General features: G+C 41.0%; 1 long non-coding RNA gene across 1 annotated transcript; it reads left to right on the top strand.

The window, feature by feature from the left end:
* The first annotated feature begins 46,094 nt into the window (after positions 1 to 46,094).
* Positions 46,095 to 67,914, top strand: LOC309858932. Its single transcript, XR_014308447.1, has 3 exons — positions 46,095 to 46,659; positions 58,335 to 58,413; positions 67,796 to 67,914. It is a non-coding gene; the product is annotated as an uncharacterized lncRNA (long non-coding RNA).
* Positions 67,915 to 72,089: the final 4,175 nt, after the last annotated feature.

The raw sequence follows: 72,089 nt of genomic DNA, 5'->3' as shown, positions 1-72,089 counted from the left end.
ACAATACAGTGTGGTTACTTACAGTCACCATGACGTACATTAGATCTCCAGGATTTATTCATCTTGCATCACTGAAACTTTGTACACTTTGACCAACATCTCCCCATTTCCCTTCTCCCCCAACCCCAAGCAACCACTGTTCTAGTCTGTGTTTTTATGAGTTTGACTATTTTAAACAGGGATGACGTCTTCATCATCCATGTCCCTAATAGCCCCTTGCTTTCTTGTAACTACCAGATTTCAATCTATCTGTTTGGTTTTGAACACTCTAGTGGAAACAGTATTGAGATTGTCTAAGATATGAAAGCTCATTTGCTGGCTTAAAATTTGATGATGCTCTCTACAGACTGCACTCTCTTGGCTCAGAGAGGTTAAAAGGATGACTAGTCTCAAGAAAGTGGTGTAGTCCCGCACGATAGAAGATACAAAGGATGGGCTAGAGGACCATCCCAGGATCTATGGGGCACTGTCCAGAAGAGCAAACACTTTCCCTGGCCTTTTGACTATGGGTGGGACTGGGTTGGCATGTGATGCCCTGCTTGGCAAGACAGGACAAGAAATGAATCAATTGCCCAGCGCAATGGTATGTGCTATTTCCAAGCTGCTAGCTCATGAGTACTGCACAATCCAGCAGCCCACTCTAATTTGTCACACCAAAGGCTGCCTTCTTAGTAAACAGTTGTCCACACTTCTGTTCGTTCTGAGTCACCACTTAGTGTTCAAACTGAAATGCCAGCACAGTCCTTGGAATACACCATGCAGTGTGAAACTGAGGGAGGTGGGGTTGGGTGGGATGGCACTTCCCGTGGAAACTTCCGTGTCCTGCAAGGGAGCCAGAACCTCCAGCTGGAGTTCTGCAAGGGATGACTATAGGGCAGACCCTGCTGATGGCTCTCCCCTCCTCCAGGTGAATCCCCTGTCTTTATGGCTGAGGAAACTGGGGATGGATTGGTTTAGTGACTTGCCCAAGGTCTCACCAGACTTTTCATGATGGGGCTCCTACCTCTCCTACATTATCCCCCATCTCATCCCACATATTTTTTCTTAGGATTCTTTTCAGTTGCAAGTAACAAAAAGCCCAGTTAATCCATAGCTTAGACAAACTTAGGGGTTAATTTAAAAAAAAAATTTTTTGTGGTAACTAAGATTGCTATGATAACTCCATAATATCTTTAGAAATCCAGGTTCCAATCTTTATCACGTGGCTTTTTTTCCCTCATGTTTGTCATCCAGTGGTCACCCAATGGTTGCTCCTTTACCATATATTCCAGGCTGGAAAAAACATAGAGGGGATGGATAATGAAGTAGTCACTAACCAAGTTTGCCCCTTTCCAGCTTTTCTGGAAGCCCTACTTAATATGACTCTGGTTTGCATCTCCTTGGTCAGTTGGAATTATATGGATGCCTACAGTGGCAAAAAGAATTGGAGACACATTTATTTAATTGGGCATATCAAATTCATAATACAATCAAGGTTTGGTTAACAAGGCAAAAGGGGGAATTGATATTGGGCAGGCAGTGTCTACCATATGCAGGAAATGTGTCTCATTTATCATTCTCTCTCTGGGGCTTAGCTTAAGGCATGACACACGGTAGGTACTCAATAAATAAAAGTTCAAGTAAGAGAGGCAGTTTTCTTATTCTTAGACTAATGCTACTCACCCAATGTGACTCAGTACATCTTTGAACTTTCAGACATGAAGCAAAGCCTTCAGGGGGTGGGGGAAACAACAGAGGGAAAGTTGACTGGTGGAGGGGACAAGTCTCAGACATGTTTACTGCTCAGTTTAGCAGTGCCTGGGAGCTAGAAAAGAGGGAAAGGAAGGCCCTCTTGAGAAGTATAATTGTATATTGTCTGTGAGGCCCCTATTCTCAATTCAAAAAGAACATGTTGGTCAATACATGACTGTAAGAGCCTCCTTCGGTTACTGGGACATCTCCACCCCATTTTCCTTTTTTTGTAGTTGAGAATTCCTCTGCTACAGAGCTAGGTTGTCTTTTGTCCCCTAAGGCTGGGCACTATTTTTTTTTGTAATGCTTGTTTCCAGCTTTTCACTATTATAAACAACTTTGCAATAAACATCCTTGAAATAAACCTTTGGGCTCATCCTTGTGTATCTTAATTAATGTTTTTCTTATCTAAATTCCAAAAAGTAGAAATATTCACTTTTAGGGTTTCCAATGACTACTGTCTAACTTCCAGAAAGCCTAGTTCCTTTATGCTTCCATCACTCATAAATGGAAAAGTCTGCCATCTATCCAATGACGGTTGACCTCTCCTTTTGAAGGCTTCAATGATTTTGCAGTCATTCCAAGTCATTCTAGTCCTTCCCCCCCTCCAAAACAACAGCAGAACAAGTCCAAACTGAAAACAAAGATGGCGGGCCCCTAATGTTAACATGTCTCAATATCCCAACTTGATTGTAAATTTCACTTTGGAAAGAATGTGGATCATAGATGGTGCATAAAGGAAGCATTCATTAAATGCTTGGTGAGGGTGCTCTGAGGTGGTTCCATGGGCCCAGCCAGGATCCTGGGGGTCATTCTTAACTTCTTTTTGTTGTTCTCCATCAAGTCATCCAATCCTGTCAATTTGACCTCCTAAATACCTTTGCACTTAGCTTCCCATTTGAATCACCTTTGCATCTGCCTCTGGCCCTGATTCAGTCACGTCCTACCCCTCTCCTCCAGTTAACTATCTTGCCATCCATTTCTTTGCTACCACCCCTTCAATCCATTCTCCACACAGCTCCAGATTGATTTTTCTAAATACCTATGCCCTCATCACAATCCAGCTTCACTCCTTGCTTTTAAACCCATGCTTGCAACCTAGCAACTCCTGAAGGTACTATGTTCCATCACGTCCATGTGCAAAGTGAAGATTCCCTAAGTGAGATTTATTGCAAGGAGTCTCCCTTGTTCACTGTTTCCCACCCCCCTTTCTTCAGAGAGCCATCTTAGAAATCACCTAGTTGAATTCCTACATTTTATAGATGAGGAAATGGGAGAACTCACACCTGAAACACCCTACCTTCCTACCTCAAATAGCAAATTTATGTTCTCTGTTAATATTTAGATCATTCTCTCTTCCAAGAAGGTTTGTGACCTTCCCCTCTTTATAGCCCAGGCTAATGGTCCTTTCTATGTGTACACATTGCAAGCTGTGCTTTTTCATTTATCTTTTTCATCTTTCTCAACTAGACTATAGATTTCTTGAGGGCAGGAATTACACCTTGTTCATCTTTCTATAGACTCTAACAGTGCACATATTCAGTTGCGGCTCCATAAATGTTTACTGAATGAATGAATGCCTGGTTGCAGACAGAGAAAGCACACAGACAGTGACTCTCCAAGATACATAGACAAGACATCAGCTCCCTTCTTTCACATCCATGTGGCGTGGGTGCCTTCCCTTCAATGAAATGCCCTAAAGAGATTAGGGCCAAGCGGTGTTTCCATTTGGACTAGAAACAGGTCTTTCCTTCTAGGCTATTGTCTTATCTTTGTGGGAGAACCAAACCAAATCATGCACCTCACTTGGGTATAATATGACAGGGTTTAAAAACATTTGCACCTATATTTTTTTAAAGCTGCCATTCCTTAAGAGCTTACTAGTACCCCCATCCTGTTTAATGCATTTTGTAGATTTTTTTCATCTATTTTTTACAACAATCCTGAGTGTTTAGTGCAAATTAGATTTACAAATTTACACATGAAAAACTCAAGAGGTGGAGAGGTGAGAAACGTGGCCATAGCCCTGTGGCGAGTACTTGGTACAAGCCTGGTGTTTCAGCCTCTAAAGTTCACACCCTATATATAACGTGACAACCTTTCCAAGCTAAATCCTCTCACTCACCCAGCAAAATTGATGGGGATTGTGTCCTGTGCCCACCTTACTGACGAGAACACCGAACCTGAGTGGAACAGAACTTACCCAGCAGAACCTGGTGAGGACCATCAGACAGATGGGATCAGGATGTCTGGTCTCCTTACTCTTAGGACTCTTTTCTGTTTAGTGGACACAATTCTTTTTTTTTTTTTTTTTTTTTTTTTTTTCTAATGATGACAGGGTAACGGGTTTGTTCGGTGACACATGAAGTTTTATGAAGAGCCCTGGCTGCTGCGGTCCTGCAAACCCCGGGGGATGGCTGTGCAGGCCCTTTGCTCAGGCATTCTAAGGAAACAGCTCCCTCTTTAGGCAGACTGAAAAAACAGCAGGGACTTTGGGCACACAGCCCTCAAACTGCCCTGAGCACCTGCAGGTATGGTAGAGCTCTCTCTGCCAGGCACATTTTGGGTGTCTTCAAATGTTTGTCATTGTTGTTGTTTCCGTGTGTCCATTAAGAGATCGTATATTATCCGGGACTGTGTAGTTAAAAATGGTTTGGTGGATGGGGCGCCTGGGTGGCTCAGTGGGTTAAGCCGCTGCCTTCGGCTCGGGTCATGATCTCAGAGTCCTGGGATCGAGTCCCGCATCGGGCTCTCTGCTCAGCGGAGAGCCTGCTTCCCCCTCTCTCTCTCTGCCTGCCTCTCCATCTACTTGTGATTTCTCTCTGTCAAATAAATAAATAAAATCTTTAAAAAAAAAAATGGTTTGGTGGCTAGCATTAAATCCCACATTAATCTCATCCCTGTGACTTTGTAACACCTGCCTATGAGGGAATCTCATAGATTCATAGATTCATAGGCTCTATGAGGGCCTCTTTTCTCCGTCTCCATCATGATGGAACACACGGAGGAGGAGAAGGAGCAAGGAGATGGTAGCAGAGACTGCAGAAGAAAGTCACCAGCTTCTGGCTCAAAGGAAGGGGCAGATCCTGAACTATATACTATGGATGGGTTGGCCCCTAGCTGGCTGGATGGAGGAAGATGAGAAGTGCCTGGACTCCAGGCCTTCCGTGGTGCAAACCTTCTGCAGGATCTCGGGAGCAGGAGTGGGAGAGGAGGGGTGAAGGATGGAGGAAATAACAGGGTGTGACTTGAGCAAATATAAAGACCCAAGACAAAAGCACAGGTTGAGATATCTCTTCCACTCTTAGAACTAATTGAGATTATTGACTGCATGCTCATAAAATCTTTAATCTGGAAGGATTCTAGTGCTACCAAATCCAAATTCACCTCTTAAATTCTCATCCACTCATTGGACACAAGTGGTCCCCCACCCAAAATCCATATTCCCTTTCTTTTAGTAACAATTTTGGGATGTGTAAACTGGGGACCAATTTCTTTTCTGTGTGGAGAGCTGGGAGGTCATACAGCTACAGCTCACGAGCAGAATCTTGCTGTCGGGGAGCCCTCAGTGACACAGCTTAAAGTCTTTTATTGCACCATAGAATGAGTGGCACTTCTGAATATTGGATAAGCAACCGATACCAACTCCTCTGTAAGGCCACCTGGATGGCCCCAGGGAGTCCACATGCCCTCCTAGTGATGCAAACCCTTGGTGGAATGTGCCCTTTTCCCCACTGGCACAGGGATTCCCAAGTCTGAGAGTGAACTTTTAGCCTCCACTGAGAAGTTCCGGGCCAGTCCTGAATGTCTTGGGTCCTTATCTCTCCCATCTCTGAAATGAGAAGCTGGGAGAGGTTAGCTCCCCACTCTGCTGTCTGGAATCTAGAGGATCCTTGAGTGCATTGAGAGGCCTCCTTGCCTGTGCATGTGATATTGGGTATCCACCAAATATTTTGTTTGAACAAAGAGTCCATGAATACAAACATATTTGAAAACTCCTGGACTGGGTGATCCCTGCTGTGGTTTGCTCATTTAGTCATTCATCAACAAACATGTATTGAGCACTTGTTGTGTGCAAGGTACAGTTGTCAAGGAAATGGTGTGAGTGAAACACAGATTCTTTTGTGCAATAGAAGCTGTAACTTAAAATCAGGGCTATTTGACTTTCTACTATAGATGTGACCTTGGACACAAAGACCACATCCTCATCCTCAGATGGGCAACCAAAACATATACTTCTGTACACATTTAACTTCCTGTTTTCTGGTTGTCTCACTTCCTCATTGAGAACTTGAAGCTTGATTGTCAAATCCATGGTATTCACCGAGTCCTAAAGTGTTAAAAGAATGTGATTTTCCTAACCAGGAATTAGGACGATTTAGTTGACAAAAGAGACTTTCAAAAAATGATTTGTTTATTTATAGGAAAGTTTGTCGGAAAGATATAAAAAGATCATGTTTTGTGAATCATATTTGACAGATATTTTTATTGAAAGAATAAGATTTCATGGGAAGAAATGCCAAATGGATCATAACAATGCAGTTAAGATATGATTTGTGTGGTCTTCTTCCTCACTTGTCCACAGGTGGACTGATTGAGGGCTGATCCACGATGGGTGTTTTCCCAGGTACGTTCCTATTGCATCTCTTGCCTCACCTAATCAGTTAAGCTGCACAGCAATCCTGTAAGAGCTATTTACCAATTTTTAGAGATAATGAAACTAAAGCTCGATATCTTTCCAAAGTTCACAAAGCCAGTTAGTTAGAAGTCGATGTTTGAAATCCATGGCTGTCTCATCCTAAATCCTGTCTCTATTTTTCCTATCACATGGTGCAACCTCCCCACTTGCTCAATATTATTTGCTCCCAGTGCTTTGCAATCACCTTTGGGCACATCTCTGAGTAATCATTAGGAAAACCAAGAGGTATTGTATCATTTCAAAGGTCATAAGTGGTTCCTCTAACTCTCTGTTCAGTGGTAAAGGGATGAATGTGTCCATCTCCTGATTTAGCACCCAAGAATTTAGGAATCTAGGCACCATTATTTCCTTCTTTGAAGATATTTTACCTTGTTCCAATTAACTACTAAGTTCACCTTACATTAAAGACACAAAATCCTTTAAAAATGGGATTTTATAATGAAGCAATGAAAGGTTTGCAAAAAGAATAAAATAATTTTTCCCCTCGATTATCCCATTTAGGGCTTTTTTTGCCCTAATAAGTCAGGAATAATCATGAAGACTCGTAAATTTTATGTCCTCAGGGTGGTAATGATTAAAACCATTCACATGTAATTTCCTGGAATATAACTACAAAATTGTACATCACAGTGGCTATTATCAGTAACAATTTTCTTAGAGAATTTTTCATTGTAAAACAAAAATAAGTTTCTCCAAAATTCTTGTACGAGCACACCTACTCACAAATTTGCCTTCAATACCAACATTTTCTAGTTTCTATCTGAATAGTGCCTTGCCCTGCCCTTTTCCCTCTCCAGTTTTGGAAATGAGATTGTAAAAATCAATGGTAAAGATGAAGAATAGTCAAAATAATGTTGAAAAGGAACAAAGTTGGAGGATTCACATTTCCAAATTTCAAAACTTACTACAAACCTATAGAAATTATAACAGAGTGGTACTGGTATAGGTATAGATAGAGATCAATGTGATGGAATTGGGAATCCAGAAATAAACTTACACTTATCATCATTTGATTTTTGAGAAGGACGCCAAGACAATTCAATGGAGGATGAATAATCTTCCAACAAGTGGTGCTTGGATAACTTTATACACATATGCAAAAGAATGAAGCTGGACACCTACCTCAACTTACATAATAATTAACTCAAAATGCATCATAGACCTAGATGTGAAAGCTAAAACTATAAAACTCCTAGAAGAAAACCTAGGAATAAATCTCTGTGAACTTGGATTTAGGCAATGTGCTTCTAAAAGCACAATGGACAGAAATAAAGAAATAATTGCAATTCTTCAGTGAAAATTTTTGTCCTTGGGGTGCCTGAGTGGCTCAGTTCTTAAGCATCTGCTTTCAGCTCAGGTCATGATTCCAGGGACCTGAGGTCAAGCTCTGTGTCGGGCTCCCTTCTCAGCCAGAAGCCTGCTTGTACCTCCCATTCCCCCTTCTTGTGTCCCCTCTCTCGCTGCATCTCTCTCTGCCAAATGACTGAATGGAACCTTAAAAAAAAAAAAAAAAGAAAGAAAGAAAGAAAAAGAAATCTTTGTCCTTCAAAGAACACTACCAAGAAAGTGAAAAGAAAAACATATAATGGAATAACATATTTACAAACCAAGGGAATTGACAAGGAATTTCCATCATCTAGAACATGTATGGACATCTTAAAACCCTATGGTAAAAAGAAAAATAAGCTCACTCAAAAGTAAGCACAGGCTATTGTGGACATTGCTGCTATAAACATTCGGGTACACGTGCCCCTTTGGATCACTACGTTTGTATCTTTAGGGTAAATACCCAATAGTGCAATTGCTGGGTCATAGGGCAGTTCTATTTTCAACATTTTGAGGAACCTCCATGCTGTTTTCCAGAGTGGCTGCACCAGCTTGCATTCCCACCAACAGTGTAGGAGGGTTCCCCTTTCTCTGCATCCTCGCCAGCATCTGTCATTTCCTGACTTGTTGATTTTAGCCATTCTGACTGGTGTGAGGTGATATCGCATTGCTATGGAAAGAACCTAGATGTCCATCAACAGATGAATGGATCAAGAAGATGTGGTATATATACACAATGGAATACTATGCAGCCATCAAAAGAAATGAAATCTTGCCATTTGCGACAACATGGATGGAACTAGAGTGTATCATGCTTAGCGAAATAAGTCAAGCAGAGAAAGACAACTATCATATGATCTCCCTGATATGAGGAAGTGGTGATGCAACATGGGGGCTTAAGTGGGTACGAGAAGAACCAATGAAACAAGATGGAATTGGGAGGGAGACAAACCATAAATGACTCTTAATCTCACAAAACAAACTAAGGGTTGCTGGGGGGAGGGGGTTTGGGAGAAGGAGGTGGGATTATGGACATTGGGGAGGGTATGTGCTTTGGTGAGTGCTGTGAAGTGTGTAAACCTGGTGATTCACAGACCTGTACCCCTGGGGATAAAAATATATGTTTATAAAAAATAAAAAATTATATAAAAAAAAAAGTAAGCACAGGATTTGAATAGACTTTTTTTCCAAGGAAGATAAACAAATGACCAATAAGCACCTGAGAGTGGGTTCAACATTATTAGTGTAGGTGAAATGAAATCAAAACTACAATGAGGGGCGCCTGGTGGGCTCAGTGAAGCCTCTGCCTTCAGCTCGGGTCATGATCCCAGGGTCCTGGGATTGAGCCCCGCGCAGGGCTCTCTGCAGGGAGCCTGCTTCCTCCTCTCTCTCTCTCTGCCTGCCTCTCTGCCTACTTGTGGTCTCTCTCTCTGTAATAGATAAAATCTTAAAAAAAAAAAAAAAAGAAAGAAAAAACCAAACTACAATGAGATACCACTTCACATCCACTAGGATGGCTAAAATAAAGATGACAGATAATTAAGTGTTGATAAGGATACAGAACTTTCAGAATCCTCATATATTATTGGTTGGATTGTAAAATGGTGCAACCACTTTGGAAAACACTTGACAGTCCATCAAAATGTAAAAATAGAGTTATCATATGACCTAGCAACCCCATTGCTGGGTATGTACCCAAGGGAACTGAAAACATAGATCTAAAAGCCTGGATAAGAATGTTCATAGCCACGTAATTCATAATCGTCAAAAGTGGAAACAATCCAAATGTCTGTCAGTTGAGGAATGGATAAACAAAATGTGTTATATCCTTATGATAGAATATTACTCAGCAATATAGAGAATAAAAGATTGACACATTACAACTGCAACACATTACAGTTATAACAGGGATGAACCTCAAAAACAGTACTAAGAAGCCATTTATAGAAGGTCATATATTTCATAATTCCATTGTTAACAAATGTCTAGAATAGAAAATCTTTAGTGGTTGCTAGAGGCTGAGGGAGTGGACAGTGGAGAACGACTAATAATGGGTATGGGGTTTCTTTTGGGGGCTCTGAAATTAGATAGCAGTGATGAATCTACAGCTTTGTGAATATACTAAAAACTGCTGAATTGTAGTCTTGAAAATGATGAACTTCAGGGTATGTTAATTAAATCTCAAAAAAACTACTTAAAAATCAATAATAATATCATATGACAAGAATCAGTAAAGCAGAAATGTCACTGCCCAGCCATATCTGCTTTCTCTTCCTCCACCTAAGCATACAACTAAATTTCTTTTTCCAGAGTCGCTTGCAGCTAGATGTGGCCAAGTGACTGGGTTCAGTGGGATGTGAAACAAAGTGATACATACCACTTTCAGACCTGGCTAATAAAAATTTACATCTTTCCAATAAAAATCCTATAAGGAAGAAAATTCTAAGGAAATAGAAGGTGGCAAAACCTTAACATTACTGAAGCCTGGATCCCTGAATGACTAGATGCGAGTCATAGTTCAGTGACCTGCACTGACCTATGACATGAGTGAGAAATACACCTTTATTGTCTTTGGCTACTGAGATCTGGAGGTTGTTTTGTTACAACACTTGGCTTGCCCTAACTGGTAAAACAAATATGAAAATTATGACTCAGGATCTATAAAATTTCTTAAGAACCACTTATTTTTAACTGATAAAGTTGACCTTATACAAGTCGAAATATTGGTTTCTTTCAAGGACAGGCATGAATCTTAGAAATCATATATTCAAACATAGTCAAATTTGTCTGCAAAGCAGTTGAATAAAAGTTACAAAATTATTTCAGTGTCTCCTAGTAGTTTATAAATATGAAAATATTTCGGTATCTTATACTATCAATTTCCACATGAACTGGAAGAGCTTCAGATGTGTTATTCATTTAACTCTTTCAAGCTTATGCCATTGACATCTATCCTCACCAATGTGATGCTGTAGTTATTTGAAAATTTACAATAAATATTCTTAGAATGTATGTTTTATACCTCCAAAGTTAGTATTAATAATGTTATATGACCATATCAATAATCTTATCAACAAGTGTCATAGAGTTCATACGAGAAAACAACCACCACAACCACAAACCCATTAGTTGGCAGGTGTCAAGATCAAAAATTTTCATATTAATTCCAGTGTTAATTTTAAAAAACAGCTTTATTGAGCTATTATTGTATACTTCCAATTATATGAAATTCATCCATGTTACATATGCAATTAAATGATTTTTTTAGTAAATTTGAAGAGTTGTTCACCCAACTTCACCATCCAGTTTTAGGACATGCCATCATCTAAAATATATCCTTAAATTTTGTTTATAGTGGACCTCCATTCTTCCCGTCAACCTCAGGCAATCACTAATTTACTTCCTGCACCTGTAAAATTGTATTCTCTGACCATTTTATATTAATGGAATTGTACCATATAGAACTCTTTGCACCTGGTTTCTTTTAGTTGGCATCATGTTTTGGGGGTTCATCCAGGTTGTAGTAGTTTGCTCCTTTTTACTGCTGACTAGTATTCTACCATGAATTTGTTTAGCCACCCATCATTTAAACAGCATTTGAGTTTTGCCTGGTTTGAATTATTATGGACAACATCACTATAAACATTTGTGTACAGGGTTTTGTGTGGACATAAATTATCATTTCTTTTGGGTAAATGTATAGGAGTTAGATTACTAGGTTGAGTGATAAGCAGCTTTTTAATTTATAATAAAACTGCCAAACTCTTTTCCAAATCAGCTGTACCAGAAATGTAAGAAAAGTTCCAGTTGTTTTGCATCCTTATCAGGGATTTTTAAAAAATCGATTTTAATGGGTGTGTAGTTGTATTTCATTGTAGTTTCAACTTTCATAACTAAATATGTGGAGCATCTTTTCATTTTCATGTTTGCTGTGTATACATTTTCTTTGGTGAAATGGCTGCTCACTCTACTTGGGTTGTTTGCTTTCTTTTTTTTTTGAATTGTAAGGGTTCTTTGTATATTCTGGATACAAGTCCCTTATCAGTTATGGGACTTGTAAATATTTTCTCCCACCTGTGGATTGTCTCTTCCATTTTTCTTAATAGGGTCTTTTGAAGCACAAATAATTTCATTTTGATGAAGTCCAGTTTACTGAATTTTTCTTTCATGAATCATGTTTTTGGTGTCATATCTAAAAACTCTTTGCCTAACAAGATCAAAAAGATTTTTTTCTCCCATGTTTTCCTTTGAAGCTTTTATCATTTTGTTCTCACATTTAGGTATAGAATCCATTTTGAGTAAATTTTTTATATGGTGTGAAATTAGGGCTCAAATTCATTTTTGTGCATGTGGATATACAGTTGTCCCAGCACCATTTATTGAAAAGACAATCCTTTCTTCATTTAATTGCCTTGGCCTTTTTATTGAAAATCAGTTGACTAAATATAAGGATTGGTTTCTGGATTATCAATTCTGATCTATTGATTTATAGGTCCATTCACATGCCAATACTGTAGTGTTAAATTTTAAGACACAACACTATGATAGAGGCAATTTTTTTAATCTCACAATAAGCTTAATCTACCATAATGATGAGGCACAATATTTCGCCCCATACCTGGAACTTCTGGAACAAAAGTTTGTTTGTTTGTTTTTTGTTATTCAATTTGATATAGAACTGGGTTTGAGCAGGGTGGAAATCAAAGATTCAGTCTAAATATATGCAACTTATAACTGTGTCTTACATAATAATATATGTTGCTACACACTGCATTTTTAAAGACATATTTGTAATAAATTTCTTCAGATAACACTGAATGCTATAGGGCTGATAGCCAGTTTGTGTTTACCTGATATAAGAAGTATTATCAAATTTTCCACTTTGAGTAACATTTACATCACTATTTCTGTACATTACTGATGCTAAGATGTCATTAATTATAAAATGTACCATTTTTAAATGGCACTAGGAAAGAAAAGAAAGGTTTTTGATTAAAATGCACTGTCATCAGGGGAAAAAGATGCACTCTCATCTCAGAGATGTAAAATTCTAAGTAAATGTACATCTTTAAATTGATGAGATATAGTGTATCAGGGACAAAATGTTACTTTTGAATTGTCACATTTCTTCCAAGAGCAATATTGCTATTGTGGGATCCCTTTAAAACTATATTTTTTCCTCCTTTTCTTTGTATACATTTTGACAGTAAAATAAAATTCTATAATGATTTCAAAGACTTTATGTATATTTCAAATGACTTTGAAGTAGGAAATGGCATCGAGGCAGCTGTAGACACATAGTATACCTGTGTCTCCACGTACCATTAGTATTTCTTCTGCCAGTGAGATTCCTATCATTTGAATCCAAGAGCATCCTTATCAATGCCCACTAGTTCAAATTATTTTGCAATTATTTACTAATCATTGGAACTTATGGGCTAGATCAATGATTTATCGCAACCCTGGGACAACATATTTGAAATCTGGATAATCCTAGAAAATTTGGGATGTAGACTCTATACCATGGGCATTAGTCACTGGCGGAGCCGCTAAGAAGCCACAGGCTCAGCCCTCTGTGGAATGTACATTCCAGTGTGGAAGAATTGCCAGATGTGAATAGATCCCTGTCATTTTCTCCAGGACCGAATTCCTACCATGAAGCTGGAGATGCAAATAGACAGTCTGAGCAGCTGCTTACACAGGGTCATCCAAGGGTCACTGCAACTATCCTCACTTCCCTCAAATCTCTCCATTGCTGGCCTACCCCAGTGCCTTGGTATCACCCCTTCAAGGTGAACCCCTACCTCTAGAGAGAATGACAATGGAGAGAATGACGCCTATTAGATATCATTGTTTACTGCTGGCCTAGAGGAAAACAGGATCTTGAGGGGAGAAAGTACAGGTTTAGGGCACCAGGTCCCCCAGGTTTTTCTGCTCATAAAAAAGCTGAGACATGTGTAGGCCCACTTAAAAAAGAAGAAGACCTACTAGGTAGCAGATATTGTAAGGAAACCTGGGCCGAACCAAGAATTTCAAAGCTATTTGGAGCCTGACGTTGCTCTAAGGGAACATTGCAGGATCCCTGGTTCCTGGGCTGCATGGTCTCCTCGTGTTAAGTCTGCTTCTTTCTGCACATCTGCTCTCCTCCACTGTCATCATGGACTAGCTAATCTTTCATCTATTTTCATGTCCAAATTTTGAACAAGCCTGAGCTAGCACATCCTTCTAGTTGGGTAGAATCTTTCTCACGTGGCCACCTCATGGGCCATAATAAGCCAAGACATGGGTAGCCAGCAACCAGTCCATGACCACTTCTGGCCCACTTAGCAGTGTGGGCACTGTTGATGTCCAGAACTGGAACTGTCAGAGAGAGGGACAGTAGAAGACGCTGACACCCAGAAAGAGTAAGAAGTGGGAGAGGGAGGGTAGGGACACCATAGATAATCTTTGTCTTTCAGATCCTGTATGTAAAAGTGCTTTGCATCTAAGTGCTCTGAAAACCACTGCCCAAGAGTAAGGTGTTTTTCTCAGCAGGCAATTTTGCCTCTGGATAACCTGTAGCAGTTTGTGTCTGACAACAGGTTTTCTCATGACAACTGAACAAACACAGTGTCTTAGCCTGGGTCTCCCCAAAGCAGAGCCTCAGACAAAGGCCTTTATGCAGGTGACTTATTTACCATGTGATCCCAGGGAGCAGTGAAGAAAGATAGGAGAGGGAAAAAAGAAATAGGGGAGTCAATGCCAAGATTCTTTTGGAACTGGCCCCTGCTGTGGGCAACTGGTGTTTGATCCTTCCAGGACCTTTTGAGGAACTTTGTAGAATGTGGTCTCAGAAGCATCTGCACTGGGAAGAAAGGGGGAAACATTTCTTCACTGAATCCCTTTGTTGTCCTGTCCAACAGGACGCTGGCCCAAACCTTTAAGGAACTGGTTTTTGCTGCAGTGCTTGGAGTGAGAGGTGGGGCCACAGAGATTTTGAAATATATAAGAAGCACCTGACATGATCAACGATATGAGGAAACCTCTCTCTTGGGAAAGAGATAACATTTTCTTCTGGTTCAGAGTGCTTGATTTCATCTAGGATGCAAAAAATTCCCACCCATGTCAACATCCCTCATATTCCAAGGAGGAAAACTCAAACCTACAAACTTACATTTCAGTTACTTATTCCTTAAGGAACTTGGCCTCTCTTAGGAACTGCGAGACATACACACACACACACACACACACACACACACACACACATTGTGTTACAGAACACACACACACACAGACACACACACACACACACTGTGTTACAGAATGCCAAAAGATGTCACTCACATCCCAATTCATGGAATTCTGTAAAGCCACAGGGCTATATACAGTGGCCCCTACTCAGTGGTTCTCCTGGATTTTCCCACCGACCATGATCAAAGCAGAATCCACCTTAATAAAAAAAATCATCCCCAGGAGGTATAATATCCCATCATTAGCACTGTGTCCCTTTATTCAAATGCTCTCAGCCTTATTAAACTGTGAATATCTCACAATAGGAAATGATTTAATCTGTTATATGTTAATTCTACTTTAGCTAAGTGAGGAATCAAGTTCTTGATGGGAGTGAGAGCAGGGACCATGAATGAGGGAACTGACTACTGAAAGAGGATGAATAGTGTGTCTCTAGAAGGTTCTAAAGACAAAATGTAGTTACTTCACAGTCTGAGCTGGGACTGACCTTTCCCAGGCTGGTTGAATTTGGTCCACTGTAGCCAGCAGTATAATTCCCCAAAGACTTCATGTTCTGAAACTTGGCACCAATCACATGTCTCCATCTATGCCTTTGTGGGGAAGCTAAGGAAGATAGAAACCCTTATGGTACATTGAAGCCATCTATGTGGACTCCTGGATTCCAAAGTATTTACAGTTTAATTTCATGGAGTCAACACAGACTCAGAGAGAGGCCAGTGGATGGTCATTTGCTCAAAGGGTGGTATTGGGTCAAAGAGGATGTAACAGCAAATTTGGAGAAACCAGAAAGATTACCTCAGAACCCAAAACACTGAAGGTCTGGCAAATGTTGGGCCAAATCTTACCTCTTGCTTCTGTTCATAAATAAAGTTTTATTGGCACACAGCCACACCCATTCATTTATCAACGGTCAGGGGCTGTTTTTATGCTGCTGTGCCAGAGACAAGTAGGGTTCCCAAAGACTAAAATAGTTATTATCCAGCCCTTTACAGAATAAGGTTGTCAACTCCTGGGTAATCTAACCTTGGTGTGTGTTGATATTCCTGCTTTGTTTCTCTACAAGGCAAGCATTTACCATCAGTTGAGAGCCACAGTGAGGTTCCACTCTTAGAATTTTCAACTGAGTTATCCCAGAACAATAGGATGGAGGATTCAGATGCACACTGCCTCAACCTTCCCATTGAAGGATCTTTTCCTGGAGGGACTGCAGCATTCATTCAGCCATTGACAGGCCCAGAGCATCAGCAGAGTGCCAGATCCCAAGCTAGGTACTGGGAATGTAAAGATGGATGGAACGTGCTCATCTTATTGTTCTATGTCAGAGGAGCCACAGAGCCTCCACAAGGCAATTGTTGCCTGTGGCCTACTCTTCCTTTTCTAGCTCTCTTTTCTCTCTTTCATGTCTCTCCCTCCCATCTCCTTTGACCACCTTGACTCTCCTTCCTCTTCCTTTCAGCCTCCCTCTTGCCTACAATTCAGGCCTTCCAGTGCCACCCAGTGGCTCTGACAGGCATTACTCAGACTTGTGGACTGCCCTCAGGGTGGGGAATGACCTCGTGGAAGTCAGCCAGAGCCTTTAATTAGAGATCCAGAGACAACTAGAAGGTTCCAGGGAACTTATCAATTCTCTCCTAACTGTTTAAAGCATTAACTTTTAAAGTCATTTATACCTTGGTAGAAATGAAGGGAAGGAAGGTAGGTTTGTTAAGGGGAAAGAGACCAAGTGTTCCCTAAACGATTAAGTTACAGAGGTAACTGCACACTGCTCTGAGCAGAAATTGCATTTGAGTGTTCCAGGGGTGTTACTTAGATGGGATATGATTTGGGTAGATGCTATGTGCAGTGATGATTTTAGGATTGTAAGCAGTTTATTGAGTCATCCCAGGGGGTTCAAGGGAATTGCCTCTCACATAGATGACCTCCCTGCGAGGCTGCTGTGGTGAGCCCTTTGGATACTTGCAAGGCTGACCTGAGACCCTTGGTTCTCTCCCTTCTGCCAGCTCTCTGTCTCTGAGGAAGGGACTCCAGGATGAGGTGGAGGAATGACTGTGGTTTCCCATAAGAAGGCTGGTTCTACAGATATTTAGTAAGTTGGTTGGAGTGGGGGTGGCCGCTATCTCTAGGAAGAGGGTGCTGGGGGCCTGTTGTTTGGGAAAATTCTGGGGCAAGAGAAAAAGCCCCATTTTACATTCTTCTAAGTGAGGCTAGCTGCCCATCTAGTCCTGGACTTTATGCAAACATTCTTGTTCCATGCCCAGGTGAATTTGTGTTAGTATAAGGGAGGCTGCAGCAGTGAGGCCAAGGCTGGGACGCCTTGCCTTTCCTTGTCTCCCAAGATCTGCTCATGGAGACTGGCCATTGTGAATGGATGCTTACACTGTGACTATAATTTTCTCAACTACCCAAGTTATTTTTTTCTCTTGGAGAAATCCAAGTCTCAGAATTCTATCTCAGTAGGCACCAGACTTACCCAGGGTCAAAGAGAGATTCTAGCTCAAGCCTTTTAAGTGTCAGAAGGAAGGAGAAGAGGCTACTATCTTTCTATTAGCATCACTATAAGGGATAACTTCCCTTCAGGGCCGAGAAGTAGCTATTTGAAATATAATGGTATTTGAAAGATTTCCCGGTCCTAAACCATCTCTTCCACTTATGGGTCTGAGGGTCAAAAATTCTACCATGAGAAATTAATTTTCTGGGTAAAGCATTGACCTGTCCTCCATGACTTCTTTTAAAATAAAAACACCCAAGGGGTGTTCCCCATGAACTCACTAACCATCTATAGGAAGGGCTGCTGAATTGAATAGAGAAGTGACAACCTGCTTGGTCCTTTGGAGTCTTCCAAACTATTTAATCGTTTGCCTTCATTTTAACAGCTAAACTTACCAAAGAAGGTATTAATTATGGACACATTTTTAATGCTTAAAATTTAGTATTTTATTTTTTAAAAATTGTTTTTGTTTATATTGTAGGGAGGGGAGATGCAGAGGTAGAGAGAGGGAGAGTCTGCACTTAGCACTGAGCCTGACGCAGGCCTTAGGTCTCACGACCCTGAGATCATCACCTGAGCTAAAGCCAAGAGTCAGATACTTAACTGACTGTGCCACTCAGACACCCCAAAATCTAGTATTTAAGCAAAAATGATAGGAACATGAAAGTTGGTTGTGGCTTGTACTATTCAACTTGGGATCACTGCCAGAAATATTGAGGAGTTCCCATCTCGGTGGGGAGACTTCAGTACCCATCACCCAGACTCAGCTCCCAGGGAGAGTGAGGAGACGAGAGCACAGAAAGAGTGCAAAGAACAAAGGAAGTTTTGTTTCTTGCTGCATTTGTGGATTTTTCCCACTAACAAATGATAAATGTACCCATCCTTTACACTTGACTGCCCCATGGTGGATTATACCTGACTGTCTACATGCTAAATAATAGACACCATTATTCATGATCCTCATAAACTTTCCTGGGACCATGCTTTTGTTGATCCTGGATCTCCTACCTCAACCATCTCTTGTCTGGTCTCTTCTTTTGTAAATGCTGTTGTTTCTTCAACAGAAGACACTCAAGATTTCTCTAGCCACAGACCTATTCTCCTAGATTCAAAATACTATCTGAATAAGTCTCTTGGTATTTGTACCATGTTGTATGTCAATACAACATGACTTCAGAAATGCATTGCTTAATTACTTAAGTTTTAAGTCATGTGACTTAGCCCATTTAGATGTATATTTAGTTTGGCCACCCACATGGAAATTCAACAGTGGTAGGTACGGTACTGGGCAGATGACAGCTGCTCAGTTCTCTATTAGATGAGTCAATTAAAGGCAATAGATAGATAGATAGAAAGATAGAAAAATAAATGCAATAGATAGGCTAAGAGGAAAGGTCACACATACATTTTGGGTCTCTATTTCTTTACTTTCCCCAAAGGAGAGGTCTTATTGAACACACAGAACACATTTGGCAGGTAAAACATGAAACCCTTGTCTCTCCAGAATAGAGGAAATAGCACAAACATTTCCAAAAAAACTCAGCTCACGTGAAGTGCTAATTCCATCCATGCCACCATGACTGCATTTTGTTGTCAGTATTTGAAGTGGATGATGAAAGTGGTTGAAGGTGGTTGAAGAAGGGGAAGATGAAAGTTAAGGTAGTTGAGGGGCGCAGGGGCCCTTGGCTGGTCTGAAGGGGAAGAACTCTCTGAGTCATTCACGAGTCAGGGTCTGTGACTGGGCCCATTAGGAAAGGCTTCTGTTAGGAAAATGAGTATCAACTAGAAATATACTGTACTAGAAAACTGAACACAACAGGGTTTAACTCTGCTTCAGAATTAAGTTTAACCAGATAAAACTGTTGATCTTTTGCCAACTTTAAACTACAAAGCAATTTCCATATGAGTCGTCCTTTTTTTCTTTTCTTTTTTTTTTTTTTTTTAAGATTTTATTTATTTCACAGAGAGATCACAAGCAGGCAAAGAGGCAGGCAGAGAGAGAGGAGGAAGCGGGCTCCCTGCTGAGCAGAGAGCCCGATGCAGGACTTGATACCAGGACCCTGAGATCATGACCTGAGCCAAAGGCAGAGGCTTAACCCACTGAGCAACTCAGATGCCCCCATATGAATCCTCCTAATAGTAACCTCCATAAAGTTGAGTGTACCATCCTCATTCCATTCCTGGGTGTGTTAACATCATGGCTCGAGTTCCATTTGGTTGGACCATTCACTTACACATGGCAAGTCATAACAATTTTTAGTAACAGTAGAATGTCATAATTTAAATTTCACCTTAGAAGTTACCTACTTAAAAAGTCTTTACTCTTAGAACCGTGCATTTGGTGATGCAACATGGGGGGTTAAGGGGGTAGGAGAAGAATAAATGAAACAAGATGGGATTGGGAGGGAGACAAACCATAAGTGACTCTTAATCTCACAAAACAAACTGAAGGTTGCTGGGGGGAGGGGGTCTGGGAGAAGGGGGGTGGAGTTATGGACATTGAGGAGAATATGTACTATGGTGAGTGCTGTGAAGTGTGTAAACCTGGCAATTCACAGACCTGTACCCTGGGGGATAAAAATATATTATATGTTTATAAAAAAATTAAAAATTAAAAAAAAACGTGCATTTGTTTAGAAATCCTTTGTCCATATACCCTGCTCCTCCAAATATTTTTGAAACCCTACTACAACCTTGATGAAACTTAAGGTTATCGTTAAGTAGGAAAAACCGTTTTAATAAGCTGTCTTCCCGAGTCTTCTTTTCTTTCAGAGTTTATTATTTTTTTAATGGAGGTGTTTGCTCTATTCTGTTTTTTCTAGTGGATTTTTGTGACATATTATGTTTCTTAGGAGGATGGAGTGTCTTCATCCTACCACTCCCTCTCCCTGTCACACACATTATTACTCTGTTTACCTACTGTCTCCTTTCCCTAACTGAAAACGAAGGTAATATTTACTCACCTCTTCCTTGCTGAGTGAGATAGCAACAACCCAACAGCACCAAAGGAATGTAACACTGGAGCCTGGTTTTTCAGCATGGAAGCATTTGTCAGCCCCAGATCAGAGGTCTGTGTCTCTGATCATTCGTCATCAAGCTAAGAATGTGGAGTTTGGAGTTCTTATCTAAGTTTTGACAGTTACTTCCAGAATACTTCTATTAAAATCTATTGAATTTTTGGTTTGGTCATTTATTCCCATAATGCTTACTTTGAAGGCCCTATTTATCCCCTTTTGTTTCTACCAGGCTTAGCTGAATTACCAGATATCTTAGAATTTGTGTTGTTTTTCTTCCCAGTGCCTCAGGTTCCTCAAGTTCTTCATAAACCTGTGTTCATCTGTCTTTTGCCATGAGGATTTGAGAGCAAGTAGCAATTGAGGCCTTAGAATCGTCTGAAAGATGCTAATTCCTCTTTGGAATCACTCAGATAGTGGCCCCACTACTGGAGTGTAGAGAGCCTTCTTGTGTGGGACTCAACCCAGTTGAAAAAAGCACTGATTTGAGCTCTTGGTTAGCTGAATGAGAAGGGTCCAGAACGTGCAAATGAAATCTGCACGTTCTGGAAATGAAATCTGCAAATGAAATCTGCTGCATTACTGAGTACAACGGGATTTCTCCCATGGGACCCATAGTGCTGGACATGGTCATCATTTTAGAGCCGGGTCCTTGTGTCAAGAAATGTATTTGAATTGTTGAAGCAAAACAACATATAGGAGAATTTTAGAGAAAAATTAACTGTTAAATGATGCAGCTGCATCTCTTTGTCCAAAGGCAGCATTATAATTATCTTTTTTATTCCTTAATCTATGCTACTTACTTTGTAGGATCCTGATGTGGTAAAACTGAATAATGGATGAAGGCCCAGAGAATCTAAGTTTTAGGATTAGAATCTAAGTTTTAGGATTAGATTCATCAGGAACCATCTATAAGCTCTTAGGAGAAAATCTTTGTGACTTACAACTTATTACAAATAATTTCATATTTATAGCATCAAAAACACAGTACAAAAAAGAAACATGATAAATTGTACTTAATCAAAATCAAAAGCTTCTGCTCTACAAAGATACTGTTAACAGAGTGAAAACACAAGATACAAACTGGGAGAAATATTTGTTAGGCACATATTTGACAAGGGATTCATATCTAGAATATATGAAGAACTCTTACAACTCAATAAGAAAAAAACCCACTTTTTAAAAATAGGCAAAATATTGAACAGATCTTTTTTCTCCACCTCTTTGTTCTTTATCAAATAAGATATACATGTGGCAAATAAGCACCTGAAAAGATGTTCAATATTTTTCATCATTACGGAAGTAGAAATTAAAACCATAATGAGATACTACTCCACACCTACTAGAATGGCTGAAGTTTAAAAAATGTTGTTGATAACAGTGCTGACAAGGATACAGGGCAGCTGGAACTCTCATTCGTTGCTGGTGGGAATGCAAAATGGAATGACTGATCTGGAAAACTGTGACAGTCTTTTATAAAGATAAACACATGCTTACCATTTGACCCAGCAAGCCCTTTCCTAGGCATTTACCCAAGAGAATGAAAAGTTACATTCACATCAAAACCTGTATACAAATTGTTGGGTGGCTGTGTTCATAATCACCCCAAATTGGAAACACTCAAATGTCCTTCAGGGCTTGAATGGATGAACAAACTCTGGTGGGATCCACCCAATGGAACACTACTCAGTAATAAAAGGGAACTGACTACTGCAGCAGGCTACACCATAGATGAATGTGCAATGCACTGTACTAAGTGAAAGGAGTCAGATGCAGAAGGCTACATACTATATGATTCCATTTATATGAAGCTAAAGTTAAAAAAAAGAATGTCAGAAGGAAAGACAGATGTATAGGATTGAAAAGAGATCAGTCATTATCAGGGGCTGAGAGTGGGAAGAGAGGTTGGCTGCAAAGGGAGCATCAGAGAATCTTTTGTGGGGGGACAGATCTGTTCTTTATCTTGATTGTGGTAGTTCTTATATGACTCTATGTTTGTCAAAACTCATAGATCCGTAATACCAAAAGGTATAAATATCGACATATATAAATTACACATCAGGGTTTTTTTATTTTAAGATTTTATTTATTTATTTGAGAGAGAGAGAGAGAGTGTGTGTGTGTGCGTGAGCACGGGGGGAGGGGCAGAGGGAGGGGGAGAAATAGGCTCCCCACTAAGCAGAGAGCCCAGTGATGAGGGACTCGATTCCAGGACCCTGAGATCATGATCTGTGCCAAAGGTAGAAGCTTAACTAAGCTACACAGGCACACCACACATCTATTTCTTTAAAAAGGAAAAAGTGCAAAAAAGAAAAAGTGCAATGTCTGCCTCAGTTGCACATTTGTCAAATATGAACGATGCATCTGCCACTGATGATGATGATGATCTAATCAAACTCACAGGATTTGGGGGAGCTTCTACAAATGAAGACAAATCTGAGTGCTTTGAAATGCAGGAAGTGCATTGAAATGCAATTGCCAGATATTGTTAAAAGTTTTCTGTTTTGCCTTTGTATTCAGCTACCTTGCTTAAACTCTTATTACTTATAAAAGTTTGTCCATTAACTCTTTCAGCTTCTTGAAATAAGTTATTAGACAGGCTACAAATGAGAGTTAATCTCTTCCTTTCCAGTCTTAGATCTTTGCTATAATTTCTTTTCTTCTTTTCTTGTGTTGGTTAAGACTGCCAAGTCAATGTTGAATAACAGATGTGATAATAGACATTATTGACGTATTCCTAAGCTAAATAAGGATGCTTATAATATTTTGGAACACTGAAAAGAAAAGAAAAGAAAATGGGAAAGAATATTTGAAAATTATATAGGATTTTTGATGGGTTTGGTAGATACCCTTTATCAATTGCAGGAAGCTTCTTTTTACTACTGTTTCTCGAGTTATTTTTTTTTACTGAATGTTTTTCCTGCATCTACTGAAATCATTATACAAAGTTTTGGCTTTTTTTTTTTTTTAAGATTTATTTATTTATTTGAGAGAGAGAGCGGGGAGAGGAACACAGGGAAAGGGAAAGAATCCCAAGCAGACTCCCCACTGAGCAGGGAACCTGACAGAGGGCCTGAGATCATGACCTGAGCCGTAATCAAGAGGCAGCTGCTTAACTGACTGAGCCACCCAGGTGTCCTCAATCTTGTTAAAAATGTTATCAATCAAACTTCAGAGCCGACCTTTCATATTCTTGTATTCCGTTCTCTAAGCAGCCTGTAATCTCCTAACAGACACAGATTTTGCCTTTTTGTCATTGTGTCTCCATCACATAGCCCTGATCTAAACAGAACATTTACCGCTAGAACCTCACTCATCTAGAGAGAGAGGAGAGCACCCCCACTACCCTGCTGAGGACTGGAGGGCCCGGAAGCCTCTTCTCCCACAATCTTAAGCCGGAGCCTCAGCCCATTCATTCATGTGTATCTCACATTCTTTTTGCCCCCAAACTGAAGAGCTTTTTTAGATAGTTAATAGGAGTACAAATACTTTTCCAGGCTTCCCGAGGCCCTGCTGCTTCTCTCTTTCCTTATCAAGAGTGGGTCATAGGTTGAACCTAGCAGCTGGAAGAAGTGCTCTTCAAATATCAGAGCGTAAGCCGAAGAGAGAAGGATCACTGGGAGCCCCTGCAGATGGAGAGCAGGAAGTTTCCCTGTAACATGAGCATGTCAGCTGGGAGGCAGCCAGATGTGGAGCAGGTGGCCGACCTCAGGCTTGCTGCATTTGGGGATCTCTCTTGACCTCTGCTCGGAGAGGAGACCCGAGAGACAGTGTGGTGCCACAGAGAGGAGCAAGAGCGTGGACTCTGGACGAGAAGGGCCTGAGCTCAGGTCTTGGATGTGACACATGGTGACCAGGTTACCATAGATAAGCCACTTCACCTCTCTGTTTCTCTATTTTTGGTTTCCTCTTCTCTAAAACAGGTATAGAAGTGGGTGGTTTTGAAAGCCTGCCACGATGGACTCTTAGAAACCGTCAGCTATTATTTCAATAGCAATCGCCGAGGCCTGATGCGAGAAAATAGGTTCTTCCATGAGAGGGCACTTAGAGGTTTTTTAAAATTTTGTTTTGTTTTTGATTTCCATCACGAAGCAAAAATATATAATTTCAAAAATGCAGTTATTAAGATGAAGAACAAAGAGAATCATGACTCATGTTTCACAATTTACAGAGCTTATTTATTGTTTCATGTTCTATAATACTTTGGACAGTTATATAACCTCCCCTCCACCTCACGATGCCTGGATATGACATCAGGAAACTAGGGAGGAGGGGGTTTGGGGTAAGGGGTTGATGCTGTAGGGACAAGGCATATGCTTTTTTGATATTAATGTCCTGCCACTTACCTTGGGTAAAGCAATCCCAAATGCTGAGTGATACCAGGAAACAGGGTTTTTTTGGTCCCCCCATTATGGTTGTTCTAGCTCTAAAATTCTATGAGATCTTAAGATGACATTAGGAGTCATTCTCAGCCTGGCCTGTTGTCAGGGACTGGTTTTAAGGCCTTGGTTAATTCCCAGTTGTCCTGGCTTTGAAATCTTCCAGTTCTTGAAGTCATAGCTTGGGCTTCTCCACTTCTCTGGGAATAAATATTCCTTGACACTGGTTCTCCCATATCATTCTCCTTTCCAAAGGCCACCCTCCCCCCACCCCAGTTATCTACCCAGGAAGATAGGGATCGTTCACCAGACTCTCCCATCTCTGAACCTTTGCCTCTCACACACCTTGCCAAACTCTCAGCGCCTCCTCTCCTGGGGCTGCCCTCTCTGCCAGCCAGAACCATTTGTGTGTCATTTTCATCTGTGTCATTTTCACTTCCTATCGCCTTGCCTTCGTGAGGGTGACTTCTCTATCTTGCTGGTCTCCATCTTCCTTTTCTGGATTCCAGAAATGGAGAGCATTATAATCTCTTAGCATCTTGGAAGGATATCTGTTACTAGGTTTACTCGTGTTTGAAGGAAGTACTTTGATACACACTGAAGTTGGACTAAAGGTCTAAGGGAAAGCTCAAGTAAAGGAGGAAGATTGTTGCTAAATTGCATTTTAAGAGGCAAAGTCTTGCTAATGGAACTTCTGTCCAGCTCCATGACAGCTGGGTATGTGAGTGTGTTGCTGCTGCTGAGAGAGTGTTTAGTTGACGATGTTTAGAAAAGTCCAGACCTGATGGCTCTGGGTTTCATTCACGGCTTCTCACAGAGACAGCACGGGTCATTAGATACTATAGGAGTTCCCCCTCCCTGAGGCAGCCTTGGAAGCCTGGGGGCAAAAGCCCAAAACAAACACAAACAGAAAAACAAAACAAACAAGCAAGCAAGCAAATGACAGCCCAGGTAAAAATTGGGATTCTGGTGCCATTTCCCAGAGATCTCCCTGGTTCCCCTTTCTGTGCTACTTCCTGCTTTCTCCCCTGTGTTCTACAATCCCCTGATTTCAGAGAAAGGACCTCCCATCAGCCATTTTTACTTTTGTGGGAATCAACTTTCTTTTTAACATCTCCAGTGCATTTTGGTATTTTAAGACCTATCTCTGATCATGAAAGAACAATCTTTCATCTTTGACCCTGTGAAGAAAATCTGAAACATCAGCAAGCATTTGGGGGAAAATCCAGAAAGAAAAGAAAGTAGAAAGGGCTATTTCCTGATAATCCTGAGGTTGTACTGTACCAGAAAACCAGTTACTTTGTCTGCAATCTCCACCTTCTCTTTTTGGCTTAATATCCCCACGTTTAACTTGGAGGATCCTACGTATTGTATGACTCCTTTTCCCCAGTGCACACCCACTGTCCCCACTGTGCAACACAGTAGATTGGACCACAGATGGACGATGGATCCAAATGGAATCAATTTAAAGGGTAGGTTAGGCGAAATAGCTTCTTTCATCGGGGAATTTGGGATGGCGACCTAAAGTGACTGGGACAGTTAGCCATGGGAGCAGAGCAGAAAGACCATGTCACCCACGGCTGAAGCTGGGGAAGGTGGGGGTCAGGGGAGTGAAAGCCACAGAGACAGCCGAAGCTGCTGGGAAAGAGAAATCTGCAGCCAAGAGAAGCTACTTACTATCCTTACTATCCGCGTGCTCCATTTCTGTGAATTTGCTTAGCTGCTAAAATTTGTCACCCCCATATCAGTACTCACAGTGCTCCTGCAGTTATTTCCAGACATGAGCAAAGCGGTGAAAACTTGGAGTTACTCAGCGCCATGTTTCCAGCTGAGGGTGACCCCGGTGACACTTGCCTTCTTGTTTTAGCTCTTATGCTATAAACATGTGTCCTTTCCACAGTTGATTTAGAACCACATTTTCGTGATTTTGTGGGTGATTTCATTGTTTAAAATTACCCCAAACATCGTCCTCAAGTGCCATCTAATGTTACTGAGCTCAAGAAGGTTGTGCTACTCTTTTTTTTTTTTTTTAAAGATTTTATTTATTCATCTGACAGAGAGAGATCACAAGTAGGCAGAGAGGCAGGCAGAGAGAGAGGAGGAAGCAGGCTCCCTGCTGATCAGAGAGCCCAACGTGGGGCTCGATCCCAGGACCCTGAGATCATGACCTGAGCCGAAGGCAGCGGCTTAACCCACTGAGCCACCCAGGCGCCCCAAGGCTGTGCTACTCTTTACAGAGAAAATATGGGTGTTACAGAAGCTTCCTGCAGGCCTGGGTTAGAGTGTTGTTGGTTGTGAGTTTAAGGTTAATGAATAAATAATATATATTTAATATGCCTTAAAACAGAAATACACATAAAACAAGTTTTGCATCATTCGGTCTGCAAAAATGCTAGGACCAGAGGCTTGCAGGACCCAAACCTGTATTTTCCCTACAACTAATTAGCTCAGCATTTATTAATTCAGTGATTGTGTGATTTTAGAGAACATAACTGCTGTGAATAATGAGAATCGAGGATGTCTGCAGAGAAGAGAATGAAGCGAATTCAGAGGAAAGCAGATGACAGACAGAGCTACTCAGAGAGACAGAGATGTCTTCTCCCTGGTGGCTCCCAGTTTCAAGCTCAGTTCCCTTGAGAACTAGCTGAAATTCATCTCAATGGCATCTCAATATTTTTACAACCTTTATTTAAGCTTCCTGGAGTTTCCTCTCCTTGCAAACAACAAAGATTTTGACTGAAATGCGTACTCCTTATATTACTACCCTTAAGAAGCTCCCTTGGAAAGAGGCAGGGTCTCTTCATTTGAGGCCTGGCCCTAGGTCACAATGAAGTCCATGTCTAAAGGCTGCTAAGGCCACAATGGCCCCTTCCTGAGTCAGGTGCTGCATCAGAAAACCAACCCTCCCTCATCTCAGGGAGGTCTGTGCTCTGATTAAATGCTCAATGATACTTGAAAAGAGAGTTGGAGGACTTAAACTTTAAAAAAATAAATCCAAACTCTGGTTTCAGTGTGAGTTATTGATGACAAATACATTACAGCACTTTGTTTTGGCTTCTAATTTGAAGAATGCCAGTTTTAGAAATAGTTTATTTGTTTTCCTTGTTGGGAGACAAACACATTCTTGAAAACAAGTTCCAGTCTGAACACTCCTTAGGAAGGAACTGTTTATTTGGCAAAGCAGTGTGTCCCCACATGGGAAATTATATATAAAGAGAAGCACCAGACTGTGCAGAGAAGAAAAAAGTTTTAATTTTCTCGAAGGTTGTGACCTGCTTGAGGGATCAGGTTCTTCCCCACATACTTGGTTTGATGGCCACAGAAAGTACATATTCTGAGACAGGAAACCATCGAAATCCTAGAGGAGAACACAGGCAGAAACCTCTTTGACCTCAGCCATAGCAACTTCTTATTAGACACGTCACCAGAGGCAAGGAAAACAAAAGCCAAAATGAACTATTGGGACTTCATCAGGATAAAATTTTCTGCACAGTGAAGGAAATAATCGACAAAACTAAAAGGCAGCCAATGAACTGGAAGAAGATATTTGCAAATCACATATCTGATAAAGGGTTAGAATCCCAAATCTATAAAAACTTATCAAACCAAACACCCAAAAAACAAATAATTCAGATTAGAAATGGGCAGAAGACATGAACAGACACTTTTCCAAAGAAGACTAACAGACACATGAAAAGATGCTCATCATTACCACTCCATCAGGGAAATGCAAGTCACAACTACAATGAGATACCACCTCATACCTGTCAGAATGGCTAAAATTAACACAAGGAACAATAGGTGTTGACAAGGATATAGAGAAAGGGGAAAACTCTTGCACTATTGGTGGGGATGCAACCTGTGCAACCACTCTGGAGAACAGTTTGGAGGTTCCTCAGAAAGTTAAGAATAGAGCTACCCTACAATCCAGCAATTGCACTATTAGGTATTTACTCAAAAGATACAAAAAGTACAGATTCAAAAGGGTACATGCACCATGATGTTTAGAGCAGCATTATCAACAATAGCCAAACTATGGAGAGAGGCCAGATATCCAGTGACTGATGAATGGATAAAAAAGAGGTGGTATAGGGGCACCTGGGTGGGTCAGTGGGTTAAGCCAATGCCTTCCGTTCAGGGCATGATATCGGGGTCCCGGGATCGAGTCCCACATAGGGCTCTCTGCTCAGCAGGGAGCCTGCTTCCTCCTCTCTCTCTCTCTCTCTCTCTCTGCCTGCCTCTCTGCCTACTTGTGATCTCTCTCTGTCAAATAAATAAATAAAATCTTTTTTTAAAAAAAAAAAGAGGTGGTATATATATGTGGAATATTGCTCAATAATCAAAAAGAATGAAATCTTGCCATTTGAAGTGTATTGGATGGAGCTAGAGTGTGTTATACTAAGTGAAATAAGTCTGTCAGAGAAAAACAAATGCCACACAATCTCACTCATATGTGGAATTTTCTTCAAAGATTGTATTTATTTATTTGAGAGAGAGGAAGAGGGAGAGAGAATCTGAAGCAGACTACGTTGAGCACAGACCTCAACTCGGGGCTTGAACACACAACTGCCAGACTATGACCTGAGCTGAAACCAAGAGGTAGATGCCCCAATGACTGAGCCACCCAGGTGTCCCTGACTCATATGTGGAATTTAACACAGAAAACAGGTGAATATATGGGAAGGGGGGGGGATGAAAAAAGAGAGAGAGAGAGAAATAAGTCATAAGCAACTCTTAACAGTAAAGAACAAAGTGAGGGTTGATGGAAGGAGGTGGATGGGGGGTGGGTTGGATGGGTTAGGAGTATTAAGGAGGGCACTTGTGATGGGCACTGGGTGTTGTGTGTAAGTGATATATCCTTGAATTCTACTCCAGAACCCAATATTGTACTCTATGTTAACTAACAAAATTTAAATTAAAAAAAAAAAATACATATTCAATGTGTCCAAGTACCAAGCCCCTGTCCTGTGGCACCTTTTTAGTTCTCTGTGGTCTCTGGTTTGTGATGACTCCACACCACTCCTCCTTATCTCTTGTTCTTCAAATGCACCATCTTCCTGCTAGTCAACAGTGGATCCCACTGACACACCACACTGTTTCTCTGCCCATGAAGTCTCTCCTGTCTGTCTCGTCTGCTTCTAAGCTGCTACATTCTGCCTTTCAGGGCCAGTGCAGTTGCTCTCCACCAGGGAACTCTCATTGGTTTTATGAGCTTCTTTGTGCAGCCACTCCATCCCTTCCTCTGATCCCATCTGGTTCTTGAAGTCAACTTTCTCCTATAACCTACAGCATTTCCTAATGAAGCTGACAATTCTCAACTCAAGAATCGTAGTAGTATAGAGGGGTAATAATAATTTCAAGGCCACTTACGATCCCTAATTTTCCAAAGCATGGTTGATTTGAGGTCAGTCTCATTTCTTGGGGACCCTGGGGTACATTAGCCCTTATTAATTTCCATGGTCATTCCAGCACATGGAATAAGTTAGTTTAGCTCATATGGGTAAATTTTTTATTCCCAAAGAGTAATTTTGTTAATGCCAACTTGGAAATAATACTACATTGTCTTTGGGGAAGACTTTCCCCAAGTAATGTAAGTCCCTTTTTTGCCAGTTCATTCAGTCTCATAAAAGCTTTCTGAAGTAGGGAATGACCCTCTCTTCTTTAAGGCAAAGAAACTGAGGTCTGACATGAATAGTTTACACTGAGAGGAAGTTGGAATTAAGAGAGAAAAGACTTACATCTAGGTCCTGATGTAGCAAGGGCAATCAGGGAAGTTCAGTCCCACAGGAGGGCCACCATACAAAGTTGTGCAGGCTGTGCACTGCATAGAGCAGTGCTTCCTGAAGTTGACCTCTTTGGCCAGATGTGGTGGCCCTGCCTAGAGGACCTAGCATGAGAAGGAGTGAAAGCTAGAGATGGATGTGCTTCCTCTAAGACCTCTTCTTGGACATACAGGATTCCACCCTCCTTCCATCCTGACTTAGGTCACAGGAAGGGAAGAGTGTGTGAGGCTTGTCTTCACAATGTCCTCTTAAAAGGGGTTTCATTTCTACAGAAGCACCAAGCCAAGAATTCTTAAAGATTCAGACTTTCAGACACATTTGGTTACTGTGCCGCCTGTGTCAGAAACAGAGAGGCCACATCCCTGAGAGATCTGGAGCCAAGATCTATGCATTATGGACTTAACTCTCGACACATTTGGCTTAAGTTGAAAAACGAAAGAAAAAAAAAATCCCACCCACTCTCTCAAGAGGCCTTGGGCAGGAACATACAAGGCAAAATGTTTTAGTTGTAGACAAGAAAATGCTGGAGAGTTAGCAAGGGATGAGCTGGTCAGGAAATATCTACTTCCTGTGGATACTCCCAACGTTCTCCCACTCTGGCCAACCCCAGTTGCAGATGATAGAGCCGACAAAACACTGTACCCGTGTGATCACCCTTGGCTCACTCAGCTCCAGTCAGTGGTGCCATTGACCCTACTTGCCCGTGCAGAACCTTCTGGGTTTCTTCCTGAGGCAGAGGATGTTCCTATAAGCCAACAAGAAAGACTGGGATTAGAAATGTGGCATTCAGAAAGCAAGGGCAGGCAGATGTGTAAACTGTGGCTAAAGATAAATTTCCCGACTCTTCCAGGTGCAAATAAAACTTAGGTTGACTTTACTATGAAAAAAAATGGCTTAAAGGAAATGGTTTTTCTTTAATGATGGATGCTTTTCAATACCATGGTATAAGAATCTTGTGATTCACCACCACTCAGATGAAAACCTCCTCCTTGAATTTGTTGCATTAATGGGAATTCATATGCTAAGTCCATTAACCACAATCACCGTTTTCAGGGCAAGTCAGACTTGTCTCTTAAATTAAGAATAAAGGAAAAAAAAAAAAAAAGCAATCACAGCGACGAGTCATGCGGAGATGCCCTGCCTGTGGTGAAAAGGGAAGTATGTTTTCTCTGGGCAGCCCACACAAAATCAGATATTTAATATGATTACTGAGAAGACGGAAAAGGTTTTCAGGAACAATTCCTGTGGCTCAGCTCCTAGTAGCCTGCAAAGGAATAAGTGGGAAGTAGGGGAGCAGCCAGCTCCCCCATTAAAAGGAGCATTCCCCATTAAAAGGAGGCTGAGAGCCAGGCTTCCTGATCCCACTGCAAAATAGAGGGTACAGTGGACAGGAGAGGCTGGCAAGAAATTACATACCAACCTACTAAGCAACCAACTTATTTTTAAGCACATACTACATGAGGGTACTCAAATGCAGGGCAACCTCACCCTCAGGAAGTGGTTTTATTTGGGGTGTTTGGCTAACCAGGTGTAGCAAGGGCAACCAGGGAAGTCCAGTCCCACAAGAGGGCCACCATACACAGTTGGGCAGGCTGTGCACTGCAGAGAGCAGTGCTTCCGAAGTTGACCTGTTTGACCGGAAGTGGTGGCCCTGCCCAGAGGACCTAGCCTGAGAAGGAGCGAAAGCTAGAGACAGGGTGTGCTTCCTCTAAGACCTCTTCTTGGACGTGCTGTCTGGATGGACATGCTAATCAGGAAAATAGAAAATGAACTGGTTCCACAGGTGATAGAGGAGCCAAGACAGCAGGACAGGAGGACAGCAGGAGCCCGAAGCCTCTGCCGGCCCCCAGGCTGAAGGCAGGAAGGCTTACTTTCCAGAGGTCCAGGGCCTGGGCTTAGGAGGCAGAAGTGAAACTACAGTGGGCGTGGGCCCAAGCCACGAGGAGGGCAGGACTGCGGAGACTGAAGGAAGAAGCCCGCTAGCTTGCGGTGGACCGCACCGCGTTCAGCCGCAGCTGCCGTTGTTGCACCAGCACCCGGGGAAGAAGCCATCCAACAATAGCCCGGGGACGGCTCCCCGGGCAGCGCCCCCTACCAGCAGGGCAGGGCAGGGGAAAGGCAAAGAAAGGATGGGGCGCAAACAGGCCCCCGCTGGGCACACACTTGGATCTTTTTTCTTTTTTTTAAACCTTCAACCACAATGACTTCACCTTGCCCTGGGCCAGACCGTGACAAATCAATCATAAGCCGCAAGTGCTGGCTGGAACGGACTCTGGGGTCAACTTTTGCCTCATCCTCTCACCGGCCACTCAACCCCATGTGGGCCTATCTCAAGACCGACTTCGGAGGAACCTAATCCTTGCATGTGTTAAGGAGCTCGAGTACACATAGCCTGACACACATGTTTGTCTCTTCACAGACGCCTTGGAACTGACTGTCCTCACTCCTGTTCCCTGTGGACGATCCCAGGATCTGATCAGCCCCATGGCCAAAACAGCACAATTTGCCTGGCTTCCATTTCATCCACGATCAGCTCTGACGAAACAGGCTAAATGAAGATTCGGAGGCTCCAGCCTGCCTAAAATTCATGGTCTCACTGCCTCTGTGATGGCTAACGCCGCCCTCCCATGTGAATATTTCTCGGAGTTGATGTCACAGGACTTTCTTGCTGAAGTCTATGTTATCAGTATTATGAATTCAGAGCTGTTGTTGGTCCTCAACAGCCTTAGGACCTCAGGCAAGTTACTTATCTTCTTTAAATCTGTTTCCTCATCTATACAATGAGAACAACCCTGGGACTATTGACTGGATTAAAGGAGAGTACAACTAGTAAAGTGTCTGCCTGGATGCCAGGCACAGGAACAGTGCTCCACTCGTGACATGGCTACCACTGTTTCAGTCTAGATTCTTCCAGCTACGAGTGGGACAACCCCAGCTCAACATCATTAAGCAAAAAAGTTCTGGGTTCAGAAGCATCTGGAACTATGGCTCACCCAAGCGTCCTCATTGTGGGTTCTCTCTAAATTGGTTGGCTCTACATTCCTCTGATTGCTTCCATTCTCAGACAGGCTGTCCCCATGACATGACAAAATGGGTGCTAAGATATCCTCCCAGCTGAGCAGCCACAGGAGAAAGAGATACCAAGAGAACCCCCTGGAATGAGATTTCATTAGCCTGGTTAGATCTCATGTGCAGCTGTGAATCAGTCACTGGGACCAGAGGATGGAATGTTCTGGTTGGCCCGTCCTAGGTCCTCTGTCCACATGGACTGAGAAAAAAGGAGGTCAAGTCTCCAAATGGAAATGGAAGAGTTATTTTTTTTCAGAAGGAGAAACTGATGCTAGGAAGGTGAAAACAAGCAATTTTCACTATAGCAGTTAGTGTTCCATTATTATTACTACAATTTACCATTTATTATGATAGTAAATAATAGTAAATAGACGGGACACCTGGGTGGCTCAGTTGGTTAAGCAGCTGCCTTCGGCTCAGGTCATGATCCCAGCGTCCTGGGATCGAGTCCCACATCGGGCTCCTTGCTCCGCAGGGAACCTGCTTCTCCCTCTGACTCTTCCTTCCACTCTGTCTGCCTGTGCTCGCTCTCACTCACTCTCTCTCTGACAAATAAATAAATAAAATCTTTAAAAAAAAATAATAGTAAATAGATATAGCAAATACATTAATAAATAATAGTATTTATTATTATGCTTCTATCCCCACTACTACACTCTACAACTATGGGCCTGATGGGTAGATAAAAGGGAAAAAAAATCATAGAAAGTTGTAGAAAAGCTGTAACAGGAGGGAAAAAAAGGAACCTGGATAGAAGGAAATAAGACAAAAGAGCTCTTAGCAATAGATGAGAAGCTAGAGCAAAGTCTAACATGAGCAGTTCTAGCAGATGATGTTAGCATCTTTCAAAAACTAAAGCTATCTAAACGGCAATGCTGTTTTGCAGTTACTAAACTAAAACCACCACCTCCCCAAGATTGTTAACATGACGCTTCAGTGACTGTTGAACCACGTGTGCTGTACGCCTTCTGTGAGCACGTTGTCTTTCAGTTCTGACACAGGAGTTTCTGAACAAGCCAGCAACTTTCCCCTCGCTGGAAACCCTTGTCCACAAACATTTTGATGCAGACACAGTCAGAAATACATTCTTCACATAGAAGCCTTAGGATGCTGGAACATTCTCATTTTTCCTTTCTGCTATCTTAAGTGAAATACGTGTGGGATGCGTGTATTGAATTTCTGGGAGAAAGTTCAGAAGCTATAACATTGGCTTTTTGGCAATACTACACTATTCTTGAAAAATTGGTCCACTCCAGGATTAGTCATGTATACAAGTGTATAAATATAGACAGAAGTCGTCGACCAACTGGGTCAAGCAGATCCTTCCGTTAACTGTAAGCAGACTCTATGTTCCCTGCTTGTTTTGATTTTTTTTAAAAAGGTTCTGCAGTCGTTCTATCGCTTAGGCTCAAATGAGAAAGAACACCTATAAGGTGAACACTTTAGATAGCCTCATTAAGGGTGTGAGGGGAGTGTCTTTTCTTGACTCATGTAGTTTTCTTGGGAAACTAGTCAAGTAGCATGATGAGGTCTGATAGGTTCACCAAATAGAAAAGAACAATGTGACTTCACATTTCTAGAATTTTTACACTTTCCGACTACTGGAGACGTCGTAATTCTCTCAACCACCCCACAGGCTGGTGGGGCCGACACCTAATTTGGTGCTTTCCCCCTTTCCCCTGGCCACACACACCTTCTGTAATAACACAAACAGAATGGAAGCATTCTTCACCCATGTTGAGAAAAGAGAGTCATTTGGTTTTCTAAGGCTTTTTTTCTCCTTTCATATTTTGAAGGGTGGTGTAGACCAGATTAAAAAACATGGCTCAGGGAAGCAAGAAGTCATTCCCCCAAGTGTTTATTAAGTGAATCACAAATTCATTCGGCATGACTGCTCACCCAGAGAAACAAAGGCAAAATGGTAACAAGCTGTGAGCCTCCAAGTACCTTCAACTTTAGGTTCTCCCTGGGAAAGGGTCACAAGTGTAATCATTTCCAGCTGTCCCTCCTCGCTTCCGCTGTCAGTGGAAATATCCAGGCAGGATGAATACGCTTTCTGACTAGACTCTGGACTGACCTAGACAGCTTTTTGGAAATTCAGGATATACTTTTCCTGAAGCTTCTTAATTTCTCCCATCCCTCCCTGATTGAAAACATCATTTACCCCATTACAGCATGTGGAAAGAGGGGGGAGGGAGAAGCAGACGGGATCTGAATTCAGGATAAAAATTACTCTGTGAGTTTATTATTCTCATCCATAACAGATGACAATTTTCATGTCATTTAGCTCTTTCCAGAACGGAATCACCCAGAGAGATATTAAGTACTATTTTTCATACTATTTATCTTGAGGGCCCCAGTGAGACATGTACACCTACATTTAATAACGGGATCCATAGCTTGCCTGTTACCTGGAAATCTTTGGTTAGGCATTATTATTTCCCTGGCCACACGTGAAAGCATTCCCCTCCTTTGCTTATGCTGTGGTGGGTTCCAAAGACATGGACAGTGTCTGAGAACTGTCTGGAGCCCTCAGTTCTAAGGAAATTTGTGGACTTGTAGTTTCTGAAGTAACTCTATTCCTCATTTGTTGGAAGACAGCTACTTTAATGCCGTGACTCTCCCAACAGCTCTTACATAGGCTAGCCGTCTCTGATTTGGAAATCTCTTTGAAACTCTCAAATGATGTGTCATTTCAAGGGCAAAAAAGCAAAACAGTTATAAACATGGGCAGATGCTAGAGTCCCAAGGACTTTCAACAGGCTACAGGCCCCTAGCTGCTGACATCAGCAATGTGGTTCTTATTACACAGTTGGGTTTCAGACTATGGTGCTTTCCAAGTATCATTTCTACTTTATGTAAAGAACATGGATTCGACACAGCTTCTGTTGAGTTAATGGATGTGAGTTGAAATGGACCTTTCTCTCAGCCATCCCTACAAATCAGGAGAGAACTGGACCACAAACCCATTCCCAGGAACTGAGATAAAGGGGTGAGAATTGAACTCTGTCATTCATCAGAACTGAAATTGTCCTTCAGTGGTTGAAACACCCAGCTGGCTCCAACTCTACTTACTGGATAACTTAGAGCTTTCCAAGGCAGCAGCAAAGGGAAATCAGAAGCAACACTTAAAATAAAAATAAAAATAAAAATAAAACAACAACAACAAAAACAGAGTAATCAGGTAGAAACTAACCATTCTGTACAGAAGCAACCTACTCTGTGTCTAAACTTTTTTTTTTTTTTAAGGATTTCATTTATTTATTTGAGAGATTGAGAATGAGAGAGAAAGCAGGAGAGAGGGGAGGGCCAGAGGAGAAGCAGACTTCCTGCTGAGCAGGGAGCCTGATGTGGGACTCGATCCCCAGACTCCAGGATCATGACCTGAGCCAAAGGCAGTTGCTTAACCAACTGAGCCACCCAGGCGCCCTGTGTCTAAACTTTTAAGTGAATGAGTTGTTAATTTGAATGGGGTAAAGATACAGGCTAAATAGTTCTACAAATAAAGCCCTCTTAAAAATCACCTCTGCAGCAAATACTAATTCAGCAGGGTCAAGCTCCTGGCTAAGTTCTTCATAGGTACCATCTCCCATAATCTTCACAATTGTCCTGTGAGGTGGGTACTTACTGGCCCATTTTGCAGATGATGAGATCAAGGCACAGCCTGGTTAGGTAACTGGTCCAGTGCCACACAGAAAGTAAGTGGCAGAGCTAAGAACATGAACACTGTTCCAATTGACTCTAAATCCTCTTAACCATTCTGTTACGCTGCCTTGATGATAGAACAAATGATCTGGCCTCACTGGATTAAAACTAAAAAAGAAGTAGCAATTGTCACTGAATATTTCACTCCCTCTGTCATCTGTGGCTCCCCTTTCCCTCTCCCTGGCCTCCTAGGCTTGTAATGATACTTATATTTGCATTTTTCATTTGGCAAATCTCCTTGTGCATGCTACCTCTTTTTCTTATTTCTTTGCATTTGAGTGATGCCTATTTCATATTAGCAACAAAATATCCAGGAGAGATCTGTGTACAGCAAGGTGGAAGGAGACTTCTCAGTTTTGTTGGCTTGTAAACTTGACACGTGCCACAAGTCCTAATGGAGCCTCCTGCCTGGTAGAAGTCTCTGGTTTTCCACTCCCAAGATTTCTAGGTCCTCCACAGGCACATTTCTTATCTCCACAGGAGCAAGTTAAGGCTTCAAAGCAGAATCCAATTTTATGATTTTTATGCCATTTAGGAAAATGAAAAAAAAATTTGCTCTTTGAAAATGTGTATAATAAGCTATAATTTCTTTTTTAATAGATTTATTTAACTAGCTATTTATTGATTTATTGATTTCAGAGAGCATATGCACGGGCATGAGGGGATGGGGGGGCAGAGGGTGGGAGAGAGAGAATCTCCCCACCCCCATAATCCCAGAGCCCCACGGGGACTGATCTCATGACCCTGAGATCACAGCCTGAGCCAAAGCCAAGAGTCGGATGCTTAACAGACTGAGCCATCCAGGTCCCCCAATAAGCTAACATTTCTTACTAAAAAAAAAAACAAAAACACACACACACACACACGCACGCACACACTCACTATAGATACAGATATATGCATTGATATGCCTAAACATTGTCCAGAAGGCTAAACAAGGAATTAAAAGCAGCATTTATTTCTGGAGCTGTTGGTAATGGGAAGTGACGTCCGAGCAGAGGAGGAATGGGGCATTGGGTGGGAGGGAGGTTTCTCACTCAACACCTTTTCCATTTTTTGATGTTTGAAACATGAGAAATCATGGAATACTCAAAAAAAATTAAGTTGAAGGAAAAAAAATGCTCTTTTATACTTAAGGCAATCCAAGTTTACAATGTCACTGTAAGATTAGTTAGTCAGGAGTTAGGTTAGTCTAGAGACAAGTTTTCACAGGCAATGAGTCAGTCAAAAGTCTAAAAAGATGTGTGGTTCCCTTACTGCACATATAAACCATGTAACTCCAGTAAGGCTTTAGGAAGCTGAGATAATAAGAGACCAGAATTTGTCAGATCATATCCAATATGAACAGGTTCTCAAACAACAAAACAACAGGTGGGGACAGCTGCAGGACTTCTCAGAGCCCTTAACACGCCATTATGCATTGAGACCTCAAGAGGTCTTGAGGGAGGAGGCAGTGTCATCTAAGTTTATTTAACAACGGAATTCCACCTTTCTTTAAGGAGTATCTCACATAATTAATGATCTATATGATACATTTTGGAAAATGCTAGATTGTCAAAGACCCTTCCACATAAGAGATTCTGTGTGGAATCTTGAGTTCTACAGGGAAGTATTGTTATAACTACCACACTCACTAATGCAGTGTATCTTTGACGAAGATCTTCCTTTGGATTAAAAGGTATACATTTGGGGGCGCCTAGGTGGCTCAGTGGGTTAAGCCTCTGCCTTCGGCTCCAGTCATGATCTCAACATCCTGGGATTGAGCCCCGCATCAGGCTCTCTGCTCATCGGGGAGCCTGCTTCCCTCTCTCTCTACCTGCCTCTCTGCCTACTTGTTATCTCTCTGTCAAATAAATAAATAAAATCTTAAAAACAAAGTATACATTTGGTTCACTGCTGAGCAAGTCAGCTGAATGCTGAGAGACCATCTGTGTAAGGTGCTTGGGGTGCTGGGCCTCCAGAAGGGAGTAACTAAGGTGCCTGACAAGGGAGATAGAACCACTTCCCATAGCAGGGAGAGGAGCGAAGCCATCATGAAGGCCAGGTTCTAATTCTGGAAATGAAGACTCCTTAATTTGAATTTCAGAAGTCCTTATTTGGAGCTGGAGGGCCCCATACCCACTTCCGAATCAAACTGAACATGAGCGCAGGCCTTTGACAGCAGCAGAGCTCATCACCCTTCCAAGGCAGAGCCATGTCAGAGGACAACAGAGCCACAATGGCGGCCTGGGGGTGGAGAGCATTTTCATCTCTGTAAATGAGTAACTTAACTCTCCATTTATGGCTGAAAACCAGAGGGGCCAAGCAGTTTCTCTTGATGTGCACTCTGATGAGTCAGGAGGTAAGTTCCCGTGTGCACGGTGGATGTTATTTGTGTCTGTGGTTCAACCACACTCAAGGTCCACTTAACCAGCAGGGAGAAGCTAGGAGAGGTGAAGGGGCTTCTCTGTACAGAAGCCTTTTAAACTGATATGGGAGATGGAAATAATAAACAAACAGACCGCTTTGATACTTAAGAAAACAGGTTTAGATGGCTCCTTGTCTCTCACAAAGTCCTTGTCGCATGCTTGAGTGCAAAGGAGCTTCTCATATTTCCATTTTACAGAAAACCAAACAAAAACTCAGAGAACCTTACTAGTGTGCCCTTGGGTCCACAGCCAGGCACATAATAATGCGGGGAGTCCAGGCCACCTCTTCTGGGGCCAAATCCCACACCCATCTTAGGACACCTCAGTTCCATGGTCAGAGCTGCCCCACGATGGTTTGTTCTCACCTCTCACTACTCGCTACGGGACAGTATCATGAAATCATAAGGCCTCACCCTTCCTGGGAGAGGCGTCTGCCTTCACGTCAGCCATACTTGGTCTGAAAACCTGAAAAATGGCAACCAGAAGATGCATAGATGAGGGCCAGCGAGGTATCAGAGTCTCCGAGTAGGAATCCTATGCTGGGTGAGATGGGGACCTGGCTTTCTTCTAGACGGTGGTTCTTGAACATGGGTGAGCAGCATAACCACCTGAGCAGGTGTCAGCAACGCACATTGCCTGGCTCCAACTCTGCAGTCTGCTTCACAAGGGTTTCTGGTGGAGCCCAAGTCCTGGCATGGTTCCTTTCAAAGATTCTATTTATTTATTTATTTATTTATTTGAGAGAGAGAATGCACACACTGCGGGGGGCGGGGTTGGAAAACCAGAGTTAGTTGGGGAAAGAGAATCCTAAGCAGACTCTCCCCTGAGCCAGGGGCCAGTCTTGGGCTCAATCTCATGACTCTGAGATTATGACCTGAGCCTGAAATCAAGAGGCAGATGCTTAATGAACTGAGCCACCCAGGTGCCCCTGGAGCATCTGCATTTTGATTGAGTCTCCTAGGTGATTCAGTTCCATAGTCTGAGCCCACCCAACCTCAGTTCTAGGAGCCTCCGGTGTCATCAAAATAAGTCTAATGTTTTAAATAATTATTCCTCCTACTCATCAGTAGTTCTTTGAGTGTGTTTAATTGCACATTCGTAGATAGTCAGTTGGTGATCAATCAACATTCGATTCAGTTCAGCAAACATCTCCTGTTTACCTCTCGCAAGACTCTATATGAGGTTCTCAGTATATACAACGTGACCTGTGAACTCCACAAACTTATCTTATTAGATTAAATAGATATATACACAAATCACATAATCCAGTGATTTTTTAAAAAGCAGAATTATTGTTGCACTTCTGAAACACAGAAAAGAAAGGACTCACCCTGCTTGGAAGCCCTGGAAAACTCCCAGAGGTGACATCATTTAAGCTGAGCCTGGTTCAATACGTACTAACAGAGAAAGGGCATTTTAGCAGAAGGGAACATTGTGAGCAAAGATAAGGAAATAGGAAAATACAGATGTATTTTACAAACCCTGAGAAGATCATCTATGGTAGAAATAGCGGCAGCTAATAAAAATAGTTTATAGTTTCTTGGCTTTTTACACTATTTCATTTAATCCATTCAACTACCTGTTACATTGGAGAATCATTTCTATTTTAAAGGTGAAAATACTTACTTGCTACAGAAAAAAAGCCCACAGGGCATATAACAAAATGCTAATTTGGGGGGATGGAGGAGATAATAGGATCACAGAATGTTGTTGCTGTTCTTGTCAATGTAGACAAGAGTATTGATGGTTGATAAAGCCACATACAGTAGGAAGAGAAGCATATGGAAACATGCTATACCAAAGTGCAAAATTCTATGCAAACTCATGCCTTCTTTAAAAATGTGCATGTATTATCCCATTCTGTTAGTTAGTAGTCTCACCACCTTTTTGCATTATGCATTGATAATGCTCAGATTTGGGTCTCTCTTACTTTCCTCCATTCAAGGACCCCAAGATCCTTTGGAAGGTAGTTGCTTTCATGTCTTGGGGCTCAGGGAAATGTCAGGATGGGTCTGGGACAGTCTGTGCCACCAGAGAGCATGCAAACTTTTATAAGATGCAGAGGCAATGATCAAAGGACAGAAGAGCCAACTGAAAGGGGCTTCCCTTAGCCAGGCTGAAGCAAGGATGAATTAGCCTCTTGTCCCAGAAAAGAGCATTGACCATGCAGACTCAATCTCTTCACTCTTTGGAGATGAATTGTGCCAACCAGTGCTTCCTCAACTTTTCATTTTGTAGCACATGTAGGGAGGGATAATGTCTATCTAATGAGATATTAATTTGTGACACTCAAAAGTCCACCCTTCCCTAGGGCTCCTGAGCACTGAGGCTTCAAGCAGCTCAGTGTAGAGGGGGTCTCTGTCTTGGCCCCGTGTAATTCCTGGGTAACAGTAGGAAATGGCACAGTAGGTTGGTTGCAAAGTTCTGCTTCAGATGGCTCTTGTAAGTATGATAAAATACCAATAAGATTTATATCCAGGTAAGGTTTATATTCATCTTCAGTAATGCCAAGAGGCCAACTCAATATCTCAAAATGGAGGGACAATGTGTGAGATACGGGCAGGTGTGTTCAGTTAAGAAATCATTTTCAGAAAGGCACTAGGTTTGAAAAATGTAAATCTACATGGAAGACAGAAAATTAGAACTCCTATTTGTAAGAAGTGAAACATAATTATAAAAAGGAACTTGGTTGAAAAACCAGAGAATAAGAACCACCTTAGATGCTGCCGTAGGTCAAACGTCAATTCTTTGATTACTCAGACACCGGAACCAGGTCCTTCTCCTTTGGTCAGATGCTATAGAAAACCACTAAAATTATAGTAACTTTCGGAAGGCAAACCTAGAAAGAAATACAAATAAAATAATGGTATTTAAATCTAAAGTATAACATTACAGTAACTAGCTTTCATTTCGGTGGGCACATCAGCTTTTTATCATTTTAATAGTCCTCATGTCTTTTTTTTAAGTGCTTGAATGCTAAAGATAGTTTGTTATGGTAGAATTGTGGTTTTAACCAAATGTTTAGAAGTACCTGCACTAATAATCAATATTTAAATATTTGGGAAATTTTAATTTGATAGCTACATATGTTTTCAAATTTTTCACTTTTGAAGTATGTACAAATATTTAAAGGAATATTGATTGTTTAAGGATTAAAGAAATACAAATTATCTGATAATTCACAAGAATATTAAGCTGGATATTAAAGCACAAAAAGTAACAAGTCCCTAAGAATGCCCAAATGTTCAAGAATAATTTATTGATGGTTCCTGGGATAGAGCTCATTTAATTTAATGAGCATACTTTAATTAATTAATTTACTTATTATTGAGATATAATCAACATAGAACATTGTATTCACTTTAGGTGTACAACATAATGATTTGTTGTATGTGTATATTGGAAAAGATCACCAGAATATCTTTTGTTAACATTCATGACCACACATAGTTACAAAAGCTTTTTGTGTATGATGAGAACTTTTAAGATCTACTCTCCGCAACTTTCAAGTATGCAACGCAGTATTGATAACTATCATCATCATGCTGTATGTTACATCCCAAGAATTTATTTATTTTGCTTGTACCATTTGACTGCCTTCACTAATTTCACCCATTCCCTTACCAGTCTGTTCTCTGTGTCCCTAAGTTTGGGATTTTTTTGTTTGTTTTGTTTGTTTGTTTTAGACTCCATATTTAAGTGAGATCATATAGTGTTTATCTTTCTCTGGCTTATTTCATGCAGCATAATGCCCTCAAGGTCCATCCATATTGTTGTAAATGGCAGGATCTCTTTCTCTTTTTCATCGCTGAATAATACTCCTAGGCACTTTTTTTTTAAGTGAGAAAGAAAAACTTCAAAATACAAATTAAAAGTCCCATCCCCATTTGCGCCACCCCACTCCCCAACCCACCACGTACTCCCACAAATAAAAGACAGATGAGTGAATCAGCACAGTTACTCAGAGCTGTGGCATCTTCTTCAATGTCTCATGCAACAGTGTGACAGAGGTACAGGTAACTGGGCAGGTAAAGGGGACTTCGTCATGGGAGGCCTTGACAATCCTGATCATCTGACACAGGCAGTGAAATATGGTAGAACATGTACTGAGAAAGAGATATGGTTTATTTTCTTAGGTCTGTGAGTTACTAGTGGGTGACTGGGGGCAATCTATTATTTCCCCTATGCATCATTTTCCTCACTGGTTCAATACAGACTTTAGAACTACATTTACTAATGTCTCTTTCAATACTCTAATTCTATGAAATACCATGAAGGAGGCTGATTAACTTCTGGAATAGAGAGAGCCTTGCAAAACTTTCAGGCCCAGCTCCTCAAAATTTATCAATAGGAGTACAAGTACACTCAAGATGGCCCAAGAAGGTCCCACAGTCTCTGTCCTCTTCAGTTTTTCAGACATTAATTGAAATCTTTGGTACCATCTTGGTGTTCTTCCCATACTCTTTGTTCTTATGAGGCTACTCTTTTGCAATAATTTTATTGGGCTTTTGGAAGGCAGGCAAAATGTTTGGGTCAGGCAGCCATCTTAACTGGTCCCCTCATCACTTTATTTTTGAGTAGCATTGCCTTACAGGGGCCCCAATGTCCCACATCCTCTTCCTGTCAAAGACACTTCCACATAGTGTTAAAGTAACAGTCTGAAGAAATGGATAAATCTAAGTTTTATTTATTTGAATTTAGTTAGTTGTGTTCTTTAAAATACAAAGATTTCGCTATCAGCCCTCAGTGTTTCAGATGGTGTTTGCCGGTATTTTTTTGTTTTGGTTTAATATTCCCATTTCTGTCCATTTTAAAGCAAGCTGGGAAGAGAAGGAGTATCTCGAATTTTAGAGGCTGTGGTAAAATTGCCATCATAAAGGTTTGGCCCATATCTGTGGTTCTCAAATTTTAGCCTTTGTCAGAATCACCTGGAGGGCTTGTTAAAACACAGACTGCTAGGCCCCAACCCTACGAGTGTCTGGCTCAATATGTCTGGAGTGAGGCCTGAGAACTTTCATTTCTAGCATGTTCCCAGGTGGTGTGAATTATGCTAGTCCAAGGAGTCATAATTTGATAACCATAGGCCTACATGAAATATAGCATTTAAGTACTAAAAGTAGATAAATGATTTATTTATTCATTTGATGAATACTGTTGAATACTTACTCTCTACTGTGCATTGTTACAGGCACAGGGTGATGAGCAAAAAAAAAAAAAAAAAAAAAAAATATATATATATATATATATATATATATATATATATATATATGTAGCTTCTGCTCTCGATGAACATTTCTTTTTTTTTTTTTTAAGATTTTATTTATTCATTTTACAGAGAGAGATCACAAGTAGACTGAGAGGCAGGCAGAGAGAGAGAGAGGGAAGCAGGCTCCCTGCTGAGCAGAGAGCCCAATGCGGGACTCCATCCCAGGACCCTGGGATCATGACCCAAGCCGAAGGCAGCGGCTTAACCCACTGAGCCACCCAGGCGCCCTCGATGAACATTTCTGATGGAATTTTCCAGGTTTCTAAAAAGATTTTATTTATTTATTTATTTATTTATTTGTTTGTTTATTTGAAAAAGAGAGAGTCTGAAAGAGAGCAAGAGCCGGGAGGAGAGGGAGAAGCAGGTTCCCTGCGAGCAGGCGCTCGATCCCAGGACCGTGAGATCAGGACCTAAACCAAAGGCAGATGCCTAACTGACTGAGCCACCCAGGCGCCCCAGGAATTTTCCAGTTTTTAAGCAGAGGTTTTGATTAGAAGTCTGCTCAGCACAGAAAGTCTCCTCATGGTGCAATAGCATATCACATTCATTCCTTTCCTCACACCTCATTGTGGTTGTCTAATCTGTTTTCCCTTTCAGTTTTATTGAAATATAATTGATATTCAACACTGTATAAATGTCAGGTGTAGACCATAATAACTTGGCATATATATATATATATATATATATATATATATGACTACCAATATTTGTGAATCTCTATCACCTTCACAGGGGCTCTCTTACTCCTTTTAAGTGTAAAATCCCTTCTCTCCAGTAGATCCAAGTTCTACTCTGTCTCTTCCTCTTTCCGAGCCCAGCCCTGGACCAGCTTTGTCCACCATTACCACCACCATGGCACGTAAGTGTTCCTAACATCACCTTTATCTCACACTGTTCTATATCTCTGGCTGCTTCATTTGTACCACACCATTTGGAGCCCCTACAAGGCCATGGGCCAAACATTACATTCCGGGGGGACAGTCTGTCCGGGGACAGACGTTCCCCGCTCCCCCCCGGCCCCCGGGCCCGCTGTGTCCCTGGCAGCCAGGCCTCCTAGCTCTCCGGCCGGGCAGGCTTTTCGTGGGTGTGTTCGAGACAGGTTTTTTTTTATTTTGTATTGTTATTTTTATTATTTGTAACTTAAACCTGGCCACTCACACAGTTGTCTTTTCCCTACCTGGAGCAGCAAGACCCTGGTGCTGCCTTCCCTGTTGGGGGAGGGGGAGAAGTTGGGGGGCCAGGGGCCGACAAGCTGGCACTTGGGCAGCCACCAGGACCAAGAGTCCAGCCTGGCTTGGGCCGGACGGGTGGGAACTGGACTCCATGACCTCTGGGAACCAAGCCAGCCCCCACCCCCCGCTACTCCCCCCCCCCCAGGGCCTCACCTTCCGGACCCCTTCAAGGGCACCTCAGCCTCTGGACCCTGTCTTCCGGCCCGAGCCTCACCCTCCCCGGGGGCTGTCTGTAAAGGCCTGCAGCCTCCCCAGGGCCCTGAGCCCTTCTTCCCCAACCGAGCCCAGCCCTGGACCAGCGTTGTCTACCTTTACCTCCACCATGGCACGTAAGTGTTCCTAACATAACCTTTATCTCACCCTGTTCTATATCTCTGGCTGCTTCATTGCAACTCCAACCTTCAGCTCCTCATGGAGTTAGAAACATTCAAGGAGATAAACATGAGCTTACTGATAGATTTGCATGGAATACCAACCTTTCTTTTACAGGAGCTGGGGTAGAATTGAAATCACCATCACCAAAACAACCGGTCAGACCACATGGTCAGACAGTGTTTGTGGTGGCTGGGGTGGAGCAGAGGGATGGATCAGAGACCAGGAAATGAATGGGTGTTTGGGTTAGGATTGTACTAACTGGAAAGAAGCCAAGAGTAGTCAGTTTCCTTGCAGTACAAAATTCACTTTAGGCACTTTGTTCCTAAAAAAAAAGTAATGTGGTCAGAATGAACCAGAGAATAAGTTATGGAATCAAGTGGCCATCTGTGTTTTCTTGAGTAGTCTGTCTTAATTTTACGGAAAATTAGTTCTGAGCCAGTTATAATTGAATAGATAGGTCTGAGATCACGTTTTTATCACAATTGGGTGAACTGGAAATTAACTGCCACAATCTGGTCCAAATATATTCAGATAACAAGGAAACCATGTTCATCCTGAAATAGAAGGTGACAGGAATAGAAGAATAGAATCACTGAGATCCTTCCAGACTAATAGTATCAAATAGTGGTTATGTGTGAGGCTCTGATCTGGAGCCTGGTCTTATCCAAAGTGAATCTTTATTCTGCCTCCTACTATCTGTGTGATCTTAAGAAAGTTTCTTAACTCTCTGAGCCTGTTTCCTTGTATGTGCAGAATTAGAGATAAAAAAAGCATCACTTATTTAAGAATTAGTAGGAGAAATAAATGACAATGTACATGAAGCTCCTAGTACAATGTGTAGCATATAGTAATAGATCAATAAATGGCTGTTACTATATTGTCCAACACTATCATTTTACAGATAAAGAAACTTAGGCTCAGAGAAATTGAAGTAATTCAAAACAGGGCTAAGACAAGAACTTGGAATTTCTGAATTCCAACCCAACACTTTCTTCAGGGTAATTTACCATTTATCACTCACTCCATAATTTGGATCTTTCAAGTATGTAATTTGTGAAAACTTGAACTGGGCTGAAATACATGTTTTCCTACTTTCTGTGCAAATTGGGTTCCAAGTTGGATATATATAACCTACCCATGAAGAGGGCTATTTTCAAGCTCTTCAATAGTATCATTTAATAAATCAACCATAAACATCATTGGAATCAAGTCACAGGTCATTCTAACTGTTTAATTGAAAAATCTTATTCTTGGTAACACTAATATGAGTGTTGACCAAATCAGTCTGAGTTGTGGTACACACTTACATGTGCCCAGTTAAAAACTGATGCTGTCCAGGCATACCACCTAGCAATACAAGAAGTCACCAAACTAAGGTGTCCCAAATGGGAATAGCTGTCTCTTGTGAGTAATTTCAGTGAGAGAAAAGTCCCTGCAGATAATACATCTAGTTCTGTGTTTTAACTCTTGTGATGGTCAAAATATCCTTCATGCTCTCAGATAACTTTAAATACAGTATCTCCTTGGCACTTAATATATTCCAGAAGTTGCAGCTATCATTGGTCAGCCTGAGAGTTTCTCCTCCCTTTCAGGGACAGAACACACTCAGGGGATTTGTGTCTGGTTTATTTTGCAGTATAAGCATAGCCAGTGAACCCTGGTAGTTCACCTAGTCCAGATGGGAGCCAGTTGTCATGGACATAGGTATTCAATATATAGTAGTTGAACTGAAAGTGTCAAAGATGTGTAGAAATCCATTTGTGTGAGGTGTGCTGATAAAAGTGATTAAAATTTCATTTTAGAGAATGGGGAAGCCTTGACCTAATGAAAGAGAATGAAAGAGAAACAGAGAGCTGGACAAATTTTTTCAAAGACAATATGATTCCACATAAAAGATGTATTGGCCAGAATAGTTTGGGGCACAAGAGGCAGAGACCTCCTGGAGGAGAAAGGGGAAAGGTATTGGCTCATGACCCTATAGGAAGATGGAAGGGGGCTGGCTGAACTCAGGGCTACTGACCTTCTCTCTCCACTCATTCTCAGACCAGCTTTCCTGCAAAGCAGGAGTCACATCTGCTATCAGTCATGGGTCCATATCCTTGACAGCCTTGGGAAGAGAGAAAATAAGTACTCTTCACCCTGTCTCAGTGGAAATAACTCAGGGGAGGACTCTGAACGGCCTGACTTGGACCACATGCCCACCACGGACAATGGTCAAGACCAGGGATGTGAAGTACCCACGAAAGTGGATACCTTTCTGAGTACCCAATTTGTCTACAACTGTCAGCATTTAGTTAATACTTTCTTGGTGCCAAGCATAAAAACCTCTTTCAATTGCTTCTAAGTTAAGAATCATGAATATAGGAGGCGTCTGTAGGGATACATCAAATTGTTCTGAAGGGTACAAGGGAGACTGCCCTGGAAGAAGAGAGAGGAGCCCTAAATCACCAGTGAAAATGAAAAACTGGATTCCCCATAGCAGGGTACATCCTCTATTCCTGAATCCACAGGAAAAAGAATGAACTCCAAAGGCGACCCCTTTCACCATCACCCCCAACACCTCTCTGAACTGGAGTGGATTCAGGTTTTAGGAGGTGTAGAGTTTATACAAGTTGGGATACCTCTCTAAGAACAAGGAACAATTTACTTTTGCAAATTTTACAAAAATATACGACCATGCAAAGACAGTATGAATGCCCCTTAGCTGTGTCCCAGAATACAAGCTTCATTGCTTTCCTGACAGATCCATCTTTGGTAACACCTACCCAGCAAACAGCAGTTGTACCCATATCATTAAATGACATCTAGGACCTCAAACACCCATCCCTTTTTTAGAGCACCACCGAGGAGGACCCCTCCCCACCAGCCCTTGTCTTTTGAGAACTTTTTACAATTCAGGCTCTTTACTAATTGAGAATGTTCTTCTACCTCAATTAACTAAAATTCTGAACATGCATCATTTTTGTAATTATCTGAAATTGACTTCCCACCCATCCCATACAGGCATGATTTCTCTTTCTTTAGCAAAATATGGTCACTGACTAAGGAGAAAGAGGCTTGAGAACACCACTTATTTCAAGGCAAACACTTTGGCCTCCGTGTCACAGGCTTGAACCTGACATTCCAGCCCCAGCACTGCTGAAACTGATAGTCTAGTCATGCAGGGGATTTTCCTGACTCCGTGTCTGTCTCCCATGGCTGTTTATTTGTACTGCTGTCTGCTTTGGTTTGGGACACTGACCTTATAAGCTGCTTCCTCAGCCGAAGCCTGTAGCCAGAAAACTAGGAGTTTCCCCTCTGTGCTCCCCTCAGCCAACTGGAAGGAACTGGCTATTAATTCACACTGTGTAATTGGAGAGAGAGACGGAGAGGCAGAGAAAGAGAGTGAGAAAGATAGAGATTGAGAGAGGGGAGTTTTTTAAAATCCACACCAAGCCAGCTGTGACTCTCTGGACAGCTGAGTCATAGACGACCAGGCAGTTCAGCTGGAAGGCGCACTGTACGTGCTAACTCTTGGGTTCCGGCTAGGGCGGAGGATGGTTCAATAAAAGGGGGGGGGGGGATAAAAACAGAAAGCCACAATTTAATCTCAGATAGTACTTCATTCTGAGACTTGTTGTTATCGGGGGTGAAGGACAAGAAGCTGGTTCCCCTCCAAATGAGATTCCATCCTCATGTGGTTAGTCGAGAATCAATTACAGAAATCTGCGTATTGCTGTTTTGTTTTTTAATACATAAATTACAATAATTGCTAGAAGATGCTGGCTGCTGACTTTTTATTGGAACTGGCTAAAGGTTGTCTTGAAATGTCGGCCACTGAGTCACAAGTTCATAATCAGCTGTGTCATGGCCAGATTTGGCAATCTCACAATGTAGAAGAAGGTCATTATTACAGAAATAATTGGAGTGATGGTTATAGGTCTAAAATTTGTCTGAAATGAAAAAATAACCACCGAAAGATGGCAAAGGAGGACTGAAAAGAATGTAAGGAGCATAGATACGAGCATAGTGGACTAGCACTGTCCTGGGCAGGGAATTCATTCCAGGTAGCATTTCCTGTGTAATGAAATTAACATGTGCCCACTTGCAGTGGGATCTGCTCATTGGAGTCGTGACTGCTTCGTTGTGTTTGTGAAACAAGGATGATCTTCAGGGACTCTGTCAACCCCCTGCTGTTACCTCTTAGTTCTGTGGCTAGAGAGTCCTCTAAGTCAATCTTGTCTAGCCAAAGTTCTAAGTGACTCCCAGTTCTGTTCTTTCCACTCCCATGCTGGGACAATGGTGTGTTTCAGAAGAAAAGCACAGGGCCATGCTGATAGGATTTCCATAAATCCCCACCATAAAGTCCCAGATGGGCCCAAGGCTAGACAGTCATCCCTTAGTTCATCTCTTCTTACCGCTGCCTAGTTCCCACAAGGTATTTCTCGTCTTCTTGACAGACTAGACAGATAAAAGGTGTGTGACTATGTGTGTGTATGTGTATGTGTGTGTGTGTGTGTGAGATAAGGAGATAGGCACCATGGTCTCCTCTTTGTGGATGACCTGAAACACTTGCCTGAGGCCTCTGCTGCCAATATCCTCTCCTTCTCCCCAGTTCCAATTCTTGTTTTGCTCTAGTTTAGTGGTTCTGCACCCAATTTAAACTAGAATCATCTGGGGTGCTTTAAAAAGTACAGTTATCAGGGGCTCCCTGGGTCGCTTGGTCGGTTGGGTGGCTGACTCTTGATTTGGGCTCAGTTCATGATCTCAGGATCCTGGGATGAAGCCATATGTGGGCTCCACATTCAGCCTCCCGGCTGAATTCTGCTCAAGGATTTGCTCTCCCTCGACCCCTCCCCCCACTCATGCACGCATGTGTGTGTGCTCTCTCTCTCCAATAAATAAATAAATCTTTTAAAAATTTAAAAGAAAAAATACAGATATCAGGGCACCATCCTTCCTCCAGCTTCTAGATTTAGATCATATAGTATGACCCCACAAGGGTAATCAGTATTATTTTTAAAGCTCCTTACGTAATCACCTAATGTGAAATCTCAATTGCTTTCTTACTGAAGTCACAGCAGCATTTCAGTGTCTGTCATGTAAAGGTACTATAACATTTAACAAAAGCTCTTATACAGTACATGGAAAATCTTGGTTAACAATCACTCTGGCTGGCAAAATTAAATTCATTTTGGTTTTCTTTTTTTTTTCCACTTCTAGGGAGAAAGCAGAAAGCCCAAGTTTTAGTCCAGACTCTGTTGTAAACCTTTGGGCAAGTAACTTATCCTCTTTGGGGCTGCATTTCTTCTTCTAGCAAAATGAATTGCTTAAATTAGATACGCTTTAAGATTACTTTCAATTCTAGGCTATCAGGATTATACAATCCAAAGGGCTTTTTGCTCAATACTATCATTAAATCAGGCTATCATTTATTAGCTGTGAGATTTTGGGGGGTCTCATCCATCTTCTCGAAGCTTCTCAGGTCCACAGGTATGAAATAAGATGGGAAGGCCAGGTCCAGGTTTCCAAATCTGTTGTACAGAACATCCCTAGCCCAAAAAAGGCAAAAAGGATTCCCAGTATGCAGCAAAGTATCTGACCAATCCTGAAGTAACACACTTAGGTTGACTCTAACTCAGAAATTTCTAGTTATTTGACCATGAAGCTACTGTTTTCTTCTTAAGTCCGACTGACATCCATAGAACTAACTGTAATATGGGAAGCTCAGATCTCTTCCATTTCCAAACTTCTAATGCTTTGTGGTCAAGTCCACAAATCTATTAGATAAAAGAATGAATAATTTACTTGTTCCTTTGACATGGAAAATAGAAGACTATTTGCTCACTGCTCCACCCCAGCTTTTGGCTGGTCAACAGGCAAGGATACAATCTGCATGTTTCAGGGCTTACCTACTTTTGAGAAAACAATGTTTAAAATGAGATGAAATGTCAGAAGTCATTCTGGTTCAAGTCTAAATGGATTCCAACTCTCTTAACTATAACTTGTATGAAACAGGTCATATATGAAAGAGGTAAACAAGAGTTGCTCACCAACACACTTCTTTAGTTTGATCAAATCAGATTAATTTCACATAATCAAGAAGTTCAGAATCAGAGAAATCGTCTATGGAGGCAACATAGAATTTCAACAATGAGTCTAGAGTTAGTCTTGGCTGGCCGGGTAAATCAGCCTCCTCGCTTCATTCTTTTGTGCCTTGGCTTTCTCATCTGTAAGATGGAGGTAATAATTTTCCCTAATAAGAGGGCCTTAATTATAGAAATAAGTCACTTAATATGTGTAAAGCACCTAGAACAATCTTAGCTCATGGAAGCACTTAATAAATCTTTATTATTGTCTGGACCATGAATCACAACTTTGTGATCAATGTTAAATATATCTTGCAGATCTATTTTATTCTGACCCACAAAACGAGTATAATTTTCACATTTGAATGCCATTAGTGGGGTTATACTCTCTGGTTTGACTCAGACCCCATCTCTCCCTGTTGTCATATCGGATCACTGTAGGCATGTGTTACCTGCTGGGCCCTGAGTCTAGAACGCAGACTTTCTAAGGCATAAACTCTTTCTAAGAGTTCTAAGAGTTGCCTCTTTCCAAGGCAGAAATGGTGTTACGTTTCAATGCTGACTCATCAGTGTTGAACAAGTAGATGGGGCTTTCTTAGTATTTGCTGAAGGAACAAATGAGTACATACACGCACAAACATACACCAGATCCTTTCTATGATATCCCATGCAAGGAACTGTTGAGCTTCTGTATCAACATCTCCATGGTAGGGCATTCAGTATCTCTCTGTATTTGGACTTATCTGCTTGCTGGGAATTTATTTATACACTGAACTGTTTAATTCTCATTCAGTTCTCTGATATTTTGAAGTTAGAGGACACAATGGAGAGAATCTGGTCCAGATCTCTTACTTAATATTTGTTGGGAGGCCCGGTGACTCCCAGAAAGTCATGGCCCATCATTGTGATCCCATCCTGTGTGTATACACCTCACTTATGAATCAGCAGCACCTTTGTAGTATGATTGAGAGTCTCTAATGCCTCAAAATGGCAGTTCCCCTGGCAGTCATTCAGCCATTCTTTAAAGCCTGAAGAACTTTACAAACCTACTCAGTCTTTTCTTGAGATGTAAACATGAGTTCCTTCCTTTGTCAACCAATACCTCAGTGATTAATTGCCAACCAATACCTCAGTTAATTAATCCTTGGGTGAGGATGAAGGTGAACAAGAGGAATGGAACACAAAATAGGCCCTGAGGGGAGAGACACATGTTTGGAGGACAAGGGTCTAGAAGGGAGAGTGAAAGAGGGGATGCTGGAGCCAAGGCTCATCTTCTTCACAAGAAGTCCAGGCACAGCCCAGATCCACATGCTGCCTGGTCAGGATATTGCTCAACATTCCCTGGGGAAGAGATGGAAGCGGGGGGATAGGCAGTGGCTAACTTCAGATAATCAGCACGCAATAGGCTTCTTCACCATTAAAGGGAAAAGAAAAAAAAAAAGGAAAAAATATCTATTAGTATACTTTCTAGAGAATCTCATTTCTAGTTGGGAATTGTTTCAGGGAAAGTGAGATGATGCAAGTCCCGCTCAGCTGGAATCACCCTCATTCCTTGGCTTCCCATCAAACAACAGAAATCTTTCATCAGGGATTGCATCTTTCTCTCTCTTTCTCTCTCCCCCTTTCTCTCTGGAGTAGTGACTTTTAAACCCTTTTGATCATCATGGTCTTCTTGAGGCTGTGGTAAAAGTTATAAATGTTCTCCCAGAAAAAAAATTCCCTAAACATGAAGAATTTTGCACATAACCTCAGGCACTGTTCTCACCCCATAAAACCAGTGCTCATGGACTCAAGTTAGGAATATGTGCTCTTTAATGTCTAAGGGATGTGTTGGGATCTTTCACCTCCTGGCCCCTATATTACCTTGGGCATTTCTGGAGATCAGAAGAAGGCACGTGGTTCCTGAGAACCTTGCAGTAATGGTAATATACCCAACCAATTCTCTAATCCTTCCAGTAGGGAAGGTCCTTATCTTTATGCTCATGCCACCCTATGTCTTATTCTATGCTAGTGGTGACCACTATGTATTATAACTATCCATTAATCTGTCTATGCCATTCTCTGTGAGCAAGGCCAGACTTTGACTCTTGTCTTCATGCTTGTGTCCTCAGTACAAGAGCTCAAGGAAGGAGGGAGAGATAGAGGGAGGGAGGGAAAAGAAAATGGAGGAAGAACCTATGGGGTTCTCTAGAACTTTTCAAAGCTTGTAATTCAATAGTGGGGAAGTAGGTGAGAAAGACGATCTAGATTCACATCACAGGTAGTCCTCTGGAATGTTAATATGGTTGACCATCAGAGTGATAGAAGGCTAGACATTGAGCTATATATTTGTTTTCAACAATATTCATGTCCTTGGAGAAATAATCATGATGTGGGACCTATTTTTAAGCCTGTAAAAAGAAAGAAAAATTAGCTGGAGTAGTTGAGAATGTACCAAATAGGATTAAAGCTTTTGAAGAATTTGGCGGCTGCCTTGCCTTCTCCCTTTCCCATCCCTTGTTTCTGTCTGGATGGTGATGATGTGAGAAGAGAACCTATGGGTGGAGGTAGGAACTCAATGGGAAGGCATGGCTGGTGTGTGGTAGAATTACTCTGAGTCATAATAGGAGTTGGTAGATCCGTGTCCGGGCTTTACTGGCTCATCTCCATTAGCCTCCTTAGCTTAAGTGTTGGTTTTATTTCCTTAGCATCCATTCGTACCTACACTGGCAACAATACAATAGTTTTTCCTTTGGAGAGTGATTACACTCAAATTCTAAATCCTAGATCTGGATTGTTATGGTCATTTGACCCTTTTTTTCTAGAGATGACATGTGGACCAGATCTGCTTAATCAGTGCATTGCAGCTTTTCAATCATTAACAATCCACTTTCAAGAGCCATAAAACCTAAGCCCAGCCAATGACTCAGTTCTGGGATGCTTGTAGGAATTATTAGAAAGAGAAGCTCTCTCTCCATTTGACTAGAAGACAGGAAGATATTAGCCTGATTCTTCTGGGAGCCATGAATGAAGAAGGCAGGTGTGTGCATGGAGCCAAGACAGAACAAAGTAGGGCAGAAATGGAGAGCAGTTAGTTCTTGGAAGCTATTTGAACCCTTGTATCCAACTCTTCTGAAATTTTCCAGACTGTCTTTTCTTTGGTGAATGTTGGAGCCTAAAACCCAGTTTGAGTTGGCTTTCTGATCTTATAAATAAAGAAGTCTTGTCTGCTATTTCTCTTTTCTGGCCTCTTTTTTTTTATAAGAATCTACCATTGTGACTCTGAGTTTTGTAAATTTCCTCTTCCCTCTCCCTATCTTATTATATTGATGTTATTTCCTTGGTGTCTTTAATAAAGCTATTTCTATTGTGGAATATGGATAAGAAGGAAGTGTTCAGAGAGTGACCATAACCAAAGTGAGGTCTTGGGTTAAACTATTGGCTAGGAAACTGTCCCTGGGGTTTGAAGTGTTCAGGAGTCCAGAGAACCCCATGGAAGGCAGGAAAGATGCAGGGTTCTCTGTCCAAAGTTATTAGTATGCATAACCTCAGTTGAGGAGTTCAGTACTTGTGTTAATCCGTACTGAGCACCCTGCCAATCTGGTATGGAACATAAGATATGCCATAGATTGCAAATTTGAAAAATGGAAAAGTGGAATGTGTCAGGAAGAAAGGGAGAATGGTGGAAACATTTAGCAATTTTTCAGAGCAGAAATACTGGGTCATCAAAACATAGCTTAGAAGATAAACAAACAAACAAACAAAATATAAATAAATAAAATGATTGTAATTTATTAAATAAATTAAATTTAATATATTAAGCTTTAAAAAGCACAGCCTACATAATACACTTCAGGACTATTTTTATCTACTCCGACACTGCAAAACTTTCTAAAGATTTGATATGGAAAATAATAAGCTTCGGTTATTTGGAAAAAAAACAATACCTCTTTCTCTGAGGATGTCAGATAAATTGAATACTACTACATTAGGCAGTCTCCTGCCAAAAGAGGAATTCTCTAAAAGGTCCTTTGTAAGTCTATCCTAAAAGATCCTTTGTAAGTCTATCCTAAAGGATCCTAGGGAAGTATTTTTTACATTTTGAAAGCAAAAGTCTTACCTAAAATACTATCTCAGGTGCAAAAAGGAGAGACCCAGGGTCACCAATAGTACTGGGACCAAATGCTAATGATCAGTGGGCAAGGTGATAGTGAGGTGTCCAGTACTGGTCACCCAAACCTGTGTCTTTTCACTCTCAGCCAAACAACCCCTTTCCCATCTAGGTCTAATGCAAACAGTGCCCTCAAAGCCCAAACCCCAGGAAGTGGGCCTCTGAGATGTGTTGAGATAGAGCAGGACATCTTACTACATCCTCTCACACAAGATCATTAGCCTATTTAAGAATAAGGAAATTAGGAAGCCCACACATCTAGTCAGAGGACAAGGCCTAGCTGAGTCTGACAAGGCCAGACTCAGAAATTTCTGGCTTGTACGAATAAAGTCTGACTCTCATCAATTCCTCCTGCCAACCAAATGGTGATAGATTGAGGCCTTTAAAACACTCCAAGGCAGACGACATGTCGACCAGCACCACCTAGTGGAACAGAAGCTTTAAAAAGACATCAACTCGTAACACTCTTTACTCTTGCAAGGTTGTTTATTCATTCAACTACAGACTTGTGAGAGCTGAGGCTGCACCATGCACCTTGCAGGAAAAGTTGGAAAATTACAAGAAATTGAAATGGGTATGCCAAGAGCTTAGAATAGTCTGACCTTTGGAATGCTCCAGAAATGTGGGGAGAGAGAACTGAAATCATCATTGACCATCCTTGGGATTTAAACTTATAAAAAACAAGAAGCATGTATTATAAAGGAAAGTATTATTTTTGAAAGTAAAAGCCATATTTATCATGCAACAAAAGGGAGAAAAGATATAGATATTTAGAGCCTTATTTGGCTCTGCCCGTCCCTCTCCATTCAGTGGTCATTTGTATTTAATCAGTATGAGGGAGGCCATGAGAATTTGTTGATAAAGAAGAGATCAAAGTACATAGAAGCTAATCTAGAAGCTTCCCATTGAAAACCACTCTAGCCCTTAACACAGAACCGGAAAAACTGTGATTCTTACCTATTGTTCTTTTAATTGTGGTTGGCATGTTGGGGAAAAAATATGTGATTAGATTAATTGCAAACCTCCCTTTGTCCCAAATATCATTAGAATGACCAGATTGATGTCTGGTTATGAGCCCTCAAGTAGGTATGTATAATTAGGACTCTTGAGCACACATACACAAAATAACTGGAACTAACTTAGTCCAGGAAAATGGAGTTTATTGGAAGGTTTCTGGAGATATTTTATATAATCAAAGAAGTAGTTGAATATCATACTGTGCCAATGGGAGCAGTGCCTCTGGATGTCAGGAACACTGGGAACCAGGGGCTGGAGTGGTACCTGGACTTTCTTGCCTCACCCTTACCTATTATCTCTCTCTGGGTCAATTTTACTTTTTCTCATAGCAAACCAATTTTTCCTTCATAATGAAAAACATGGCCACTGAACATTCAAATCTCTCTTCTTACAGCTTCTGCCACCTGAGAGAGGCTGGCACCCTATCTTCAACTCTGGTTTTTAAAATTCCATGCAGGGCCTGATTGACTAAGGTAAGATGCCTACAGATACTGTGCTGATAATGCTGAAGAAATTATGAAATAATGGCATTTTGGAAACACCTCTACCACTTCCCATGAGGCCTCACACCAACCAATTCCTCTAAGAATTCTTCATTGTGGGGCTCTCTCTCTCAGACACCTCCTGTATATTCCTGACCATCCAGAAATCAACAGGGATGGGTCACTTGCCATGGGAAACCAAAATTGCCTATAGGCAACACAGAGCAGCTGCTGAAGTCCAATCCACATCCATAGTCATATGGGAGATCATGATAGTTCCAAACATAAGAAGGTTGATTCAGAACTGAAAAGAATCATAATTTTGCATGTTCCTTGGGCTAAAAAGCCAGAAGGTGCTTCAGCCTGAGCTTTCCCTCATGAGGGGAAAACCAGAAGTAAATTTTTACCTATGCCTTGGCTCCTTGAGAATAAGAGCAGGGAGAGGGGATGTCCCTGGAGGGAGGTTGCAAGGACTGGATTTCAGAACAGAAAACTTAGGCTTTCCATTAGTCATGTCTCAAGGTTTTAAAATCATTGCCTATACACAGCACAGTCCTACTGCAAGCTTTTGTTCCCATTGCCTAGAAAGTTGAAGCCCTTTCCCCCTACACTGTTAAGTCTAGACAGTTTTGCAACCAAATTAAGTCAACTTGGGATGAAGAGTTCTCAAAAATGACATATGAAAACAATAGATGGATTCAATCTTCAAATGATTGAATTAATGTCTTCTTGTCCTAGTTTTCAGCTGGTATGAGTAGCTGGTCCTGAAAATCAATCTAAGATAAGATAACATTCTAAATTGTGACTATGATTTGTCAGGGTATAAAGGACTCTGGGGTAATATCAATTTTCTCTTCTTTACCCATTCAGATCAGGATTTCTCAGTCAGTAATTGCAATGAAACCAGAAGAAGAAGTGATGAGGAGAGGGGAGGAAACCAATTAAGGAATGATACATAAGAGCCCAAAACATGAGTAACTAATTTCACAATCATTGTGAAGAATTATCTAGTCCAAAAACCAAAAACTGTGATATTGAAATGGCAGCTCATGCAAGAATTGAGAAGGTATTAATACAAAGAAAAAGAGATTCTATCTTTGGTAGAAAACACAATACCAGTTAGGCAATAGAATGATGAAATTAACTACAGGAGAATAGAGAGGATTATTAGCAGAAGGGATCTTTGATGGGAAATGGGGCAGGTTGCATCATAGGACACTTGATGAAGCCAGGAACCCATCAAAATTAAGTTCTGTCTTGAGAGGGATTGTGGTAAAGCTAGATAAGATGAAAAGGTAGAACCATGGATTCAAGTATGGGTTGAACCACCTAAACGGTCAATATTCATGATGGTTATAATTAAATGTTTCACTGCAAGCCCTAATTTTCTTCTATAAAGTAATTGCTTTCTGATACTGAAGACCAGGATTTTCAATTAATTGGTTGGTGCTAATACATATTTCTGGTTCCAGCATAAGAAAAATAAGCTACCACAAAATAATTTCAAGTCCACTCTTTGAAGATATAAATTTAAAAAGCCTACCACATTATTAAAGATATTGTAACTGGCCCTTTTGGGGCAATAGACCTTCACATGTTGACATATAATACCCAGAAGCTCCCCTGTATTTTCTTTTCATCAGAACTGGGTGCAAATGTGGTGTGGAAAAGATTTCACTTTTACATAACCTTTTGTGTGTCCCATATAAAAATGCTGAGGAAAATATTCAATGAGAGGAGCTAGATGATAGGAAGTCCTCTGAAGGGAATAGAAAACAGAAATGTAGTCTGGGGAGGATAAACTAAGAACATTACATCTACATTATTGGAATTAAGGTCTAAGTTGAAAAATTTGTATTCATTAATTGCTTATCATAGAAGTACTGGAAAGAATTGCAGTAGACCCTGGGGATACAAATGTAAAAAAGGCACACCAGCACTTCCTCTGTCCTCTAGGACCCAAAAGCATTTATGCAGAGTCACCTTATGTCACTCCCATATTAGTCAGGGATCAGAGTTGCAAGAAACAGAAATGCACTCAAGTCTCTTAAGCAAAGAGAATTAGTAGGATTAGAGCCCTGAAAATAGGAACATCCAAGTCTCTCTCTGTGTCTGTCTGTCTGTCTCTCTCCTTCTCTCTCTCCTTCCTGACCCATCTCTTTTGTTCACAGAGTAACTTTTATAATTGTTTTCCTGAGATTAGAGCTTTAGTTTTTGAAACAAGATTTATAGTTACAGATTTAGTCTCTTTGTACCCAATTCCAAATCAAGGAGAAAGAGACTGTGATGGAAACAATTCCGGTCAGATATTGATTCCTGGAGTCAACAAATATTATTGAGCACCTACTATGTGCTAGGCACTCACTATTCAAGACCTCAGAGCTGCACCGTAGGCAACATGGATAACCTTGTCTGCTTATGTTTAAGGTCCAGATGGGGTAGGGTGCCGCATGGATAATAGTGGATTTTCTAATAGATGCTCAAGGATGATTAAGTGTTAGAAAGATGTTGACAAAGCATCTATGAGGAGCTTTGAGTTGAGCAGGAGCCTTAAGGAAGCAAGAAAGCATGCCATGAGAATATGTGGGAGAACAGCCTTTTGGTGAAGGGCCAGCAAGTGTAGAAGCACTGAGGTGGGCCCACTTGGAAGACCCCTGAGCTTGAAGCAGAATGAGCAAGAGCAGAGTGGGCCACAAAGAGATCCAAGGCAGAACCAGACACAGCCACATAGATGGCACTAAAGTCTTGGGGAGCCATTAGAGAAATTTGAGCTGGAGAGTGCCAAGACCCAACTTTTATTGTACAGTGAAGTTTCTCCAAGCTAACCTAGCCAGGAAATGGCAGACCCAGGATTTAAGCCCGAGTGGTCGGTGCCAGAGCCTTATCTCTCAATTACCATTTGACTCTCTCTACCTACGAAGCAAGGTCTCAGAAAGAGATTTTTATGAATGTTTTCAGACAGTCCAAAAGTTCACCCATGCTTCCAAATACACTGGGCTTGTCCTCTGAAGACAGTGAGAGAAAACCTAGCACTTGGGGCCCATTTTATTGTCTAAAGACACAGGCGCCTTTGCTAGGACAACTCCATTCAGGTAACTTGCCAAAGTCCTGGTTTCAGCTGCCAGATATCTATAGTACTATTCAGGACAGGTTTGTTTGGTTTTTTTCCCACCCCCTACTGTTCTGTTACCTTCTCCATATCTCGTACAAACAACATGTGGATTACCTTTTTTAAGCAAGAGGGGAAAAGGATCACTTTAGCAGGGTCACATAGCAAGGTCAGGACTATGCTGGTGTTTCCGAAATGGTGCAAAAAAGTCAACTGCTAGGTGTTGCACATAACTAATATTTATGAAACACTAAAAAATAATAAATGAATAAATGAACAAACAAACAACAAATAAATAAAACTGATATCCAATAGGAAAGAGAGAAAGAAAGAAAGAAAGAAAGAAAGAAAGAAAGAAAGTCAGTCAACTGCAAATGGATGGTTCTGTGAGCAAATTTTGTGGGAGTCTCTCGAGCAGATTCACAAAATATGAGCCTGTTTTCTTTAGAACAGAATCATTTTCAAAGTGCATGTCCTTTAATCAAGAGTGCCTGTGTTTTCATGATGCATGTTCAGCATAAAAGAAGGCATAGTGTAAAAAGACAAGCACACAAGAAAACCTTTCTTTGCTTCGAACTGTAAGACAACTTGATGGACTGATTGCAACTTACCAGAAGCCTTGACTTGCTTAAAATTGTGGCCCTGTGTCCCTTTGTATGAGGAAGAATCACATCAAGTGACCACAGCTTTATTATAAAGAACTTCAACCCTAAGTGTCCTGCAATGGGCCACAGGGAGTCACACACACACAGATTCAGCCAGATCTACTTTAGCAACAGCACTAAATGGTTGAAATTCATATTTAATTGGATTCATTTGTTCATCGCATTAAGTATTGTTTGAGTACTTAGCTACATTTCAGGCACCGTCTTAGTCCTGGAGAAACAACCCTGGATGTGATAAGAGTCCTTCTACCATGAAGCTTACATTGAAGGGAGATAGACCAAAAAATATAAACAAGTCAATATGTAACAAATCAATTAATGATGTGTGCTTTGATGGGAAAAAGCAAAGCAGTGCAAGGGTGAAAGGCTGAGGGGGGAATGAGAGTGATTTTTTTTTTAATATCAAGTGTGATCATAAGAGGGTTCTCTGATTAAGTGGAAGTTGAATAGAGATCTGGTCAAGAGTATGGCATGAAGGGAGAAAAGGTTGCATCTAGTTGCCGTATTCTGCTAAGCCAAGGAAGAAGATGGGTACATTTCAAGAACTGTCTCAGCAAGATTTTTAAAGAAAACATTAACCCTCAGCTAATTAGAAAGCCCAATTAGCCAGAATTCCTCCTCACCCTATTTCCTAGGCATTGCAGCTATAGGAAAGCAGCAATGTATACATTTAAACATCCTTAGCAATTTATCCAGAGACCACATGGTATAATGGAAAAAGAATGGTTTTCAAAATAATTGACAAGAAGGGCTATGTGATTGGTGGGCTCTGCTTAGAATTCCAACTTCATTTATTAGTGGTTGTGAGTCAATTGGCTAATCTACCTAAGTTCTACTTTATCAATGGAAAAATGATCTCAACACCTACTTTTGGACTGGCCATAAGGAGTAAATCAGATGCTATATATAAGATCTAGGATGTACCTAAGATCATGTTAAAACATGTTAATCATTGTCCCCTCAAATCCATAGAGAATAACTAATCCATGAAGAGTGTTGCAGAACAATGTAATAAACATAAAATTTTATTGCATTTCCCAGAGACAATTGTAAATTTTAGGATATCCAGGAAACCAGTGCTTAACTGCACTTAAGATTTGTTGAAATGATTATACTACTATATTGTTGGTATCAGTCTCCCATCTGGACTATTTGTTTAAAATCTTTTATTCCAGCTAAATAATCAGATCAACAGACAATAAAGAGAATGAGTACCACGTCTGGAATTTGATTCTAAGCCCTAACATTATAACAGCTAGTCAAGGATACTGGACAGTATGCTTGGATACAACCTCTCATGGTCTGCAAGATTTTCACTTCATCTAGAGGGGTGGGTCTGAGATGGACATCCATGAATTTCCACGTAGCACTCATTATGACAACTTTGGAAACCCAGTACATACTTCATTGGATTTCCCTAAAATGGAATGGATGGGACTCAGTTGTGTATTATTCTTTCCTTTATTGCATATTTATAGCATTAGAACTTGAAAAAAATTCCTGCATCCTGTCTAGTACTTAGTGCAGCATGTGGTGGTTTCTTTATAATATGAATGAGCTATTTTCTCCTTTCTGTTAATGATTTGAGGAGGCTAGTGGCATCAGAGCTCCAGGGTGCTCATTATTCTGCTCTTTCCAAACTTATTTTTAAGTTTTCCATGGATGAATCTTGCAAAGAGAGCTTGAACCACTGTTTAACATCCCCATGCTATCCTTATCCCAAAAGACTTTCTTCTGAGGTTCAAATCATTTTTACAGATGTGATTCCAGACTTTCTCAAAATGGAAAGGTAACATCTTGCTTAATTATAAACCCACTTTTACCATGGGTGTTAACTCTCTTTGAGTTGGCATTATGTGCATACCAGGAATGAACCCCACTGACTTGACATCTGAGGATTTTCTTTAAGATTTCTAGGGGGAGTCAGCCCACTCATGGAAGAACCAGAGCACCTAATACTTGTCCACTATTTCAGAGATGATTGTATGCTTACTAGCCCTGGCATAAGTGGACTTGTCAGCTTTGCTTCCCAGTACCAAGTATGAAGTCAATGAAGCATGAAACTAGTTAGATGGACATTCTGTAAAGTGACAATAATCAAATCTATATGAAGTTTATTGCTGAAATGAGTGTTACTTTTAAGTAGAACTTTGTACCTCATTATTAAAGTTTGCACAACACTTTCAAGGCTATTAGCTTATATGAGTGTTGCAAGTCAATGTGGAGGAAATTACCATGTTCATTTAACAGATGAGAAAATCCAAGGCTTAAGAAGTTAAGCAATTACCCCAAGATCACACAACTAAGTGAAACCGGACCCAAGTCCTCAGGGTTCAAATCTCCCGCTCTCCTCTTTCACCCAAGGTCATCCAATTCCTATACTTTACGGATATACTTATTCATTAGTTCATTACATCAGCTACCAACTTCTTTTTCAAAGATTCATTTATTTATTTGAGAGAGAGAGATCGATCAGAGTAGGGGAGATGTTGGGGGAGAGAGAGAGGGAGAGAATCTCAAGCAGATTCCCCACTGATCATGGAGCCCAATTCAGACCTCCATCTCATGACCCTGAGATCATGACCCAGGCTGAAACCAGGAGTCAGAAGCTAACCGACTGAGCCACCCAGGTACCACCCCTCAACTTTTTATTTTTACTGCTACTTTGCCTTATCACTAGACTTCTGATTTTCAGGTGGCTGATAGGTTATGGAGCCTCAAAAAAATCTCTATGAAGTTTGAAATGGACTCTCTATTGAAGAAAATGGGAAAGATTTACAGATAATAAAGTTATAGCAGAAAAATGTAGTTCTGGGGCTTAATGACAAAAGAAGACATTTAATTTTCTATTTCATTTCTTGTAAGATTTACATCAATAAATCTTATCTCAATAATAATAATATTGTTATTGTTGTTCTGCATTGCCTCTCAACTAGAGGCTAAGCTGAAAAAAAGCAGGAGCCATACCTTAAACTTTTCAAGGTTGCCTATCAAAATATTTATAAAAACGGAACCAGACAAAATATGTTGTTAGAGCTATGATAATTGGCTAATATAACTGATTTTGTTGGGTGGTCATGTGATTCAAAAAGTCCAGGGAGATATAAGTAGATTCATACTGGAAAAGATTTTGCTTCCTTTTAAACTGGTCAGGGAGAAGAGAACTTGATGGCTCATCCTGTCTCTTTTTTCTTGAACTGAATGTGGACATATGCTCTGGCTCTGGTCCTGTAACTGCCATCATGTGACATGAGGCACTAAGCATTAGATTGAAAAGACACCAGCCAAAAATGGCAGGGCTGAAAAATCAAGAGAAAAATCCTATATCTTTGATGACATCAACAAGAGCTGCACTAGTACCAGCAATCACCTCCGTCTAGTCTTCTTATTGAGACACCACGTGTTTGCATTGGTTAAGCCATTTCTAACTCCGACTACATATATTCAAAGTTTCCTACTGAAGTTGAACCATGCATCTGTCTTTGAGCTTCCTAATAGACAAGACAACAACAAAAAAAGAGATACTTGATCAGTTAATATTTGTCATTATCCTTAAGAAGAAAAATTTCGGTTACTCAAGGGAACTGTTGCTTTTCATAAGACTTAGTTGTTCAACAAATGTCTCAGGAAAGGCACCAAAGAAAGACATTGAATTATGTAGAAAATATATTCAAATCGCATCCCCACATTAAGTGCAAAAATTATATTTCCTGTGGTTGTTTCGTGGAGCACTTTTTAATGCATATCAAGGACATAATACCAAACCCTCATTCAATGAAAACAATTATATAAGAGATACAGATTTTGTCGTTTGTGATGACATGGTTGGGCCTAGAGGGTATTATGCTAAGTGAAATAAGTCAGACAGGAAAAGACAAATACCATATGATTTCACTACATGTGGAGTCTAAAAAGCACAACAAATGAATAAACAAACAAACAAAAAGCAGAATCAGACCTATAAATACAGAGGACAAATTGATGGTAGCCAGAGAAGCAGGGGGTGGTGAGAGGATGGGCAAAATGGGTGAAGGGTGGGGGCAGGCTTCCAGTTATGGAATGAGTAAGTCGTGGGAATAAAAGGCATAGCATAGGGAATACGGTCAATGGTATTATCATAATGATGAATGGTGACAGATGGTAGCCATCCTTATGGTGAGCAGAGTATAATATAAGGACTTGTTGAATCATTATGTTGTAGCCCTGAAACTAAGGTAATATTGTATGTAAACTATACTGAAAAAACAAACAAAAACAAATTAAGTAACAAGGAAAAAAAAGAGAGAGAGACATATAAGGCCATATGGCCTTTAATGGTGTTTTGTTGGGCTTTGAAGTCATAGAAATAATAAATAATATTTTTTATTTCTTCGTCTAAGGAACTTTGATCCATCTAAGTTGCTGTATGATTGATGGAAGACAAAACATTTTTCCCTATTATATAATTTAAAGTTTCATAAGACAAATCCCTCCTCTGTGGAAATTTTCCAAAATATTGATATGGAGTAAAGAGGTTTTAGGATCTGTTCAGCTTCCCTAATTTTCTATGACTTCATTAATTAAATCGTTGCTTAACTGTCTTTTTCCTGGTTAGATGAAGTCTGAAGAAGGTCATTTAATTGGGTCTTAGTCTATCAGACAAACCCAGCTGGCCCATTGCTGAATTAGGGAGAGAGGAAATACTGACTCAACCCATTTGAGCAGAAAGCAGCGTGGGCAGGGAGGGTCAACCTTACACATCTTTTATTGCAAAAGAGTTCCAAATCTCTTGAGACTGGATGAGTGGGAGAGAATGGATTATGCTTCTGAAGTAGAAACTATCTAGAAGAACAGGATAACAACCTTTTGGTACAAAAAAAAAAAAAAGAATGAGAACCTGCCTTCAACATAGGCCACCCATTTGTTCATTTTGGTATCTGTGCAACAATTGGGAGTTTCTAAGCCTTAAGACTCTGTGATCATTAATACAAAACTGGAATTAATCTTAGCCTTGGTATTTTGTCTTAAGAACAGAATTGGCCCTGTGATCCATAAGTGACTCATTGAGGAAATACTTGGGCATGCCGCACAATATGAGGGCAATATTTTAACAACAGACAAACATGTATTACATGGGGGAGAATCATAAATGAAAGGAAAATAAATTAAGGAGTCAAGAACCAGAGGGAGGCTCACAGCAAGAGGCAGATACCATTACCCTGGAAGTGAAACGCCAGCACTTTGGAAACAAAACATATGTGCTGGAATCATCAGTGAACTTGAAATGAGACTTAAGAAATACCCACACCAGTTCGCCTTCCCTTCCCTTTGTGTTTGCTGCATGCCAAATAGTTGAATATAAAGTGTCTTAATGGATGTAAAAGCATTTTACAAATTAAGTGCTCTGAAAATATAAGCCATTATCATCATTATTGAGAAAGAGGAGACCACCATGTTACTCAGATGATGATGTCTAATAGCCAAATAGTTTCCCCAGAAGGAAGCTATGAAATTCTAAACAAAATTAAAACACACGCACTCACACACACACAATTTTCAGTGTTTGGTCTTGAACCGGGTTATAACTTCCTACCAGTAAGAATCCCTTTTCACCATCCAGGGTTTCAGATCGTGGTAACCAGGAAGAATGTACTTCTCTGTACTTTCAGAAGAACAGAGAGAAGCTGAGCCATGGCCCAGAGTCCCCAGGCCGGCGTTGGCAAAGAAGCAGAGTACTGCCCTTTCACCCACCCCCACGCTGCCCCTGCACTGTGGTAGACATCGATAATCCATCGTGCCATTCTGCTAATCTCATCAGCAGCCTTAGAATTCCTCCCCACATAGTCTTCCGGGAAGCTACTATCAACTAGTCGGTACACTGAACTGAAAACCTATTTGCCGTCTCAGCCCTCTGTGAGCTGGAGTGCTATGCTAGCTCTCTACCCAGCCTGATTGGTGGAGCGGCTTCAACTCTGGATAGACATCCACTTAAGGAATAATAATTATGTCAATGATAAAAATAAAAATAATAATATTTTAAATTATATTTATAATATTTATAATATTAATAGTAATACCTACCATTAAGTTAGCCTTTACTATGTTCCAGGCAAAAGGACAAATACTTTATATACTCTTAGGATGACCTCCATTTTACAGATGAGAACCCTGAGGGTAAGCTAATAATTTGTGCAGACTCACAGATCTAAACCCAGCTATCTGACTCCAGAGCCTGCACTATCAACCACGCAATGAATAGAACTTGAGGCATAAGCAGAGGCTTTATAACATGGTTAATTATCTGTATCCATATACAAGCCTCTACTAATTGAAGAAGGAATTCAGCCCTTCCTTTTTTGGGGAGGAGCTTGTAGGTCTGTCTACCTCCTGAGAAGTGACACTTGGTGAAGCTGGAGGTTACTCTAGACAGCACAGAGAGAAATCCAGCCATCTCAGACTTCAAAGTTTTTATTTAAATTCAGCAAAGTTCTCACAGTATACACAAAAAGATTTTTGTAGGAAACGAAGATGTCATCTCTCTACTTCACATGTACAGTCATCCTCCCCGCCTCTGGCCCCCTGCCCGACCCCAACCCTAGGGCTCGGCCAATTATTGCAAAGAGGGAACATGTGCTGATTTCAGGCAAAATGCCTTCAAACACAGTGGGAAAACCAATCAAACTCTCTGGGCTTTCGAGAGCTATTTTAGTAAGTACTCTCTTAGAAAATGAGAATTTTATTTCGATACTAGATAATAGTCCAGTCTTGGTCACATCCGGGACATGACTTGAGTTTTGTCTTTTCGGAAGTATCATTTATGGACATGGGAACACAGCCAGGGTAAGACACACACAAAGGTTTACAGCTTTCCAAGTCTTGCTTGTGGTGAATAAAGGCAAAATTAAGGCAACCAACTTCAAAGTGATGACACAGCCCCGCTTTATCACTAAAAACCAACATCTTCAGATTTCCTGCTAGTCCACAAGGATTACTGAAAGGGTGATAAGAAGATAGGAAACAGAATAATCAATCATTGAATCATTCCTTTATTTACGAGTCTTAGAAGGAGTAGGTACATTTCTTCTGATGGAGTGGGAGAATTTGTTTTTTATTAACTTCCGTTCTTATTTATGCTCTCCTCCCCCCCCCTCCATTGCACATTAACTACCCCCCATGTATTCTTTCTGCTCCTAATCATTTTTACTCTCTCTACTTTAACATCCCCATCAAACATTGTCTTCCTCAGGGTGCCTGGGTGGCTCATTCAGTTAAGCATCTGACTCTTGGTTCAGCTCAGGTCATGATCTCAAGGTCTTGAGATCCAGTCCCACATCAGGTTCCATGATCAGTGAGGAGTCTGCTACAGATTCTCTCTCTCTCTCCCTCTGCCCGTCTGGCTTGTGTGCTCACTCTTTTTCTCTAAAACCAATCAATCAATCAATCAATCAATCTTTAAAAAAAAAAAGTTGTCTTCCCTGAGTCCCTTACCCTTTGGTCCTTCCCTTTGCTAAAAGATCAATAGATTAAGTTTGGCCAAGATATTAGTCCAAATAATCTTGGTATTCTAGCAGCATGTCTGGGCTCATGGGAATATGAATTGGATTAGAGGTAAAGGACTTTCTTTTTTTTTTTTTTTAATATAATTTTTTATTTTTTATAAACATATATTTTTATCCCCAGGGGTACAGGTCTGTGAATCACCAGGTTTACACACTTCACAGCACTCACCAAAACACATACCCTCCCCAATGTCCATAATACCACCCCCTTCTCCCAAACCCCCTCCCCCCAGCAACCCTCAGTTTGTTTTGTGAGATTAAGAGTCACTTATGGTTTGTCTCCCTCCCAATCCCATCTTGTGGTAAAGGACTTTCTGATGATCATTTAAAAATCAAACTATTTAGGCAGGCAGCCCCTCCGATGATGAGTAGGGCCAGGACCCATGCTAAGTTGAGGTGGATTGAGGCATTCGGAGCTATCCCTTTCTAACACTGAATTTCATAAATGCAAGTGAGCAAAAGAGACAGCCCCCAACTGTCCTTCACCTCTGACTGGAAATGATGTGGACAGCCAAGAAGCTAGAAGCAAAGGTCACTACCAAACCCCTGCCAACTCCGAGGGAGAGGGCAGCTTCTTCTGTGGGCCTGTGCTGCCATGTGGAAAATGGCAGTCCCCATCATGCAGGGGATCTCAGTCTGGGACCGTAGTGGCAGTTGAGCTATGAGAGGAACAATTATGAGGCCCTGCCAACGTCAATTCTTGGGAAAGAACTTTGCCTATTTTAAAAAGCTGCTGCCCATTGATTGTATTAAACCACGTCACTTAAGGTAATCAAGGTGATCTGTATGTATGATAATAGCCAGAGTCCCTGTCATTTCTGTCCTTGCTTCCAAAGGACACGACTGTAGCAAGCTAACCAGAGGTGCTCCGCTCTGAAAAGTTACTACTTCTACTCTGTCTGCTCCTCTCCCTCCCTGCTTGTTGGTCCAAATCTTGAGTACTCCTCGTGTCTCCGCTGACCTGCCTTCAGATTCCACTGCTGTCTCTTACTAAATGTGTGACTTTTTCTCAAGTTCCTTAATCACGCTCTTCCAAGAAATTTTTTTTACATGCATGTGATACTGTTTCGGTTCTGCCTGCCTCTTTGTTTCACAATTGATTACTCTTTTTATGAGTACTATTTCTTCATTTATATCAGAAATGCTAAGCATATGTTTGTGTTCTGCTTTCTCTATTATTTAATAAAATGGACTTTTTTTGATGTAGGGTTTTATGCATTTTGACACACATACTGATTCATGTAAACTTCACTGTTCCTCCATAAAGAACATCTGAGTAGAAATTTGAAACATTCTTGGACATCTACTCAGGAAGTGATGATTAAGCAACTGCAATGAGAAAGAAGTGGGGGTGGGGTGAAGAGTAGAAGGCAGACTGTGTTTTTTGTTTTGTTTTGTTTTGTTTTTTATCAAACAGACCTAAATTCAGTTTTCTTCCTCCATGTCTATACCCAAATATGAACCCTAAGGACTTGTACTCTTTGCAGAAATGCTAACCGGTATACCAGCTACAGAGTCTGTTTGCACAGTACAATTTTAAACGCAGGTGCTATTTTAGTTACCAGTGGAGAAACTAGGTCTCTAAGTGGTTAAGACTAGTCATTTCTTTGCTCTGCGCCAGGTGATGTACTATGCATTTTCTATACGTGTGACAAAACTTGATCAAGCAGTTCCTGCTCTCAATCTCATTATCCAGATGAGGTAAGAGCCCACAGGATGGACAGAATTCACCAGTAGGAATTTGGAGTCCTTGTGCAGTGTTCTTAACCACCGACCACAGACTCTTCTTTGCCTGGCTCTGTAACCCCACTTCCAGTCCAGGTCAACCCACCTGCCTTCAAATCCTGTGGTCTCTTATTAAATTGTGACTTTTGTCAAGTTACTCTACTCACTCTCTTCCAAAGACCTTTTTCACACATGTAATACCATTTCAGTTCTGCCTGCTATTATGTTTCACAAACTTATTTTTCTTTTTATGAAGTAATATGATTTCTTCATCTGTATCTAAAATGCTAAGTATGAAGTTTTATTTTATTTTTTAATTAACATCCAATAAAACTGACTTCTTTGATGTACAGCTCAATGCATTTTAACACTCATATAGATTCATGTTAAACTTCTCCACAAACAGATTACAGAAAAGCCCAGTGCTGTCAGAATTCCTGGTGCTGCCCCCTGTTTAGTCACACCCTCCTCCTATGCCATTCCCCTGGCAACTATCAATCTTTCCTCCATCACCTTAGTTCAATCTTTTCTAGAATGTCATTAATTAAAAATCATACATATATGTAGCCTCTCAAGACTTCTCTTTGACTCAGCTCAAACCTCTGATATTCAGCCACATTGTTGCATATA

This window comes from Mustela nivalis (assembly GCF_964662115.1).
Source record: "Mustela nivalis genome assembly, chromosome: 2".
NCBI classification, from domain to species: domain Eukaryota; kingdom Metazoa; phylum Chordata; class Mammalia; order Carnivora; family Mustelidae; genus Mustela; species Mustela nivalis.
This window is presented reverse-complemented; position numbering and strand designations above follow the sequence as displayed.